Genomic DNA, 72,089 nt, shown 5'->3' with positions numbered 1-72,089 from the left:
ATTTCTTCATTCTTCTTAATTAATTATCCCAATTAATTAAACAATGTAATTAGGTCAATTCCCATAATTAACATTTCAACCCTTAGGTCCCATTTTCATCAATGATTCAACAATCATTCCATTTTTCTATGCCAAACATGCATCTAGGTTTATTATGAATTAAAACCCCAACTTTTGTAAAATTGCACAAAAGCCCCAAACTTTCACAAAATTACCAAACCAACCCCAACATCTCAAAATGCCAAAATTTAAAGACAAAACCCATAGAGAGGAGTAGGATATCCCTACCTCAAAGTTTAAGCCCAAAAGGAGATGAAGACTCGAAGATCAACTTGCTCCAAATCCAAACTTCTTCAGATTAAATCGAAGTTCTCAACACCCTCTATCTTTTTAACAAAGGCCCTAGGCTAGATTCACACTCTAGGGAGATCAAATCTTAGAGAGAGTATAAGTGTAGAGAGAGAGAGAGGCTCGGATTTAGGTTTTGCTCAAAGAAAAGAAGTGAAAAAGTGATGTTTAAGACGCTGCTGTCCACTGATATAAAACACGCTCGCTCGAGCGAAGACTTGGTCGCTCGAGCGACCAGACACAGAAAACTCTCGCTTGAGCCAAGAAGTTCTCGATCGAGCGAATAAAAACCCAGACCGCTCGAGCCAAGAAAAGCTCGCTCGAGCCAAGAAAGGCAACTCTCAGGTCTAGAACCAGACGCAACACTACTCTCGCTCGAGCGACTAACTCCTCGCTCGAGCGAAGGACCAAAAATCTGAGCAGCAACACTAGGCTTCCAAACACAACCAACCTGTAACAAACCTGCCCAACACATCCCATAACTCAAAATACAAAGTACAAAGGATGCAAACACGATAATAAACAACAACCAACATCCACGGACACATGTCCGGATCACTGTTCAACAAGGGTAAACCCGGGATCGCTATAACCTCCCCCCCTTAAAGAATTTCGCCCCCGAAATTAGGCACAAGTTTTCAAAAACAAGTTTTTTCTCCATTTTAAATAATGTTACACTTTAACATTCAACAATTCGACCCATTACCGGTCATCCCATCCCTTTAACAAGAGACATATCACAATATGTAAACAACATATGTATTTTCAACATGCATCAACATTATGCATTATCTTTCCAATTTCAACAATATATTCAACATATACAATGTTACATGCAACTCCCATATGAGGCAAGTTCCCAAAACATACTTCCAATAAACCAAACATTTTCAATGTTTCACAACTTAAGACATATATAAAAGCTCTTAAGTTCAACAAAATGCAAAATGTAAATACAAGATCACATATCAACAAGCAAGTCCGGATATTTCTCACAGACTCCCAACTCACGTTCCCAAGTGGCTTCCTCCACTTCGTGATGTTTCCACAAGACTTTCACCAAAGGAATGGTCTTGCTACGCAGGACCTGATCCCGCCTATCCAAGACCCGAACCGGTCTCTCCTCATACGAGGCATCCTCATCTACCTCTAAATCGGTCCAATCCAACACATGTGATGGATCTGGCTCATACTTCCGAAGCATACTCACATGAAACACGTCATGCACTCCGGACAACTGCGGCGGTAAGGCTAACCGATAAGCAACCTCACCAATCTTCTCAAGGATCTCAAAAGGACCAATAAACCGAGGGGATAACTTCCCACTCTTCCCAAACCTCATCAGACCTCGCCTAGGTGATATCTTCAGAAAGACATGATCACCTACTTCAAACGCCAAAGGCCTCCTCCTACGGTCGGCATAACTCTTTTGTCGACTCTGGGCTGTAACAAGCCTCCTACGGATAAGCTCAACTTTCTCCGTCGTCTCCCTAACCAACTCCGGACCCAACAAAGGTGTATCACCCACCTCGGCCCAACAAACTGGAGACCTAGACGGTCGGCCATACAAGGCCTCAAACGGTGCCATACCGATGCTAGACTGAAAACTGTTGTTGTAGGCAAACTCTGCCAATGGCAAGTGCCTCTCCCACGTCCCACTGAAGTCCAGGACACAACCCCGAAGCATATCCTCGAGGATCTGAATTGTACGCTCGGACTGCCCGTCAGTCTGAGGATGATAGGCCGTACTAAAGGTCAACTTAGTGCCCAAGGCACTCTGCAAACTCTGCCACAACCTAGCAGTAAAACGAGGATCTCTATTTGAGACGATCGTCACTGGGACCCCGTGCAATCTCACTACGTCCCGAATATACACATTGGCAAGATGATCTACCGAATCTCTCACGCGCATAGGAATAAAGTGCGTCGACTTAGTCAACCGGTCTACAACCACCCAAATAGCATCACTACCCCGCTGAGTCCTCGGAAGACCTACAACGAAGTCCATAGTGACATGCTCCCACTTCCACTCGGCAACAGGCAAGGATTGCAACAGACCCGCTGGCCTCTGATGCTCGGCCTTCACTTGCTGGCAAGTAAGGCACTTCGATACAAAAACAGCCACATCTCTTTTCATACCCCGCCACCAAAACTGGCGACCCAAATCCTGATACATCTTAGTACCTCCCGGATGCATCGCAAGGCGCGGATGATGAAACTCTCGGAGTACTTCCTCACGGCAAGACTCCGGTACAAACAAACGGTCTCGGTATCTCACACTCAGGTCGGGATACACCGTCAAACCCTTCTTAACTTTCCCACTGGAGATCTTCTCTCGGAGTGATTCTACCTCAAGGTCGCCTCTCTGTGCCTCTAACACTCTAATCACAAGTGTAGGTTGCGCAACAACAGAAAACAAGGCCGCAGACTCAACATATTCGCCCAGTAGCAAATCAAACTCGCCAAGTGTTCCCAACATCTCCCATTCCCGGATGGCTATACTAGCAACATCATTAATGGTCTTCCTACTAAGGGCATCGGCCACAACATTGGCCTTTCCCGGATGATAGTGCAAATCAAAATCATAATCCTCGATGAACTCCATCCACCTCCTCTGCCTCAAATTCAAGTCTCTCTGTGTAAACAGATACTTCAAACTCTTATGATCCGAGAATACCTCGAACCTCTCACCATAAAGGTAGTGCGTCCAGATTTTCAAGGCAAAGATCACTGCTGCTAACTCTAGGTCGTGTGTGGGGTAATTCTTCTCGTGTATTTTCAACTGACGTGAGCCATAAGCTACCACTTTCCCCTCTTGCATCAACACACAACCCAAACCCTCTCATGAGGCATCACAATAAACCGCATAACCCAACCCTCTCTCCGGAATAATCAACACCGGAGCGGTGGTCAATCTAACTTTCAACTCTTGGAACGACTTTTCACAAGTCTCACTCCACACAAACTTGACTCCCTTCCGAGTCAGTCTAGTCAATGGTGACGCTAACCTGGAGAAATCTTTCACAAACCGACGGTAATACCCAGCTAATCCCAGAAAACTGCGGATCTCAAACACACTCTTAGGCTGTGCCCAATCTTGCACTGCCTCAACCTTGGATGTATCAACAGACACCCCTTCCCCGGATACCACGTGGCCTAAGAATTTGACTTCCCTCAGCCAGAACTCACACTTCCCAAACTTGGCATACAGCCTATGGGCTCTAAGCAACTCAAGCACCACTCTCAAGTGTGCCTCGTGCTCCTCCTCTGAAGGCGAATAGATAAGAATGTCGTCCACAAAGACAACCACAAATCGGTCTAAGAACTCCCGGAAAATCTGGTTCATCAAGTCCATAAAGACTGCCGGTGCATTGGTAAGCCCAAATGGCATCACCAGAAACTCATAATGGCCATACCGCGTACGGAATGCCGTTTTCGGAATATCCTCATCCCTGACCCTCAACTGGTGGTAACCCGATCTCAAGTCTATCTTAGAGAAACAACGGGAACCCTTCAACTGGTCAAACAAATCATCTATACGGGGCATAGGGTACTTATTCTTAACTGTAGCCCGATTCAACTTCCGATAGTCAATACACAATCTCAAGGCACCATCTTTCTTTTTATTAAAGAGGGCCGACGCTCCCCACGGTGAAACACTAGGGCGAACAAAACCCTTATCTAGCAATTCCTGGAGCTGAACTTTCAACTCAACCAACTCTGCTGGAGCAAAACGGTAAGGTGCCATAGAAATCGGCGTCGTACCCGGCACTAAATCAATAGAGAACTCTATCTCTCGGTGAGGTGGCAAACTAACAAGATCTTCGGGAAAGACATCCGAATACTCACAAACCACCCTCGGCAATATAAGCTGGGTCTCACCACTCTCACCACTCTCAAAGCTAGCAAGTAGACTACTAAGCTCACTTCGCCCTCGCGAATCATAACCCGGTGGCAAAACACTACCAACCCGGTCTCCCAAGAAATGGAACCACTCCCCGCTCAAGGTACATAACGTGACCCTCTGGCGGTAGCAATCAATAACAGCCCGGTATGACGATAGCCAGTCCATACCCAAAATAACATCAAAGCCCTTCATGGGCATGACAACAAACGGAAAAGGAAGCCTATAATCGGCGACCTCTATATCACATCCTCTAACACCTTGTTTCAGGATCAACTCACCACCCAAAGGCGATACCACACAAATAGGAGAAGCTAACTGTGCTAACTACAATTCCAAAACATATGCAAATGCAGCAGATACAAAAGAATGAGATGCACCCGTGTCTATCAACACACTAGCAACCGAGTTGCAAAACAGAAAAGTACCTCTCACTACTGATGGAGCTGGTACTAAATCCTGCGCGGTAACAGCATACACGCACCCCGTAGGCCCCTGGTCTACCTGCTCACCTCTCGGAGCAAAAGACTGCTGCACAGACTGGGATGACGAAACTCCCGGATTGGCCCTCGAGGCCTGCACAGACTGAGCTGGCTGAAAACCCTGCGTCTGCCTAGAACCAGACGCTCCCGAAGTGGCACTCAACTGTGGGCAAAACCTCTTCAGGTGCCCAGGCTGTCCACACTGATAAAAGTCAAGGGCTGCCCCCTACCCAAACTCTGACTCTGCGGTCTAGCTGAAGAAGAAGCAGCTTTCTGACCCCCACCCTTCTGCGGGCAAACTGAAACCTTGTGACCCAGCTGGCCACACTTGTAACAAGTGAATTCCCCCTGACTGCCTCTCCCCGAGCCTACACTCGGCACTGGAAAGGTCGATCTAGCAACACCACCCTGCGACTGCTGAGGGTTAGAACCCCTCTGCCTCCTGCCTTCACTCTGACTATCCTGGCTCCTCTTGGAGCCTCTCTGCCCCTTATCCTCCTCCTGCATCATAAGCTCCATATGAGCTGCAGTATCTACCAGGTGTCTATACTCTCGGATGTAAGACCCACCAACTCTCAACTTGAGGCCCCGCCTCAACTTCCGCTCAAACTCATAGCAACGGCGTTCCTCAGACGCCACCAGTTCAGGTGCAAACCTGGACAGACTGGTAAAAGTAGCCTCAAACTCGGCCACTGACAAGCCCTGCTGATTAAGCCGGCTAAACTGATCCCTCAGCTTCTCCCTAGCTGCTGCAGACAAAAACCTCTCCTGAAAAGCATTTATAAATGCCTCCCAAGTACCACCAACACGAGCCTTCTCGTACTTCCACCATTGACCCGCATCTCCCTTCAGTTGGAAGGATGCCAAGGTCACTTTCAGTGCTCCGTCCTCGATGCCAAGCATCTCGAACGTCTTACTCATTTGCTCTAGCCACTCATCAGCCTTCAGTGGCGCCTTCGGATCCCCGATAAACTCATCCGGATTAGACCGGAAGAACTCCCTCTTCAAGAAAGAAGGCCCTGCCTCAGCGGCCTGATTCCCAGCTCTAAGAATACCCAAAGCTCCTGCTATCTCTCTGGCCAAGGCACCCATAGCCTGCTGACCTACTGGCTCAGCCACATTGGCCTACCCAACTCCCTCCTGCACTGCCGGAATCTCACCCGGTAACGGTGCTTCCTGCCTCGCAGGCCTACCACGCCTAGCACCTCTTCCTCATCCTGACATCCTAATAAAGGCAACACAGAACGTTAGCACATTCACAAATGTGCCGAAACTAAACACTCACGTCCTAATGCATGGACAACTGTAATTCACTCCACATAAGCACATAAACACATAAGCACTTACGAATTTCATTTCCGGATAATGATAGTTCCGAGGCGTTACTAGAGTTCCGGTTAGAAACAACATTGATCAAGTGCTTTTCCAACAAGACTCCCAGAAACTCAAGGATCCAATCAACATCCTAGAAATTAAATCCCATACCCACATAGTCACATAAGCATGTTATCAATTAAGCACATAGCATATGATACTACATCTAAGTCTCTATCATGCGAGACAAACCCATTGTGATACTAATCACTTCCCACATACCCAAAGTATTCGAACCCGGTACGCTCTGATACCAAGTTGTAACGCCCTCAAAATAATAACATTAAACCCATCAAATAAGACATGCATTGACATATGAACTAGCCACATTCTTTTATTCATTAGAGTCTCATTACATAAGTATTACATGTTAACATCAAAACAAAATGCCCTACGGGCTTGCAGCTTTCCAAGTTAACACTTGGTTACAACAAAAGAGTACTAACTCGTTTACACATTAAGCCCTTGGCTTGAAGTTACATGTAATACATCAAAAGTAAAACGACAAAACATGTCCGCCTCTAGCCTCCCAAGCTATGTTCTTGGAGGTGGCATGCTACCTGTACCTGAAAATGATATTCCCATATAGGGTGAGCCACAGCCCAGTAGAAATACACTAAACCAACCATGGACAATGACTAAAACATTAGCAATTGATAGATGGCTAACACTGATACATTCACATAAATCACATTTTATGTTATACGACTTAAGAGTCCAAGTTACTTTTCATTTTTCCCTTTTTCAACGGATAGGCATATAGGCACTAACCACATTCTCAACAGATATGTATAACAACAATATCCACGTTCTCAGATAAGCAAATAAGCTATATCCACATTCTACAATAGATATGTATAACCACAATATCCACAGATAAGCATATGAGCTATATCCACACATCACAAAGATAAGCATATAAGCTCTATCTTCACTTCTAGACAAGCATATGAGCTGTATCTACGGAGTTCATCCCCTATCTTCTCCCAACGCTATCCGGTTTAGAGGTACATCCCCTATCTTCCCCTAAACCGCGGAGTACATCCCCTATCTCCTCCTCTACACATAACGTATATAAACACATTGGTTCTATATACAATCACCCAATACATACAATTAATGTATTCTATCAACCGTCAAGTTCCATGACACACTTCATTGATTAGTTTTCAGTTTGCCTAATCATCATGCATTGTCTACAACAATCACGACTATCCTCCACCGATAGCCCAAAGCAGTTATTTCTAAACAGAAAATAAATGCACAATGGATATTCAATCAACATTTCATTTCTTCATTCTTCTTAATTAATTATCCTAATTAATTAAACAATGTAATTAGGTCAATTCCCATAATTAACATTTCAACCCTTAGGTCCCATTTTCATCAATGATTCAACAATCATTCCATTTTTCTATGCCAAACATGCATCTAGGTTTATTATGAATTAAAACCCCAACTTTTGTAAAATTGCACAAAAGCCCCAAACTTTCACAAAATTACCAAACCAACCCCAACATCTCAAAATGCCAAAATTTAAAGACAAAACCCATAGAGAGGAGTAGGATATCCCTACCTCAAAGTTTAAGCCCAAAAGGAGATGAAGACTCGAAGATCAACTTGCTCCAAATCCAAACTTTTTCAGATTAAATCGAAGCTCTCAACACCCTCTATCTTTTTAACAAAGGCCCTAGGCTAGATTCACACTCTAGGGAGATCAAATTTTAGAGAGAGTGTAAGTGTAGAGAGAGAGAGGCTCGGATGTAGGTTTTGCTCAAAGAAAAGAAGTGAAAAAGTGATGTTTAAGACGCTGCTGTCCGCTGATATAAAACACGCTCGCTCGAGCGAAGACTTGGTCGCTCGAGCGACCAGACACAGAAAACTCTCGCTCGAGCCAAGAAGTTCTCGATCGAGCGAATAAAAACCCAGACCGCTTGAGCCAAGAAAAGCTCGCTCGAGCCAAGAAAGGCAACTCTCAGGTCCAGAACCAGACGCAACACTACTCTCGCTCGAGCGACTAACTCCTCGCTCGAGCGAAGGACCAAAAATCTGGGCAGCAACACTAGGCTCCCAAACACAACCAACCTGTAACAAACCTGCCCAACACATCCCATAACTCAAAATAAAAAGTACAAAGGATGCAAACACGATAATAAACAACAACCAACATCCACGGACACATGTCCGAATCACTGTTCAACAAGGGTAAACCCGGGATCGCTATATCTTTGATGTGCTTATCACTTTGGTCAGACAGGACATAATACTGAGCAATGTTATTCCTTGAGGCATAGGATATAAGACCTTATTAATGCCAAGATTATAGGCACACAAACGGTGGTTCCTCCGAACATGTCCAATGTCACCTGCAATCCTCTCCCAAGCCATAGAGTGATAAACTTCTTCTTTGAGGAAGAAGATGTATCCAATCCTGGGGCATTGATTGGTCCACCTGAGACTGTAGTGACTCATGTAGTGGGCGATCCTTGTAGGAGCACTATTGCCATGGCTGGCTTTATACCTAACTCATCTCCTAGAAGGGCTATGAGGACACCAAGACCAATTAGAACCATTTCCTCCTCGGGGACAATCCACTGTCTTGCCTATTTTGGCGAATCCAATTCAACAATCAGCCACTCAAGTGTCCGAAATACCACTTTCAAATAGTCAAGTAGCCGTAACTTCCCCAGTAGTTGCCGCAGTGTCCTTTCCAGTCGTGCCAGATAGATCATTTATAATCAATCTTCTAATCTTGTAGAAAATGAGGCTCACACAAATCGAATAGTTGTCTATCACTAATACACGAAGAATTCCCTCCATATACCAAACCACCACCTTGCTTGCAGAAACAGCAGCCGAATCGGTAAATAAAATTGGAGAAATGACTCGTTCTGGGAGATGTTATACTCCCGAAGAGTTAGAAAGGCAGCAGAAAGGAAAAACTAAAGAAGGAGAAAACTAGAGGCCTCTTTTAACTGAGAAGGCAACAGCCGAATTCTTTCGTGTACTCAAAAAAAGTGAATATGATGTAATAGAGCAACTCAAGAAGACTCCAGTGCACACCAACGTTCTCTCACTACTTCTCACCTTAGAATAACATAGGGATGCATTAATAACAATCCTAAAAGAAACACTTGTCCTAAGAGATATTTTTCCTTGTAATTTGCAGAACATGGTTGGACTAATTATGTCCTCTAGTATAATCAGCTTCACAGATGATGAAATTCCGGAAAAAGGGACAAGACATACTAAGGCTCTATATATTGCTATAAAGACTAGGGGTATGATAGTCGCTCGCATCCTTATAAACAACGGTTCAGCTTTGAACGTGTGTCATTATACAACTCTAGAAGGAGTTCGCATGGACCAGACCTACCTCCAATATAGCAACATGATTGTCAAGGCTTTTGATGGCCCAAGGCATGACGTGGTGGGCGAAATTGAGCTTCTAGTGGAAATAGGGCCAGTGACTTTTGCCATCAGCTTTCATGTCCTCCAAATCCCATTAACCTATAACTTCTTACTGGGTCGACCATGGATTCATGCATTAGGAGTAGTCTCATCTAGCCTGCACCAAAAAGTCAAGTTCGTCATCGGTGGAACATTGATCATGATTTATGCTGAAGAAGATTTTGCAACATAAAAAGCTCCATCCATTTCATTTATTGAATCAGTTGAGCCTTCTAGTTACCAGACATTAGAATATGTCTCTGTTGTCCAAGGCTTGCCAAGCCATTCAGCCTATTATGATAATAGGAAGATGATAGCTACGCAAAATGGTTTTCAGCTCGACAAGGGATTAGGTGCCTTACTTCAAGGAAGGACAGAGTAACCAGAAATACACACCCAATTGCACACTTTTGTCTTGGGCCTCCACCCTACTGCAAGTCAAATCAAAGCAACGCTAGGCAAAAGAAGGAAGCATAAAAAGGGTATTGAGTCAAAAGATATCAGAGTCATTCCTCACATTCAAGACACATTTCTAACATCAAAAAACATTTCAACCTTTGAGCCACAGCCAAAAGAGATGTGAGTTACCTTTGATTAGCTTGAAAAACCAATCAGCTTGTTTGATTTCAGTTTTTAGAAAACAGTTTTCAAAAAATTCTACTTTTTTATTTTTTGTATTTTAATATTTTCAATGAATTTTTTAAATATTTTAAGCAATTATTTTTAATTTTTAGACACACCAACATAAATACATTTAAAAAGTATAATATTTGTGAAAAAAAAATCTATAAAAAAATACACAAAATACCAAAATATATATAAAAATACGAAAATTCAGTACATTTTTTTTGTATTTTTGTGTATTTATTAGATTTTAAAAATATTTTTTCACAAATATTTTATTATTTAGATACATCTCAGTAAGGTGTATCTAAAAAATTTTAAAAAAAATTACTTAAAATTTAAAAAATACTCACTAAAAACAAAAAAAATACGAAGAACAAAAAGCTCAATTTTCAGAAAACTGAATTCAGAAAACTGAAACCAAACACACTGAATGTTTTCTATGCCTGTAGAAGAGCCATCAGAAACTAGCCACAATGAGCATGCACAGTTGTTGCCATCCATTGTCCAAGACAACACCAATATTGAAGAAAGTCAACAAGAATCCTTTCAAGTTCCAACCTTCAATTAGGAAAGTGATTTAGATCTTATCGAGACTATTGTCAGTTCGTTTAAAGAAGATGAGGTGCTCATGATAGATATACTTTCCACTTCTTATGAGGCAACATTATCACTTGCCGACACCATTCGTCCTGCTTTCCTAGGAGAAAAACTCAATAATTGGACTTCTAAGGACGTGGTGAGAGCTTGCTAGTTTTGGGATCCAAAGATCAAAGTTTACTATGACAAGGTGGACATAGTACCAGAAAAATATAACATGGGCATTGAGTTCAATTTCAACCTTATGAGTACTGGAATTGAAGACGATGTCAATGATACCGAGGAAGTACCAGAAGAAATCAGGCAGATAGTTGAGCAACATGATAACAAGAAAACTGATAACATCAAAGAAACATAAACCATTAATTTGGGGATTGTAGAAAATCCCAAGGAAGTCAAGATTGGGTCATGTTTGGATCAATGGAAAAGAAAAGAGTTAGTTGAATTAATCTTCACCTACCAGGATGTGTTTGCTTGGTCATATCAAGACATGCCAGGGCTCCGTGCCTCCATAGTAGAATAACAACTGCCATTAGACCCTTCGATTCAGCCAATCAAACAAAAACTTCGACAGATGAAACCAGAATGAAGCCTCAAAATGAAAGAAAAAGTAGTGAAGCAGTTCAATGCTGGATTTTTCAAAGTTCTGGCTTATCCAGAATGGCTCGCTAATGTCATCCATGTTCCAAAGAAATATGGAAAAGTTTGAATGTGCATCGACTTTTGTGACCTAAATAAGGAAAGTCCTAAAGACGATTTTCTTTTTCCGCATATAGACATTCTGGTGGACAATACTACAGGCCATGAGATGTTTTCTTTATGGATGGTTTCTTCAGTTACTATCAAATTTGAATCACTGTAAAAGATCAAGAAAAGACTAGGTTTATCACGCAATGGGGTATTTATTGCTATAAAGTGATGCCCTCTGGCTAGAGGAATGCTGGGGCAACCTATCAGAAAGCCATGATTACTCTCTTCCACGACATGATCCACAAAGAAATGGAGGTCCATGTTCATGACATGATCGTCAAATCCTGAAAGGAAGAAGATTATTTGCTCAACCTACGAGAGGTGTTCGATCGACTTCAAAAGTATCAACTTAAGCTTAATCATGCCAAGTGTACATTTAGAGTTGCATCAAGAAAGCTCTTGGGATTCATTGTCAGCCACAGAGGCATTGAGATTGATCTTTCTAAAATCAAAGCTATAATTGAGATGCCAGCACCAAAGAGCGAAACAGAAATTCATTCTTTCTTAGGAAAACTCAACTTCATTAGCTGGTTCATAGCACAAAGACATTCCAAACACATGGAACGTTGACTGCCAATTAGCCTTTGAGAAGATCAAGTGATATTTGCTCAATCCATCGGTCTTAATATCCCTAGTCCCTGGATGCCCTCTCATTATGTATTTATCAGTACTCAAGAGTTCATTGTGTTGTGTCCTAGGCCAACATGATGAATTTGGACAGAAAGAGTAGGCTGTTTATTATCTTAGTAAGAAATTCCTTCCATACAAAGTGAACTATACAATGTTAGAGAAGACGTGTTGTGCCCTTGCTTGGTGTGCACATCGCTTGTGACATTATGTGTTGTATCGCACCACTCATATCATTTAAATGATGGACCCACTCAAGTACATCTTCGAAAAACCCACTCTCTCTAGCAGAATCTCTCGATGGCATATGATTCTAGCCGAAGTTGACATAATATTCACCAATAGCAAAGCAATCAAAGGAAGTGTCGTTGCAAACTATCTAGTCAAAAATATTGTAGAAGATTATCAACATATGGAATTGCTTTTTCCAAATGAAGAAGTCTTGTTTTCAGAGCCAGTTACTTTCGATCAATTAGAATTTCCTTGCAAGATGTTTTTCAATGGTGTTGCAAATAAGAAAGGAGCTGGTATTAGGGCAATCCTCATTTCAAACGGAGGCATGCATTATTTGGCTGTAGCCAAGTTGAGGTTTGGAGGATACACCAATAACATCGCAGAGTATGAAGCTTGCATCCTCGACTTACATATGGTGCTCCAATTCAAAATCAATGACCAGATAGTTTGCGGATATTCTAATTTGATCATTCAACAATCAAATGATATCTACCGAACGAGAGATTATAAGTTAGCACCATATCATTGAAAAGTCAAAGAATTGAGCCAATTCTTCCATACCATTGATTTCATTCATGTTCCATTGATAGAGAACTCCTTTGCAGATGCATTGACCACTCTAGTTGCTGTGATAAAGTTTATGATGGAGAAAAGATCCCCTTGCTTAAAATCGAATCAGAATATGTCCTGGCATATTGTTTAGCTATTACGGAGGAAACTGATGGTAAGCCATGGTATTACGACATCAAAAGCTGTACGTAAGCAGGAGAATACTGTAACAAGTCCATGGGGGACCTCGCTACAGTTCGGACTCTCGATTTGTCACGGTTCTTAATCTTGAACCAAAGAGTCCAAATCTGGCAAATCGTTTTGAGAAACAGATTTTTGAAAAAGTAGTGCCAAACATGGACTGCTTTGCCAGATACAGAGTCGCCACCTAAATATTTTTAAAATGGGGAAATTTAGGAAACCCTGGCTCGGTGCCGAAGGCCACATGTCCGTCATCACCGGAGTTGTCTCGGCTCGGGAGCTTGGGTACGATCGGGGAAGGTCAGCTATGAGCACCCCCTTTCGCCCGGTCCGAAGACCGGCCTCTACAAACCATGATATCTGATTTTGAAAACGTTATGTGTTCTTATTCCATTTATTAGCCTATAATTACTATGTTATGCGCGCAGCAAACATGTATAGACTAGATTGCCTAATTTGGAAAGAAACATTGCATATCCGTTTGTCTTTGAAAATGCTTTGAAATTTGTTACTCACAAGTAGGCTAAAACACGGATTTCAATGAGTTCTTCCAACTCAAACAATCCAACCTTCACCCACAGGCATTCAAACAATTTAACACATAAGCACTTAGCCGCATGGCAGTCATGCTATCATGGCAAGATTCACACGCATGCGGGATGCTAAAGCATAACTACTTACATTGTACTCCGTGCCAAAACAGTAAACTAGTTAGCAAATATGCATGTCCTAGTCCACGTTAAAATGACTAATGCATCGCATGCAAAAATGTAATTAGAATAGGCTCGGTTAACCTAAATATGGCATATGAGATGCAACCAATTGATTCATGTATTCAATTTGGAATTTGAAAATACGAATGCAGTTAGCATGATGTACCGAGCCTAATGCATGCAATACAAATGCATGAATGCACGCATGCATAGCATAAGGTATGCTAATTTCAAAAAATGCCCTAATCTACCATCATAAGCAGGTAAATAAAAGGGAAGAAAGAAATGGGGATTGGAAGACATACACACACTCACCCACACTTATTACATCATTGCCTTCACTCGGAGGGTCCAAATAAATATTACAGTCCCAAATAATAAACAAATACAATTATTACAGAATTCTTAATTAATTAAAAGGAAGGATGCAAAAGAAAGAAGAGGGTGGCCACAGCCTCTGCCTCGGGATGCGCAGATGATGCATGCTTGGAACTCGGCTCGCCCGAAAAACCCGTACCGTACCCCTGCCACTTCTGTTTGTACTGCCTTTATCTCTCTGAAAATTGCCCAAGTCCTGGAGCAGGTTCCTTACGCACTGTAGAGCACCACCGGCCAGACAGAATTCCTACCGGCACTCCAGAATTTCCATCGGCTGTTGAATTGATAATCGGCACTTAAAATGTTGCCGGCCGGCACTAAATTCTGCCGGTCGGCAGAAACTTCTTGCAGAGACAGTTTTGACAGCAAATAGAGAATAGACAGTGCATGGCATGGGGTTTTCAGGTACATGTAAGCATGGTCATACTTCCTATCATGTTTTGAACTCAAGGAAGCATGTCCTTCGATCTTCGAACCATCAATGGTGCATGGTGGCTCAAAGAATCAAATTTGCCATTTGATATAAAGATGCATGCAATAAACAAAATGAAAACCGAAGCCTTATCAAGTTGGAGTCAAAGGCCCCAGTGACCGGGAATCGAGGAACATTACATCACTTGAAGTATGAATGTTCCTTAATTCCCACACTTGGTTTGACACCCCAAACCAAGTAAATGCAATGCATGTTATGGAAACATGGCTCAAAATGCAACATGATACCAAGATGTAAAGCACAACAAGCATTATGCAACCAACATGACAAATGTGTAATGCCAAGCATACAAGGTGCAAATATGATGCAAACATGGACCAATTTGGGAATGGGATTAACATGCTACGAGGCTTAATGAAGCAACCATGCGACAAACATGGAACAAGCATGCAATGGGGCCTTAAGCCATAAAGGGACAGACCTTGATCCACCCCAAAACAGTGGCCAAAAGATGTCTAAAAGGTGGACCAATACTCATGTTAACAAGCAAACTCATGGTCCCAAGGTTAAGGCACAAAAAGGAGACAACTTACCCCCACCAACATGACCTCTCATGGCATGATTAAAACAAGTAAAAACAGAATTTTACGGACCAAGATAGGACTCCAAACCCTCCTAAAATGGCAGCTAAGGTGACTCCCAAGAGGCATATGCACCAAGGCTCATATGTAGGCATAAGAGGGTACACCCTCAAGGCATAAAAGAGGTCATGCATGCACACATACAAACATGATTCTTGGACTAAAATGTGGTCCTAAATGATGTTAAATCATGAGGGTGATCACAACCATGCATGCTAGAGGTCAACATGCTCAAAGCTTTCAAGCCAAAATACATAGCACCCATAACAAACATGTCAAGTATGACCAAATGGATGACCAATAGACTTTAAGCATGGAAAAACAATACTAAAAGCTTCATGGAACTAAGCCAACACACACAAGAATCATGGCCTAATCATGAGATGCACTTCTAAGCAAAATGGAGCAATACAAAGCAAGTACTACAAGCATACATGGAGGCACAAATCCAGCCAAAAACGGAGGTTACATATGACCTAAAACACCTAAAAAACTTCTGAAATGAGGCCAAGAATGATCAAGCACACATGCTACCCTTTTAAGCCAAAAAGCAAGGAAAAAAAACAATGAAGGGAGAGGGGTGTCCCTCCCCTATGAAAGACTTCAAACCACCTTTTTTAACACTGAAAATCAACTGGTTTTTAGTGGTGAAAGGACCAAAATACTGAAGTGAACAAAGCCTTACCAAAGAGGCACCAAAATGGACCAAACAAGGCCTAGAAGGGTGAGTTTGCACTCAAACCACAAAACGACCTTAATGAAAGTTCTAAAGCATGAAAATAAAAGCCCTTTTTATGTTATACACAAGAGCTAAAACAACAAGCAAGATAGGTAAAAAACTATTGCAAGTTTGGGGAATATAAAGCAAGATGCTCACCCTTGAAGAACCCTTGAAGAACAAATGGTCTAGCCCTCTTCTTTTGATCAAAACCAGTCCAAAAACTCAAGAATCAACCCCCCAAGTTCCTCAATCTCGGAGTAAGGTGTAATAGTGTGTGTAATGGTGCAAAAGTAAGGTAAAAACCACCTTTAGGCCAAGGAAACACACACAAAGGAGGGGAGAGAGGGAGATATAGAGATAGAGTGTATCTATATCTCAAAGCTCTGGTTTTTGGTCCCAAAATTCTAACCTAGATCAAAGAGGAAGACCCTCCCTCTTATAAGACTCTCTCTTACAAAGCTTATACAACAAGCTTGCTTAGAGGGAGATCCCTCCATACACGTGTATGGAGGGAGGTAGAGTTGGTGCTAGCTATCACAGCTGGCCCAAAATATCTCCATAAAGTGGATGAACAGTGGTCGGCTGCCCAAAAAAGTTGTTTCAACAAAAAAAGGTGCCGACCGGCAACAAACTATGGCGACCGGCAATAAAATGTGCCGACCGGCAAGAAATAGTGCCGATGGCAGAAAAAGACCAGCCGGTGGCCTCTAGCCACTGCCGGTGGTGTGTGGGGATGCCTCACAAGGCATTCCCTGCCCTTCCAAGGCAAAACACAAGCGTTCGGTGCGAGTTCGGAGATCCTGAGGTAGGGCGCGCGAGCTGAGACTTCCGGGAACTCCAAACGAACAGAAACATGGATAATCACCGAGTGTTCCAAGCGGTGACGTCCAAGTCTTGAGGACGGTCAAAAATGGAGTGTCTACAAATACCGTTAAGGAACATCCAAAATCGATAACAAAAGAAGAAGGCTTTGTTTACAGTTTTTTTCTCTGTGGAGAAGTATTATTCAGAAAATCTTTGTATGGACCATTACGTTGTGTGGGTGTTGAAAACACCACCGACATTATGAAGGAAGTACATGACGGCACTTGTAGTCCACATATGAGTGGTCACATGCTTGCCAAAAAAAATCCTCCGCACAGGTTATTATTGGATGACGATGGATGTGAACTGCCTGAATTATGTTCAAAGTTGAAGCGGCATCCTATTCACATGTCACAAATAAAGTGATAACACGATTCATCAAGCACAACATTATATGTCAATATGGCCTTCTTGAATCAATCATCACTGACAATGCCAAGAATCTCAACAGTAATATGATGGAAAAATTGTGTAATCAATTCAAGATCACCTAGAATAACTCAGTGACATATCGACCTCAAATGAATGGAGTAGTCGAGGACACAAACAAGAATGTGAAAAGAATCATTAGAAAAATGATGGATACACACAAAGATTGGCATAAAAAGCTTCCCTTCACGATCATGCCTTATCGGGCTACTATTCGCACATTTACTAGGGCAACACCTTATCCCTTGGTGTATGGATGTGAGGCTATCTTGCTAGTAGAAATTGAAATTCCTTAGCTCAGAATCCTGATGGAGACCCAATTAGAGGAGGCTGATTGGGTTAGAGATCATTATGAACAACTCAGTTTCCTTGATGAAAAAAGAATGACGCAATCTATCATTCTCGAAGCTATCAACATCGGGTTTCCAAATACTTTGGCAAGAAAGTCAAATCTCGAGAATTTCAAAAAGGAGATTCAATTCTTAAAAGGATTCTACCAATCCAAGAAGAAGCTCATGACAAGTTTGCTCTTAATTACCAGGGTCCTTTTATGATAAAAAAAAAAAAGATTCTCTCTGGCGGCACACTCATATTAACCAAGATAGATAGGAAAGAATTTCCTAGCCCGATAAATTTAGATTCAGTCAAACGTTGCTATGCATAATAAAGTTGGTGAGAAGCAATTATGCAGACAAGTAGTGGAAGACTTTTCTCTTGAGCCAAGAAATGACAATCTTCTCAAAATTGCTCCGTCAGTCATGAGGTATATTCACCCAAAAAAAGTCATGAGGTGTAATTTTTGCTAAATGAGAATAGAAGAAGATTATGGTAATAAATTCTATAGAATAATATTCCATCGTATTGGTATGTTATATAATTTGGCACAATTGGAAATGCATCATATTGCATAAACATGTGACCTTCCCAAAAAAAAAAAAAAATGGTCGTATCCATCAATGAGTCCATCATACCTTGTAGAGGTATTTATTAGTTCAAGCCTATTCACACATCGCATGACAGATGCATCATATTGCATTTTTTACACAAACATGTGTTTTGGTCGTATCCACACACACACAAACACACACACACAAAGCAGTCCATCATATCTCGTAAAGATATCTATCTGATAAATGCATCGTATTGCATTTTCACTTAAAGTTAGAGATTACATAATCCTACACAACAGGTTTATGTGACCTATTGCTATGTGATTTCATTCAGAAATCTCAAATGGAAGGTTTCGTATGTGATCCAATACAAACAAATACCTTCTTGTATGTTTGGCATTACCAACATGATTTATCATCTCATATGCATGATATAATTTGCTCGTATGCAAAATTAAATTTCAACAAGTAATTTTCATGCATTCCATAATTCATTTAATTTGATGAAATGTATAAATTCTTAAATAAATGTTTGTTTTATTTTAGAATTATACATTTTGAACAAGGATTCAAGCTCAATTTCTTCAACCCAAAACAAATGGCACATAAAGAAAATACACACACACACACACACACATATATATATATATAAGATAAAATAATATTAGTACAAAAAAAATAATACAAAAGTACCTAATAAAAAGTACAAAAATTAAAAAAAAAATACAAAAAATTTAGAAATTCAAAAACAAATACAAAAAATTCAAAATACAAAAATTCAAAAAAAGAAAAGAAAAAGGGTTGGTTTGTCTTAGATTCCACAAATTTCGGCAACATGTAGAGCTCGCCAGCAAAGGTCGAAGGCAGACTTCTCTTACAAACAGCTATACTACTCGACTCTACAGTCAGTTGTCTCGCTTTATCTTGATTTTGCGAAGGTCCTTGAAGACCTTGCTTTAGCATTTCTAGGGTTTCCAAAGGAAATGTATCCCCGTTGGCCATCAAAGGGGGTTGTAGACGTCCCTGAACGTCCTGGGAAAGTCCTGTTTTGTTCATTGGGCTCACTACAGTTCGGACTCAATGTCACGGTTCTTAATCTGATCTCGCAAAGTGCAATACGAGATTGATAAATCACCAAAGAGTCCAAATCCGGCAAATTGTTTTGAAAAACTGATTTTTAGAAAGAAGTGCCAAACATGGACTGCTTTGCTAGATACAGAGTCGTCACCTAAATATTTTATTTTGGGAGAATTTAGGAAACCCTGACTCGTGCCTAAGGCCACGTGTCCGTCATCACCAAAGTTGCCTCAGCTCGGGAACTTGGGTACGATTGGGAAAGGTCATGCAATGAGCACCCTCGCTCGCCCGATCAAAGATCGGCCACTACTAAACATGATATCTTGTTTTTGAAAACATATGTGCTCTTATTTCGGTTTATTAGCCTAGAATTGCTACGTGATGCGCACAGCATACAAGTATAGACTAGATTGTCTAAGTTGGAACAAAGCATCGCATATCCGTTTGTTTTGAAAATGGATTGAAGCTTGCTACTCGTAAGTAGGATAAAACACGGGTTTCGACGAATTATTCCAATTCAAGCAACCCAACCTTCACCCACAGGCATTCAAGCAGTTGTATCACATAAGCACATAGCCTCATGGTGAGCATGCTATCATGGTAGTCACTAACACGCATGCAAGGATGCTAGAGCATAAACACTTACCGAGTACTCCGAGCCAAATAAAGAAGCTAAATAGAAAATGTGCATGAATCCTAACTATGCTGAGATGCCTAATGCAACACATGCAAGAATGCAACTAAGATAGGCTCGGCTATTCTAAGATGGCATGTGAGATGCTACAGATAACATGTATTCAACTTGGAATTGAAATATGATGCAGTTAGTATGATGCACCGAGCCTGGTGTATGCAAAATAGATGAATAGATGCAAACATACGAGCATAAGGATGCTAATTGAAACGTGCCCAAAAACTAACCATCATAAGCTGGTAAATAAAAGGAAGAAAGACGTGGGGTTGGAAGACATACATCACACACACGCACACTTATTACAACATTGCCCTCTCTCGGTGGGTCCGAATAAATAATACAGAATCGAATTAACTAATTATTACGCAACACTAACTAATTAACAAATTAACTAAACTAGCATGCAAACTATGTAAAATGGGCTGCCTCAGCTCTGCTTTGAATGATAAAGGATGCATGCATGCTCGAGTCGCCTTGTCAGGAAATCCATCACGATGCCTCGACTCACCTTTGTTTGCAATCGATCTCAGAAACTTGCGCAAAGCTCCAGAAGGCTCAAACTATACCCTGGGACCCCATGGAAAGGCTGCCGACCAGCTCATGGCCTTGGAGACCACCTACCGACCACCTTTTGTGGGAGAAACCAAATGGGGTGGTCGGCCTGCCAGAAAAGCTGGTCGGCCGACCAGTTTCTGCCTCTGGTTTCTGGTTTTCTACAACAAGGAGAAAGAGAGAGGCATCACAAGGTATTTTCAACATATGTGTGCACGACCACTCTCCCCGTCATTGCATAAGCTCTAGGGAGTGTAGTCCTCGATCCTCAAGCCACCAATCACGCATCCCGATGCATGATGGCCAAGGAGTCGAATTGCACGACTCAATGGGACATGAATGCACATATAAGCAACTAAAACCAACAACTCCATCATGGATGGTCAAGAGTGTCGACGACCGGGAATCGAGGCACGTTTCATCACTTGGAGTATGAAACGTTTCTCATTTCCCGTGTTTGGACTAACTCCTATTCCAAACACAATGCAACGAGTAGAATGGCATGGCATGTACAAATGCAACTCTAGTATGCAATCCTAAATGTAATGCGAGTAAGTGATGCAAACATGCAAAGGATGACATGCAAGCATGCAACTAGCATACACAATGCAATTGACTAATCAAGGGCATACTCAATGCACATGGATTATATGGCATACATACATAATGCAATGTTATGAACGAGGCATACGCAATGTTATGAACGAGGCATACGCAATGCAATGATCGAACATGTGATAACATGGATTATAGGGCATACACAATGCAGGATGGACTTAAACCAAGATGGATGGACCTCAGCCGCACCCAAATCAGTGGCCAATGATGATAAAAACAAGGCTCCAAAACTCATACAAACATGCCCAATACAAGGGCTCCAAGCCTAAGGCACAAGATACAACTCTCCAAGAGCATTGAAAAGGTTAAACATGGAATGCAATGGCATATGTTCCAGCTCTGAAATGGCACACAAAATGGCTCCGAATCATGCAAACAACTCATGCAATGCATTTTGAAAGACTCAAGCACCGAAACTAGTGAAGTGCATCATACTAGAGGTATGCAATGCAATGTCCAAATGACCAAACCAACCCCAAACAGACCCTATGCAGGCCAAAATAGTAGCAAAAATGAGTTCGGATGATGGCTTGAAAGGCACAAAAATGAAGCTCATGCAATGGCTCACAAATAGGGCATACAAGCACACCTCTCAAACACATTGAAGGAGTGATAAATATGAGAATATGGCAACCATATATGCTCTGAAATATCATGCTCAATGATGCTAAAACATGCAAACACCTCAAGTTAAGCATGCAATGGACCTCAAAACTCAAAGCTAAGCAAGGCTATTACACTACAAGCATGCATGGCAAGGGTCGTTCGACCAAGGGACCTCAAAAAAGAGCTAAGGAAGCCCAAAATATGAACAAAATTAGTTTGGACCAAGGCCAAAATATGCTAGAATGGAGGGCCAAAACAACATGCATTTCAAGCTAGTAAACCATGATTTACAGTACAATCATATGAAGCACATGAGAGGCTACCAAACCAGCCAAAAATAGAATCATGGCATGCCAAATGATGGTCAAAAACCCACTGAAACATGACCAACACATGCAAGAATGAGGTGCTACTTTGATAGGCTATGCAAGGGATTGTTCTACACATGCAAGAGGCAAACAAAAGGTGACCAAACCAACCATAGAAAGAGTCTAGGCAGGTCCTAAAAGTCACTAAAAAGGGCCTAAACCAAGGCTAGGAAGTGTGAAAATATGGGCTCCTTTGAAAGGCCAAAAATGCCAACAAACGAGGCCAAAAGAGAGAGGGTCTCCCCTCTCTGATTTTGGCCCTCAAAACTACATACCAACCACTGAAAATGCGCTGGATTTCAGTGGCTAAAAGGCCAAGCAAAGATCAAAAGAAAGGCCTCATGGCATGGCTCAAAACAAGGCTAAATAGAGCATGCAAGAGGGTAGATTACTCCCAACACCAAAATAGCCTTAAAAAAACTTGAAAATCACTTAAATATGAACATTTTTTCAGTTGACAACAAAGCTCAAATAAGCGTGAAAATGAGGCTATGAGAAGGATCAAAATAGTGCTTAAAAGAGAGAAAAGTGATTACCCTTGAAGCTCAGCAAAACTAGCCAACTTTGGGACCAAAAAACCAGACCTTGGACCTCTGAAAATGACCTCCAAGGACCTCAAAGCAATGGTGGAAGTGTATGGCTATGAGGTGTAGTGTGAAAGGGTCAAGAACCATGCACTCTTGGAGACAAAATAGAGAGATATAGAGGGAGATATATATTTTGCCTTCCAAGAAGTTCTCAACCTGTACCAAGGAAGAGGAGAGCCTCTCTTATAGATAAACAAGACCAAAACTTCTTCAAGAAGCTAAAAACCAAGGCTCAAGATCCTCCATACACGTGTATGGAGGATACAGTCTGTGCCTTCCAGCTGGCACACACTCAAACAGACAAAACCGGAGGAAAAGGGTTGACCAAAAAAAGTGGTCGGCCAGCCACTTTAGGTGGTCGGCCGACCACCCTAGGTGGTCTCCCAAAAAAAAAAGTGGTCTCCAAGGGCATTGGGTGGTCGCCACATTGAAAGAAAGCTAGTGGTGTGGTGGGAGACCAGTAATTGTGGCCCAAAGATCAAGGAGACCAGTTTCTCGACAAGAAAATCGGCTGGCGGGGGAAAAGTGGTCTCCGAGGAGAAAAGGTGGTCTCCCACCCTTGTACTACCTCCCAAACAAGGAAAATACGGTCCATGCCAAAAATGAACCAACACGGATGCAAAACGAGAGTTCGGGAGGCAAAGTTCGCAGCCGGGTGCCTCGAAAACTGGCTGTTAAGCATCAAAAGTGGCGTGCAACCACAAAAGTGGTCACCCAGGCCACAGTGTCCCTCTAGACAGAGGAAACAAGGTGTGTTCCAAAAACCGCCCCAAACGGAGAATGTTAAGCTGTCCCGAATCGAAGCGCACGACCGACGGCTCCGAAAATCGAAAACTAGTCTCCAAACGGGAACAGTGGCCTACGACCACAAAAAGTAGTCTATGACTGCTGAGAGATGGTCTATGAGACCTCTCCCTCCCTCCGGGAAGAGAAAACAAGACCTGGTCTGTAGATCGAGTCAAAGCACAAAAAGTTCCGAGGCTCAGAGGTAAGGCTCTCAGCCAGGAACTCCGAAACCTCAGAACAAGCAGAACATGCACCATCACCGAGCGCTCAATCGATGACATCTGAGTCTTAAGGCCGGTCAAAAATGGGGTGTCTACAGTTGCCCCTCTTTGACAGAACTCGAAAGTCATAAGTGACGGGAGTGAATGTCAAAGCCCAGAGACAACTCATTTTTGACAAGGCCGAAGACTTAGACAAACAGGCAAGATAACAAAGAAATGTGCCCGTAGGCAGGGGCAAAATGCAAGTGACAATGCAAGAAGCCAAACATAACTTATGATTATGCAAAGACAGCTGTAACGAAGCAATCATACACAATGAATGTGATAGTTTTAAGCAAGTAGAGAAAAACCAAACTACATTACATGTAGAAAGGATATAAGAAGATTATGCAATCTTAGCGAGCATGTGCGATAGATACACAAAAGTGAATGAAGTGTGATAGATACACAGAGTGAGTAAGTATGTGCGATAGATACACAAAGCGAGTGTAGTGATAGATACACTAAAGTGAACGTGTGATGGATACACGAAGCAAACGAAGTGTGATAGATACACTAAGTAAACGTGTGATAGATACACTAAAGTGAACATGTGATGGATACACAAAGCGAGCGTGTGATAGATACACAAAGTAAACGTGTGATGGATACACAATGTGAGTGTGTGATAGATACACATAGGGTGAACACAAAGTGTGATAGATGCACTTCGTGAACAAAGTGTGATGGATACACAAAAGGTGAACACAAAGTGTGATAGATGCACTTAGTGAACGAAGTATGATAGATACACTAAAGGTGAACATTAAGTGTGATAGATGCACTTAGTGAACAAAGTGTGATGGATACACTAAAGGTGAACACGAAGTGTGATAGATGCACTAAGTGAACAAGTGTGGTAGATACACAAAGCGAAAAGAGTTAAGTGAATATGTGTGATAGATACACAAAGTGAAGCAAAGTGTGATAGATACACAAAGAGAACAAAGTGTGATAGATACACTAAGTGAACATGTGTGATAGATACACAAACGCGAACGAAGTGTGATAGATACACTAAGTGAACATGTGCGATAGATACACAAAAGTGAACAGAGTGTAATAGATACACTATATGAGCAAAGTGTAATAGATACACTAAGTGAAGAGAGTGATAGATACGCTGGCCCTGTTTGGTAGAGCTATGGGAAAGTGCTTATAGCTTATGCCTAAACAGCTTATAGCTTATAACTATGAACATAAGCTGATTTCTGACTTATAAATTAAGCATCTCCTGCCCCACTCAAAGAATAAGCTGATTTCTGACTTCCAAAAAGCTATAAGCTATAAGCTAAGCCAAACACATCAAAATAACTTAAATTAAGCTGAAAGTTGAAATAAGCTGCTTTTAAGTTCTGCCAAACAGGCACACTATACAAAATCAATCTTAAACAGAACTTCTCTGAATGAACCGCACATCCATTATCGCCTAGTTGCGCCGGCTTCAAATGAACCGTACATACAATATTGTGCATGAATGAGAAAGAAACTTGATAGGTATAATGCAATACAATGCATGATGTTTAAGGAATGCAATAAACAAACCTAGCGGCACTTTAGAAAGCACCTCATGGGGTGAGTGGCGATGAACCGCTCTACTCTGACGGGGATCTCCCATCGTGCTCTTCAAACACTTACCTTCAACTTACAGTACAAAGGCTCTGAAATACTGACAAGGGTTCTTCACGTAGAACACTTTGGATGCTGCCTTTCTTCCTGATCATATTCATAACTTTCCCTATTCTCCAACGGGGTGACAGACTAGGTTGGTTCAGTATCCAGAATTGAGGTGCATACACGCTATCTCAACCTATGGGGCTTCCATACAGATTTCAAGCCGAAGACACACCTTGGGGTATTTAAACCAGACTTTAGTCTCGGAAGTCCCGAACCTTTGCGTTCTAGGCAACAACCATTCGAACTCTAGTTTCCACCGTCGCAGTTGGTCTCCCAGGTACTGATTGCGAACACAGCCAAGATACCTCTGGCAGGGAATGGTACTCAGGGAGGGCACTTTTGATCCCCATTTTGGCTTGAAGCAGACTTGATCTCGAGCTTGAGGTGGAGGCACACTCATACTTCAGAGCATTGGCAAGACCTGAAGAGGTACATACGAAATGCAATCTCGGAACTTACTGAAGTTAAAACAAACTCAGGTACCCGACATTTTCCCTCTTTTCTTTTGCTTTGCAGTCTGGAACCTATATAGCTTCAGATAGGTCCTAGTTTTACTGTTCCTGCATGACCTGGGTTGAACCCTGCGGTTTTACGAAAGAACGAATCTTGTTTTGCACAAATGTGGAGAATGGCACGGCACTCAGAGCGCAAAACGATTTTATTTTTGAAATTGAGAGATGAGTTCTTGACCGAGGTATTGAGCCTACGACCGAACACAATGCACTACGACTCAACAACGGAAAACAAAAGGTAAACAACCTAAACACATCGAGTAACACTCGAAACGACTCAAAACAAAAATCGAGATAAAACAAAAAGACACGACACTCAGACGTGCACAGGGAGCCTGTTTCTCTGGGTATTATTTCCCACCCTTTCTCATTTGTGATTCTCACATCACTTGGCCCGTAGGCTCTATTTTTTCTTTTTCTTTTTCTTTTTTTTTTCTTTTTTTTTCTGAAAAAGCCCTTTTCCTCACATTTTCTCTCAACGTACATCTCTTTATTCTTTAATCTCTCATTTTTTATCTCTCTCCTGAGTGGTTGATGGATAAACAGAAAGTTGCGGGTTCTTGCTCCTAGCATTCCGCTAGATTCTTCTTCTTGTTCACAACAGTGAGTTTCTCCCACAGAGGGGCTACGCTAGAACTGGGTGTGTAGCAAATCTGCAGCTGACATCGGCTGACGATGCTCTGCTGGAGAGTTTGGATGTGATCAGATCTGTCCAGATGAGGGAGTGGAATATCTTGCCCCGTTCCAGTTCGTGCTTCGCACTTGGCTTGATACCTCGTTGCTTGGAGGATGTGAGAGCTTTCTGTCCTTTTGCGGTTAGCTTCAGTGGTGCCTTTTTCCGATAGGTATGATGCCCTTTCTGGCGAGTGCGCTGATAAAAGGGAAAAGACAGAAAACCTGACTCAACTGTGCCCCTAGTTTATCATTTTGATCATTTTTTGTTTTTTTCTTTTGCTTTTGTTAAAACAATTTTAACCAAAATGAGAGTTAGATTAACACGCTTGTTCGATTTTCTGATTTGAAATCATGCAAGTCAGGTTATGAGCACTGAAAATTTCCTTTTTAGTTCCAAGAAATGGTCCAGTTTTAGAAAAATGGAATAATTTTCGAGAGAATTAGTCAACCTCATTAAAAATTCTCAGAAACTATTTTTGCAAATGGCCACTGCTCGACCAACGCAGGATTTACTCTTGAGATGCACAACCTCAGATCCAAAACAATGAAAAATTGCCCCTTGTCTAAACGACACTGCATGGCAATTGAAAGTTGCCCCTAGTCTGAATAGCACCGCAGCACTGCACGGCAACGGAAAGTTGCCCCTAGTCTGAATAGCGCCGCAGCACGTGGCAACTAGTCCTCACAGTGACAATTACAACCAAATTCTCGGATACTGAGATGACAAAGATGACCAGAACCATCGCATGGACACAGTCAAATTTGAAGTGTTTTACGGCTGGACTTCAGAATGAAGTTGCCTATGTATCCCAAAGATGGGAATCAAGCCTTACGTAGTTCCGGGGTTAAGGTACACTCGGGTATTAACCTCTCTTTTTGCGCTCTAACTTTTGCCAAGGCCGCCCTTTCTGGGTTTTCAACCTTGCGAGCTTTGTTCTTCTTTTCTTTTCATTTCTTTTCTTCTTTTTTCTTTTTCATCTTTTCTTTTCATTTTTCTTCATTTTTTTTTTATTCTTTGCATTTTTCTTTTTTTTTTTTTGGTTCTTTTTCTTCTTTTTCTTGCTCTAACTTTTGCCTGGGTTGCCCTTCTGGGTTTTCGGCCCAGCGAGCCTCTCAAGGGTAAAAGTGTAGCTTTGTCCACGTCAAATGGTTTTCAGATCTTGAAGTCATCTGAATCTAGAAGAATGGCTGTTGTTCGTTGACGATGCAGGAGTCCATCCAATGGGGGGCTGAATTTGCCCGTAGTGTTGTGGATAGGAACTCGGTTATCCTTTAGCAATACTTTCTTCTTTCTTCCTTTCTGGGATTTGGCATTCTTGCCGATCTTCATTAGCTTGAGCAATGACCCCATTTTTGACTCTTCGAGCACATCTGACATTTTATGCCCCTAGTTCGAGGGGTGCTTCTTATTTGGCTTTGCAAGCTTTCTTTTGATTATTTCTGACCTCCTTAGCCCTAGTTCATGGGCTGCTTTAAATCTGGCCACACAGGCTTCACATTGTGTTTGATCGTTGAACATTTTGAGTCCGAGTTCGAGGTTTGAAAGAAAGGGGTCGAGTCCCGAGGTTGAGAGCGATCCTAAACTGCACAATCTCGAGAGCGATTCCATACAAGTCTTCGCAGGATCGTGCAAAATATTTTTTGAAATTTTTTAAGAAAGCGACAAATCGTTCGCGTTGAAGACAGTGCAGAACCAATCTGGATCAAGCCAGGATCCTTCTCAGTACTCACACTATCAAACATGATCTCATTCATTAAGGGCTTAGCATGCCTTTCTTTCTCTCAATTGATCAAATTTTGCAAAAACAAACACAAAAGCGTGGAAATCACTGCTGCTTCATTCAGATCTTCTGGCGTAACTGGCTCCAGGTAGAAACAGACGAAAAAGAAATGGTGCAAAAGACAAACACAAAACAAGAGAGTGATATTCGAGGTAACACCCCCAAAATCACCCGACTCCAACAAAACAGGACTGACTCGGTACAACAAGACAGACCCAACTGACTCAGTAAGAAAAGACTGACTCTATACAACACAACAAGATTGACCCAATACCAAAGTCAGAAAGTAAAACAAACAGCATTCGCAAATGCTCAAAATAGTGCGTGCCATCCCCACAGTTGGAGTGAACTGAGTGCCATCCGCAGGTGGTTCATCCCTCGATCACATGGTCACATTATATCCCAAGTTCACCAATCCAGTGCCGATAGACTTTGCTGAGCTTGGCACGGCAATGACCCCGTCGTCAATCAAATCTTGCACTTCATTGCGTAGACGAAAGCAATTGTCAGTGCCATGATTGGTTTGTTGATGGAAGGCACAGTACTGGGTAGCATCATGCGTAGCCGGAAGAGGATTCGGGAGAGGCCGAGGCTCAAGGGGTTTGAGATGGCCTTGTCCAACAAGGATTTGGAGAGCTTTGGACAAAGGCATATAGAGGGCATGGAAGACCCTCTGACCTTGGGGTTGGTACTTCAAGGTTTGTGGATTTTTGCTGGACGCACCAGCAAAGGGATTGGCAGGTGCTGGCCTGGTTTGCTGACCTCTTCCGAGTGGAGGATTAGAGCTAACAGGATCGTTTCTGGTACGATGGCCCTTCTCCTGGTTTTCCCCTTGCTTCGAACTGCTCTCATTCTGAGTGACGAAAGTATCCTCCACAATCTTTGCAACAACTGCGAGCAATTGCTGTTTGTTTAGCCCTTTCACTTTCAAAGCCTCCACAGCCCATTAAAGGTGTTCATGGGGATCAATGCCTGCCCCTAACTTGTTCTTACCTCTTGCCTCCACTTTGCCAAGGGATTGACCTTCTTCCAATACAACATGTCCCAAGATTGGGGAGACTTTTGTCGTGAAACTCCTAGCATGTGATGTGGTTGATGAGGGAGCCAATGTCCTGGAGGCCAGATTTGTCACAGTTCTTTGAAGATCTTCAATCATTCTCATCAACTCAGAAATAGTGGGTTTACGGGTTTGAGATAATTGGGTTTCAGGTGCACCCATCATACATAAGTCCATGCTTTCTGGAATGAACACCTCAGGTTTGGGTAGATGGGCCGGGGTGATGTATATGCTGGGGTCAAAGGTGGATGGTAGTGTATGAATGAGGTTGAGGTGGGGAGGTGACGAGTCAGTACTAACCTGAGGTCCTTTGGGTGGAGCTAGGGTCTCTTCGTCAATAAGATTCTGAATCTTATGACGGAGGCGGATGCAACGGTTCGTATCATGACCGTGTTATTGATGATAAGCACGGTATTGAGCTAGGTCATATCTTGGTGGAAGAGGATTTGGAAGGGGTTGGGGTTCTAGGAGTTCTAGGTGCCCTTCTTCTTGCAGCTTTTTCAAAGCTTGGAAGAGACTCATGTAAAGAGGATTCAACTTTCGAGCTTGGGGCCGATTTGAAGTGATTGGTTTCTGGCCATTGAGGGAAGTGCTGATAGAGTCTACTTCTGAGCATTTTGCAATTGTGCTACCATCAGTAGTAGCATTGGAACTGCGAACAACATTCTTCTGCAAAGGCTCATCTTCTTCCACAAAGATTCCTTGTCTGATGGCATTCTCGATTTGAACCTCCATTTCATGAAGGGCTGGAAAGGTAAACAGAGGTAGAGCCACCATCTTTTGCAACAACTTGCCATGCAAATTCCGAACAATCATCCTGATCTGATCTTTGTCGGAAGGCCTTGTAGTCATCATTGAGGCCTTTGCTCTCCATCTCGTCACGAACTCTGAGAAACCCTCCTTTGGTTCTTGGCGGGTGACTTCGAGATCACGAGTTGTGACCTCGATCTGTGTGTTGTAGGAGTATTGAGCAATAAAGGCCTCAGCCAGCTCTTCCCAGTTCCATTTCACAAAGTCCTCCAATTTCGCATACCAGATTGCGGCCATCCCAGACATGGTTCGGCCGAAGAGAGACAACTTCTGGGCTGTGGTCAAACCCATTGGCCTCAAGATATCGAAAAACAGGTGGAGGTGCACCATTGGGTCTCCAGAGCCGTTGAAGCGGTCGATATGCGGCTTTTTGAATCGGTCCGACAGAGTCACGGCCGAATCGGTGTACCCATCCTCAATATCCGGAATGGACTTCACGCCCTGAGACTTCTTGAACAGCTTTTCTAGCTTGCTCACTTTTAGTGCTGTGGGGTCCACTTCGAACTCAAAGGGAGAATCCGGTAGGTTGGTGGGTGTGGGTGCCTTGGACAACTGGGGTAGGATTAGGGGCGGAGCCGGCCCCGTTGGGATGTCCGTATCTTCCTGGACATTTGCTGTATCCCCGAGTATTGCGACTCTTGGGGGCGGGGAGAAGCTGGGTGTGAAGCAGATGCCCCGGTTTGTTGCTGTAGCCTGGCGATTAACTTTGCCTATTGGGCCATAACCTCAGCTTGGCGTGCGGCAAATTATGCTTGACGGGCAGCATCCTGCTGCATGGCTTGCATACTTTCCTGGAGCTGACGCATCATCTCTTCCATACGCATAGAGTGTTGGTTTACCTGAATAACTGGCATATCTGTCCCCGCAATAGAAACTGAGACCTCAGCCTGACTGCTCATTGGTGGGGTGGATAAGGGCCACTGATCTGGTAACAGTTGAACTGGTGATTTGCGCCTGACTGGCCCTTTTACCCTGCCTCTGGCAAAGGAACACTGATTTCCCTTGAACTGAATCTCTGACCTGACAAAGTCTATCAGCACAAGTCCGATGAACCTCGGGCATATTGGAGTCTTCTGAAGCTACGGTTCCAAGACTACCTTGCAAAAGAGAAAACAGGCAGCATCTCAGCCCAATTTCACTGGAATAGATGTGAGCATAGCTGAATGACTGCACTCTCTACTGAATTTTGCCCAAAATTCTGCCTGTAAACTGATACCCTCAGGTAAAACTGATTCTTCACATACTGATGCCCGCAGGCCTGATACCCCGACTTGCAAACTGATATATGCAACCTGTGGAGGCACACTCTAACAGCACATAGCAGGAAAATGAGAGCCAAAACACCCCTATGGTGGGGTAGGGTTTCCCTGTCCTATTTTGTCAAGGGCTAGGGTTTCACTACTCACGCAACAGTTTCAAACAACCTACAATCAGGTAAGTAACCTGTCCTAGTTTGGAATGGTCACTATGGATTCCGATATGCACTAGGTTGAATGGTCAAAAAGGGTGCCCTGGTAAAAACTGGGGTTTGTGTTCCCATTGTGGCAGAGCCCATAACCGGTCAGCCTTATGGCACGCTTCTCAAAGCGAGCCCCTAGCAAACCGTTCAGGAATAACAGATGGCAAACACAGTGTCCTAAGCGCACCAATGCAAATGCAATGCAAAGAAACACATAAGTGTAATCAAAACAAGATATCATGAGTTCGAGTCAAGCTCTCTAACTCCCCAGCAGAGTCGCCAGAAACTGTAGACGCGCCCGAACGTCCCCGGAAAAATCTCATTTTCGTTCATTGGGCTCACTACAGTTCGGACTCAATGTCACGGTTCTTAATCTAATCTCGCAAAGTGCAATACGAGATTGATAAATCACCAAAGAGTCCAAATCCGGCAAATCGTTTTGAAAAACTGATTGTTAGAAAGAATTGCCAAACATGGACTGTTTTGCCAGATATAGAGTCGCCACCTAAATATTTTATTTTGAGGGAATTTAGGAAACCCTGACTCGTGCCTAAGGCCATGTGTCCGTCATCACCAAAGTTGCCTCGGCTCGGGAACTTGGGTACGATTGGAGAAAGTCATGCAATGAGCACCCCCGCTCACCCGATCAAAGATCGCCCACTACTAAACATGATATCTTGTTTTTGAAAACATATGCGCACTTATTCCGGTTTATTAGCCTAGAATTGCTACGTGATGTGCACAACATACAAGTATAGACTAGATTGCCTAAGTTGGAACAAAGCATTTCATATCCGTGTGTTTTCAAAATGGATTGAAGTTTGCTACTCGCAAGTAGGCTAAAACACGGGTTTCAACGAATTATTCCAATTCAAGCAACCCACCCTTCACCCACAGGCATTCAGGCAGTTGTATCACATAAGCACATAGCCTCATGGTAAGCATGCTATCATGGCAGTCACTCACACGTATGCAAGGATGCTAGAGCATAAACACTTACCGAGTACTCCGAGCCAAAGAAAGAAGCTAATTAGAAAACATGCATGAATCCTAACTATGCTGAGATGCCCAATGCAACACCTGCATGAATGCAACTAAGATAGGCTCGGCTATTCTAAGATGGCATGTGAGATGCTACAGATAACATGCATTCAACTTGGAATTGAAATATGATGCAGTTAGTATGATGCGCCGAGCCCGGTGTATACAAAACAGATGAATGGATGCAAACATACGAGCATAAGGATGCTAATTGAAACGTGCCCTAAAACTAACCATCATAAGCTGGAAAATATAAGGGAGAAAGACGTGGGATTGGAAGACAAACATCACGCACACGCACACTTATTACAACATTGCCCTCTCTTGGAGGGTTCGAATAAATAATACAGAATCGAATTAACTAATTATTACACAACACTAACTAATTAACAAATTAACTAAACTAGCATGCAAACTAGGTAAAATGGGTAGCCTTAGCTCTGGTTTGAATGATAAAGGATGCATGCATGCTCGAGTCGCCTTGTCGGGAAATCCATCGCAATGCCTCGACTCACCTTTGTTTGCAATCGATCTCAGAAACTTGCGCAAAGCTCCAGAAGGCTGAAACTACACCCTGGGACCCCATGGAAAGGCTGCTGACCAGCTCATGGCCTTGGAGACCACCTACCGACCACCTTTTGTGGGAGAAACCAAATGGGGTGGTCGGCCTGCCAGAAAAGCTGGTCGGCCGACCAGTTTCTGCCTCTGGTTTCTGGTTTTTTGCAACAAGGAGGAAGAGAGAGGCATGACAAGGTATTTTCAACATATGTGTGCACGACCACTCTCCCCGTCATTGCATAAGCTCTAGGGAGTGTAGTCCTCGATCCTTGAGCCACCAATCACGTATCTCGATATATGATGGATGAGGAGTCGAATTGCACGACTCAATGGGACATGAATGCACATATAAGCAACTAAAACCAACAACTCCATCATGGATGGTCAAGAGTTTCAGCGACCGGGAATCGAGTCACGTTTCATCGCTTGGAGTATGAAACGTTCCTCGTTTCTCGTGTTTGGACTAACTCCTATTCCAAACACAATGCAACAAGTAGAATGACATGGCTTGTACAAATGCAACTCTAGTATGCAATCCTAAATGTAATGCGACTAAGTGATGCAAGCATGCAAAGGATGACATGCAAGCATGCAACTAGCATACACAATGCTATGGATTAATCAAGGGCATACTCAATGCACGTGGATTATATGGCATGCACAAACAATGCATTAACATACGCAATGTTATGAAGGAGGCATATACAATGTTATGAATGAGGCATACGCAATGCAATGATCGAACATGCGATAACATGGATTATAGGGCATACACAATGCAAGATGGACTTAAACCAAGATGGATGGACCTCAGCCACCCAAATCATTGCCAACGATGATGAAAACAAGGCTCCAAAACTCATGCAAACATGCCCAATATAAGGGCTCAAAGCCTAAGGCACAAGATACAACTCTCCAAGAGCATTGAAAAGGTTAAACATGGAATGCAATGGCATATGTTCCAGCTCTGAAATGGCATACAAAATGGCTCTGAATCATGCAAACAACTCATGAAATGCATTTTGAAAGACTCAAGCACCGAAGCTAGTGAAGTGCATCATACTAGAGGTATGCAATGCAATGTCCAAATGACCAAACCAACCCCAAACAGACCCTATGCAGACGAAAATAGTAGCAAAAATGAGTTGGGATGATGGCTTGAAAGGCACAAAAATGAAGCTCATGCAATGGCTCACAAATAGGGCATACAAGCACACCTCTCAAACACATTGAAGGAGTGATAAACATGAGAATATGGAAACCTTATATGCTCTGAAATATCATGCTCAATGATGCTAAACATGCAAACACCTCAAGTTAAGCATGCAATCGACCTCAAAACTCAAAGCTAAGCAAGGCTATTACACTACAAGCTTGCATGGCAAGGGTCATTCGACCAAGGGACCTCAAAACAGAGCTAAGGCAGCCCAAAATATGAACAAAATTAGTTTGGACCAAGGCCAAAATATGCTAGAATGGAGGGCCAAAACAACATGCATTTCAAGCTAGTAAACCATGATTTACACTACAACCATATGAAGCACATGAGAGGCTACCAAACCAGCCAAAAATAGAATCATGGCATGCCAAATGATGGCCAAAAACCCACTGAAACATGACCAACAGATGCAAGAATGAGGTGCTACTTTGATAGGCTATGCAAGGGATTGTTCTACACATGCAAGAGGCAAACAAAAGGAGACCAAACCAGCCATAGAAAGAGTCTAGGCAGGTCCTAAAAGTCACTAAAAAGGGCCTGAACCAAGGCTAGGAAGTGTGGAAATATGGGCTCCTTTGAAAGGCCAAAAATGCCAACAAACGAGGCCAAAAGAGAGAGGGTCTCCCCTCTCTGATTTTGGCCCTCAAAACTACATACCAACCACTGAAAATGCACTGGATTTTAGTGGCTAAAAGGCCAAGCAAAGATCAATAGAAAGGCCTCATGGCATGGCTCAAAACAAGGCTAAATAGAGCATGCAAGAGGGTAGATTACTCCCAACACCAAAATAGCCTTAAACAAACATAAAAATCACTTAAATATGAACCCTTTTTTAGTTGAAAACAAATCTCAAATAAGCGTGCAAATGAGGCTATGAGAAGGATCAAAATAGTGCTTAAAAATGGAAAAAGTGATTACCCTTGAAGCTCAGCAAAACCAGCCAACTTTGGGACCAAAAAACCAGACCTTGGACCTCTGAAAATGACCTCCAAGGACCTCAAAGAAATGGTGGAAGTGTATGGCTATGAGGTGTAGTGTAAAAGGGTCAAGAACCATGCACTCTTGGAGCCAAAATAGAGAGATATAGAGGGAGATATATATTTTGCCTTCCAAGAAGTTCTCAACCTATGCCAAGGAAGAGGAGAGCCTCTCTTATAGATAAAGAAGGCCAAAGCTTCTTCAAGAAGCTAAAAACCAAGGCTCAAGATCCTCCATACACGTATATGGAGGATACAGTCTGTGCCTTCCAGCTGGCGCACCCTCAAACAGACAAAACAGGAGGAAAGGGGCCGACCAGAAAAAGTGGTCGGCCAGCCACTTTAGGTGGTTGGATGACCACCCTAGGTGGTCTCCCAAAAAAAAAAAGTGGTCTCCAAGGGCATTGGGTGGTCTCCACATTGAAAGAAAGCTAGTGGTGTGGTGGGAGACCAGTAATTGTGGCCCAAAGATCAAGGAGACCAGTTTCCCGACAAGAAAACCGGCTGGTGGGGAAAAAGTGGTCTCCAAGGAGAAAAGGTGGTGTCCCACCCTTGTACTACCTCCCAAACAAGGAAAATAGGGTCCATGCCAAAAATGAACCAACACGGATGCAAAACGAGAGTTCAGGAGCCAAAGCGCGCGACCGGGTGCCTCAAAAATTTGCTGTTGAGCATCAAAAGTGGCGTGCAACCACAAAAGTAGTCTCCCGAGCCATAGTGTCCCTCTAGACAGAAGAAACAAGATGTGTTCCAAAAACCATGCCAAACGGAGAATGTTAAGCGGTCCTGAACCGAGGCACACGGCCGACGGCTTCAAAAACTGAAAACTAGTCTCCAAATGGGAATAGTGACCTACGACCACGAAAAGTGGTCTACGACCGCTGAGAGATGCTCTACGAGACCTCTCCCTCCCTCCAGAAAGAGAAAACAAGACCTGGTCCGTAGACCGAGTCAAAGCACAAAAAGTTCCGAGGCTCGGAGGTAAGGCTCTCAGACAGGAACTCCGAAACCTCAGAACAAGCAGAATATGCACCATCACCGAGTGCTCAATCGATGACGTCTGAGTCTTAAGGCCGGTCAAAAATGGGGTGTCTACAAGGGTGTACTGAGGAATCAATGCTCTTTCCATGATTGTTGCTTGGAGCTTCTGCTTCTGGTTCTGTCTCTTCAGCTGCCTAATTTCTCGCTGAACATGTTGATACATATGTTGGAAGAGGGATAGTTATGCAGTTAGCCGTTGTACCTCATTTGTTCTATCTGTAACCAATGCGACAAATTGGATACCATAGTTACGGTACTCACACAAGATTTCAGCGTATGGACATTGGCTTCAATATCAGATTATGCCGCCATCAGTTGTTCAATTAACATTGAGGGAAATTTGAAAACAAGGGTAGGAACACCTTAAGGAGACTTGCAAGAGCCAGTGTCAATTATCTCTATTGGTGTATCGTTCAGGTCAGTAAAGAGAGTGAAAGGACAGGAAGAAGTCATGTCAGAAACAAAAAAAAAAAAACCTCAGGGTATAGCAGGCTAATCTTGCGGCTGTTTGTTTTTGTTTTGACCGTGCCACACCGATCATCTTTAAGAAAAGGACAAAGGAGAAGAAGAACAGAAAGGGAATGGTCGAGACAATCAGTGGAAACAAAATTGAGGCCAATTGTGTCATCGTTAGGCACTACAGTTGTGGAAATTGCGAGAGCCAGACACAACGCTTGATAGAAGAAGAAGAAGTAGAAAAAGAAAGAGAAGAAAGGGGCATCTAATGCCTCAACAGTGGAACATGGAAGAAAAGATAAAAAGAAAAGAAAAGAAAATACAAGAAATACGAAAAAAAAGAAAGAAAAAAAAAAGGAGAAAAAAATTTAAATAATATCTAATATTCTTGGGACAAAATGTGTCTCACTTTCAATCTTTGTATAACTTTGATCAAACAAAACTATACAAAGAGGGTCAGCTGTTGATACCCCATTTTGCCTCAAGTCAAAGGAATTTGCAGGAATAAAGTTCACCATTGAAATTTTGAAAAGTATGGCTGCCATAGATTCGAAGTATTTGTTGAGCAAGAATATAGCTGTGGAGCATTTCGGCCAATCACTACATGACAAGTAGTGTGATGGTTTGGTTACGCAAAGCACTAGATTTTTTTTCACATCATATGGCTGGAGCTAAATGGGTTTTCATTCCATGTGTTTGAAGATCCTTCTCATTCATGTCTAACCAATGCCACAAGGCGTCCATCAAATTAGGATTGTATTCATCAAGCTCATATGAATTCATGTGCCTCAACTACACCAAATAAAACTCAAAAAAATTAAAAATAAAAAAATAATAATAAATAATAAATAATTTAAAATAAAATAAAATCAACCACATGCTTTTAGTGGAAAGAAAGTGAAAACATGCTTTTAGCGAAAAGAGAATGAAAAAGTATTAAAAAAAAAAAAGGCATAGAAAATGTTTATTCCCCTACACATGTTGGGTAATGATGACAAAATTCTTTTTGGAGCCTATAAATGGATGATATGTCGAGGAAGATGGTAGAGTGAAGAAGGGAGAGAGCTCAGAAAAGAGGAGGCTCGAAAAGGAAAAATTGAAGAAGGGAAGGAGTGAGAATGGAGAGAGTAAAAAAAAATGAAAAAGAAAAAGAAAAAGGAAAAAAACAAGTTGCTGAGTGAAAATACAAAAAAATGTGCTAGACATTTTGATTTCTTTTTAAAGCACACAGGTGGATACTTGTGTATGTTATACATCAAAATGAACAATAGTTATATTATCTATTTACTTCCTTTATTCCATCTAAATTAATCTCTCTTATTTTATCATATTTATGTCATCACTATATTATTTATACGTCTATGTGTGTCTATCATAATATATACGTGTATATATTTTGGTGGAATTAACCCCTATATATATACATGTACTAGCGTATACCCGTGCCTGAAGGCACAGTGTAAATAATGTTGGCATTAGAATATAATTGTAATCCCAATACTATTTAATAAATTATCAATTATCAATTAATAATTTAATATAATTGTAATCCCAACCCTTCTTGTCTTAAAAATAAATTATCAATTATAGAGATGAAATTATGTCTTCAACCCGAAAATCCCTATTTCTATACTAAGGAAATGGCATAGGCAAACAACCATTGTTGAGCTTTGGTGACCCACCATGAAACAAACTCAAAAACATCTATCTAAGTTCACAAAAACTGTGGGAGTTTCCAATCAAATAAAGGGATTTGAAATTAAACTTTATAAGAACATAGGCGAGTTTTAAAATGAAATTCAATTAACGCCCAAATAGTTTTATTTTAGTTTAATTACCTTTTTATGTGATCTTTAAGTTGCTGTTATGTTATTTCATTTACAGTCAATAGTAAAGCAAAAAGTTTTGCAAGCAGGTAAAGAACAAAGTTTTCCAACAATCAAAGCAAATGCAAACTCAATGTTTGAACTTTCAAGGAAGGAGAAAAAAAGAAGCTTGAAAACAAAAACCTATTTGGTAAATTTTCTACAAACTTAAAAGCCTAGAAATAAAACATCCACTGTTTAATTGAGATTGAGATGGGCTCAATTCCAAAATACATTATTATTAACTCCAAAATTGGACATATCTCTATAAAGTTACATGTCAAATAGAAGGCTGACTATTGCAAAAGGGAAACACTGTGTTGTACATGAAATCTTAAAAGTAATACAAAATATTATCAACCAACAAATCCAAACAACAAATCCTTCAGGATTCAGAATTCAAACAACAAATCGAAACAACGTAATTAACCAACAACAGTGATCAAGAGCAGAGAAAGGGAAATTCAATAGACAATGTAAAATACCTCTATTTTGGTGTTGAACGATGGGTCTTGAAGCCACTGTTAAAAAAAATTGAGATATTGACATAGAATGGTAAAGCTGAAGGAGCCTCAAGAAGGTCTATTAGTGTGTCCCCAATCTGGGAGTCCTTTGCATTATATATAGGACAATCAGTAGTGATGGGTCATCACTCATGTCCATCTATGTGTGTCCATCTCTCACCTCACCATTTGCCTTCTATGCAAACATTTCAACTGTGTCATATTTGTAATCTCTCAATCTCTTCTTCTGTGTATCTTTGCTATTTTCATCTTACCCCTTCAAATGCCAACCACCAATCTTATCATTCTCTGTAATAATTTTTAGCGTAATAATCTTGTAATTTAAACATGTAATTGATTGTCTTTTAGGGTTTGAACTATCCTTAAATCACCCATGCAAGATTATTATACATTTTTTGTGTGTGCATAGAATCCTAGTATCTATATATACACACAGTGAATACGTTGCCTGATTATTCATGATGACTTCAAATGAGGGCACGTCGAAAGATTGTTCACTAAATAATTTGACCATTTCTATAATGGAAGTGCGATAGGATATGAGTTCCTTTTTTTGTGTGCGTCAATTACTTAACAATTTCTTGGAACTAATTCTTTTCTATTATACTAAAATTGCTGTAAATTAGAGGAAGATTAGTCAGTTGCAGATTTCTGCATGGCAAAGCATGGGGTTGCCGAACCAAAACAAATATTGCAAATGAAAGAGAGAAAAAAGGGTAAGTGTGTGCATGTTTGATTAGCAAGCCAAAAAAATTAGATACAGAGACACACAGTTAGCAGAATCACTATTAAAGGGTTTTGACACATATGTACACAACTAACCAATGATGAGCTTGGAATAGAGAGAGAAGACCAGCAAGAAAAGTTTATGGGATGAAAAGTTTCTACAGCAAGAAAAGTTTCTCGACTGATAAGAAAAAAATAAAATATTACCTGGGTTTCTTTGTAAGGCTATGTGCTTTGTTGCAGAGGAGAGGCTTCGTTTGGAGTTTCAAATCTTGACTACATCACATTTACGCAAATAGATTATCGTATCAAAACCCAAATAAAAATGCTAGATTCTCACACCCCCACATTTACACAAATCATATCACATATTACCCAAATAGAAAACCCAATAAAACTCCTTGATTCTCACACCCTCTTCCAAAAAAAACCTAACTTAACCCAACTGAATAAAACTGATCTCAACCATTGAAATGTCCCAATAAAACTCTTCTCAACTATATTTAGGCTCTATTTGAAAATTGCTAACTTAGTTAATTTTCTAATTTTTGACCCCAAAAAAATATCTAAAAAAAATGATAAAATATTTTATAGTGATTTTTACATTTTTAATTAAAAATTATAATTTCGAAACAGACTTTAATTTTTTTTTTTTACACACCCACCCCTAAAGAGTTCATTCACACACCCACCTCAAAGAGCTAAAGGGCCGAGTCAACTCAATTTTATTTTACTCTCATTCAAACCATAAATCCCAAACGGGTTGCAAATCATAATTCGATTAGAAGCGGGTGAGTTTTTTTTCATCCAACCTTGTCAAGTTGATTGACCAATTAATGGTAAAATTGAGCCTTAACTTGTGAACTATACATAACACAATACTCTCTTAATTAAAAAAATGTTACATGAATCATCCAAAAACACACAACATAGAAGAACCAAAGTAATGAAACCCAAGGATCTCAAAACTCAAAAGCAAGTTCTAATTGCTTCTTTGAAATCAATGTTAATGGGAAAATCTAACTAAAATTAAATCCAAGGTTCATTAAATAAAATTAACTATACTATTTTTTTAAACAAAGATTACAACCAAATACTTAAGCATACATCCACATATATGAATGTTTCATAAAGGTAAAGTTTTGCCAAGATTTGGGGTTAGCAGTTCAGATTATACAGAATTAGAAGTGAACAACCAAACAAACCCCTAAGAAGTGAGGTAGTGACTTGAAGAATAAAAAAAGGTTTCTAACAAATTGCTATCAAAATGGTGGGTTTTCTTACCTATCAAAATGATGTTGAGGTTTTCATTTTTTAGAGTTCCAAGAATTAAAAACCCATAATGTCACGCCCCATTTTTTATTACTCGGAGTCATTACCAAATTCTTTAACTTAATCCAATTTCAGAGATAACATGAGGAAATAAACTCATACATTCAATCCGTAGAAATGATTAACGATACTCTCATTCGTATGCAAAATAAACATTACATGAACTAACTTAATAAATTGCCCTTGGGCTTACATCATCAAAAGTACAAGAAGAAGGGTGTAACCCTTTACAACAATGGCATTCCGCCAACATAACTAAGGCCCCGTGGCCAACAAATAAGAAGATCCAAATCTTGTAGCACACCCTGCTAAACACCTGAAAAAAATTCAACAACGTGGGATGAACATATAGTCCAGTAGGGATCTCAACATGATCCTCAACAATAACAGCATTACAGATAGCTATGATCACGAACACCCATTCTCATACTAGAATAATAATGTGACAGTTTATACAAAATATATATATATAAATATATATATGAACTTTTCTTGAAAACAATCATTTAATTCACCGCTATAAGCGATTTATCCTCCCTTTTTCCTTTCATTAACCCCCGTTCCCAATCTTTTATAACATTAACAACTACTTAGAAACATAGATTCACTAAGCCCATTACTTTTCCATTTGCCACACATACAACAGATGTGCCTTTTCAAAACATATTTGGCATTTCAATGCAATTCCAATTATATCATAATTATCCATGCACACCTCTATAAAAAAGATAACAACTCAACTACATACATAAAATCAATCAATGAGTCAACTCGTCCCTCCAACACTGTAACAAATACAATCCACAATGTTTCCAGATACACTGAAACAATAACAAAACAACACTGCACTACTAGCTATATGCGTAGTAAGCCAAAGATACACTTCTCACCACAATCTACCAGTTTACCAGGCGCTAGCTGGAAGGGTATGGTACCTTAGATTATCAGCGCGTCAGTTCTCCAGGCGTTAGCTGGAAGGGTATGATACCTTTGATTATAAGCGCTAAAGACATAAGTGTGTGGAGTCCATCCCCTATCTTCTCACACACACTGGAGTACAACCCCTCTCTTCTCCCAAACCAGTATACAAATATAATGTAATTCAGCATTTCATTACATATAATGTTCAATCAACAATGGTGTATTACATACACAGCAATTCAACACAACCACGTCATCCTCCACCGATGACCAAGGATAAAACCTCTAGATGCAAATATTTAGTACACCTATTAAAGACTCAATTACTATGAGACCACAAACCCGACAACAACATTAACATGGTAGTTCAAGATACAATTCCACACATGTGTGTGTTCAATACTCATGAAACAATAATCCAATTTTCATACGTATTTCAAAACACTTTTCCCATTTCACAAAATGAATTCCACTTCCTTTGTTTTCACAAAATCATTCCCATGGACAAAAGCCATAACTCATTTAAATTCACTACATTCTTTTCAAAGCCATTTCGAACTAATTATGCAAATTAAGTCATGAGCAATAAATTAGGGTTTTTCCTTCCTCTTTCTCAATATTGACCAAAAAGGCCCAATTTACATCAACAAACAACAATAACCACAATTAAGACTCAAAATACCTAAGTATTTGCCCCAAAGATCAAAACCCCTCAATTAATTTATTAAATCAAATAAAAGAAATTAGGGTTTCCTCTCCTTTCAATAACCACATGCTAATTAACACTCCAAATAGCCCAAAACAACTCTCAATGATAACATAACCATTTTCAAATACCCAACCCTAGGTTCCTTCCCATGATTTCAAACAAATCCAACATGGATATGATTTTTTTATGCAATACAAAATTACCACATGTCTATCTATAGACGAAGTATTGAAGACAAACAAGGAGAATCCCTACCTCAAATGGAGAACTCAAATAGAGAAGATGACCCGAAATCAAAGTGCTCCAAATCCCAAATTTCTTGGATCACAACGAAGCCCTCGACGATCAACACACTTCTTACAACGGCCCAAGGTGAGGAAAGCACTCTAGCTAGATCAATCCTGAGAGAGAAGTTAGGTTTTAGAGTGAGGTGCCCTCCAATGGAAGTTTTGAAAAAAAAAAGAGAGAGAAAGGAAATCAAAAAGTGATCAAAAAGTGATTTCACAGACTGATATAATAACAGGTCCGCTCGAGCGTACAACACTCCGCTCGAGCGTTAGACACAAGTTCACGCTCGAGCGTCCAAATTTCCGCTCGAGCGCCGGATGCACTCTCCCAGAATTTTCTGCAGACGACCAAAATGCTGAGAGAAGGAAATTCACGCTCGAGCGTCCAAACTGCCGCTCGAGCGGAAAGGTAGCAACAAAAGCCTGCTCGAGCGTCAAACCGCCGCTCGAGCGGAGAGACCAAAACCTGGGCAAAAATTTCAAAGCTTTAAAACACAACCAACTAATTCCCAACTTGCCCAACACAACCCAAAACTCTAAAACAAAGAGTAAGGGATAGAAATGAGAATAAGACAACAACGAATCTACGGAACCGAGTCCGGATTACAGTTAAACAACAACAGGGAATACTGGGATCGCTATACATAATACCTTTTTTGGGTAACAAAATAGAGTAGAATGAGAAGGAGAAAGAAATTTCTGTTTGGTAACTATTAAAAAGAATGAAATAAAAAATGAAAGAGCGAGGAATTTCAGAAATTAACAATTGTATATTGCAATGAGAGGAAAGAAAAATTTATATAATATCTTAAAACATGTAAAACAATTCACACCTTAATTAAAAAAATAGAAAATAAATGAACTTCTATCATTAAAACAGGTAAAACAATCAAACAATAGATCATTGAAAAAGTAAACTCTTCTATCATTAAAACGAACATTGCAAAATCAATAAAACATTGTGAAAAGGAAAGAAAAAATTATATAATATCTCCTGTATGACATGAAAATATTACTTCAAACCCCAATGACAACATTTTGAGATTAATGTTGGGATGGCAATTGCTATAAAATTGATGTTGGGATTAATCCCAAAATTAATCCCAATATCTCCAAACATTTTGTCCCAAGATTAATCCCAAGATTAATGTTGGGATGACAGTGTATCCCGTAATAAAATTGGACAGGAGAAGATTAATCTCAAGATTATTTCTCCTTTATTTTGTACTTTTTGTAAAAAGCCATCAATTACATTAACGAAGACAATTTTAAAAATCAAATTGTTGCCCTAAAAATTGGCCAAAGTTAAAAGGATTTGAAAGTCGTTCAATAGCCATTCTAATATCGATACCTGAAATTAAAAAAAATAAAAATTAATTTTGAAAAATAATAATAAAGTTAGATTAGGTGGATTAAAGCAAAAATGTCTAATGATCAGTATTTTCAAATCAGCGTCACATAGTATGTAATAAACTTTCTAACTGCTCAAAAGCATCTATCATTTATCAAACACCACTTGCCATCACACACAGTCCAACTCGCTTTCTTCACATATTTCCTTGTCTAGTTTTACTACCTTTATTATGTACTTGACAAAAAATGAAAACACTTGTTTTCCTTTGCTAACTAAACCAAGCAAGAAGAACAATGGGACAACAAAAACTCTACACCATGATTTTGTTGCCCTCATATTCCAAGAGGTTAAAAAAGAGAAGACAAAAATAGAGAGGAAAAAAGAACCTACACTTTTAGTTTTCTCTTAAATAAAATGTAAATTTATAAATCCTTAAAAACCAATTTAAAAGACAATTAGACATCAATTTTTATTTTGACAATGGGGGATTCCAAAACTTAGCACAAAGTTATTTCCAAAGTAACTCAAAATTTACCAACGTATATTGTCTTGAGAAAGGTATTTTGTTACTAAGATTAGTCTGTGCGTTCACCAAAAAAAGAAAAGAAAAGAGATTTATCTATGTTTCTCTTCCTTTTTCTTTTCTTTTTTCAATTTTTTCAATCCTCATTATGCACATTTTCTTTTTGGTTTAAATTTTCAACACATACTCCCAACAATCACCAAAATATGTAATAGCCAAGCCAACACTTTCTTATGGGGGGAAAAGAAATCTAGTGTACAGTGCATAGGTCATATTAATCCATTCAATTTCATTCCACAACTTTAACATTCACCAAAACCACTAACAGAAAAGCTACAAAGACTACTACAACACCCTTTACTAAGCTCCATAAGAAAGAAAGAAAGATTAAGAAAAATAATATAGTGAAAAAAGCAAATGAAAGCAAAAAGTTTGAGCAATACTTTTTTTTTTTTTTTTTTATCATGGTTTACTACTCATTAGTCCCATTTTGGCTATCTTTTATGCAAATGGAAAGGGAGCTTTGTTTAAAACAGAACTAAAAAAGTAACGAACCAAACAATTTAAATTTTATCAAAATTATATAAGTAATGAAACAGATGTAATAAAGAAAAATTGTGTGAGAGAGTTATACCTTTGATTATATTGAGAACCTAGAAATTGATGACCACCAGCAAAAAAACACAACACAATATGAAAATAGCAGAAAATAACAAACTAAAATTTGGGAGAAAACTAATGTTTAGAGGGAGAAAGGAAATGACATATTTATCAAAATTTTAATGAAAAATATAATGCAAGAAATAAAAAAAAAATGAATACCTTCATTATAGAAACTGATGTACTGCGTCAAAAATTGATGAACTGCAGCAAGAAGGAAATCAAATATTAGAAATTGATTTATAAAAATATAGCAATCAAAACAAAAGAAATAAAACAATTAATCAAAGTACCATAATGTTTGTATAGGATCATTTTCAGATAACTTCATTTTTTTAACACAAATAAAATAAAATAAAATAAATACATAAGTGAATAGTTGAAAACAAACATTAAGGGTTGAAAGTGAAACCACCTTCTTCTTCACTTACGAGGTACCATTATGCCTAATCATCTAATTAAAAGTATAAAGCGGGTTTAAACTGCTTCAAGCAAAAAGTAAGTTTATGTCATCACTCATTACTCCAAGATGACTAACTAATAGCATAGATGGTCTACTGAATTAATGTAGTTCCAAAACCAAATATTTGAAGAAACATCAAAACGGCCAATTGGCTTAAAACTGACTTTTGTTACTCTAGACCTCGTTATTGTTTTTTTTTTTGTTTTTTTTATTTTTTACAAATTCTTTCTAAACCTCATGGAGCCAATCTTAGCATTGTTTAAAGCATAATTTGTTTTATTTTTTTATCAAAACTTACAATCCTTACTCTAAAAGTAAAATAAAAAATGATAGGAAAAGAAGAAAGAATGTAACGCCCTCAAAATAAACCCCAAAAACAGACATCCATGATATGAGAAATAGATATCACATTTCATAAATAAGAGTATTCTTACAGAATGTATTACATGTTGACAGCAAAAGTAAATGCCCTACGGGCTTACAACTTTCCAAGTCAACACTTGGTTACAAAAAGGAGAGTACTAACTCTACACAAAATAAGCCCTTGGCTTGATATAAATGTAATACAAAAAGTAATCAAAAAGGGTCTCTCGGCCACTAAGCCTCCTAAGCTACGTCCTTGGAGGTGGCATGTCACCTGCACCTGAAAATGATGTCCCAAATAGGGTGAGCCAATGTCCAGTAGAGATATGCTAAACGTAATATGAGCAATAACTAAAACATTAGCACTTGATAAATGTTTAACCCATATAAACCAACATACAGTACAATCCCATTTCATTATCCTTTACTTATCCAATTCTCAACTTATAAACACGGCTTAGAACCTGGCCAAACAACTTAGATGAGACTACAACTCATGCCAACAATACTTCAAACTGCCATTTTACGGAAATTGCGTCCGCGGGATTCGGCACCCATGTATAATTATTTTCTTGTGGCTATTTTACGGAAATTTCATCCGCGGGACTTGGCATCCATGTATAGATATTTTCGAATTGCCATTTTACGGAAATTTCATCCGCGGGATTCGGCACCCATGTATAATAATTTTTGAATTGCCATTTTACAGAAATTGCGTTTGTAGGATTCGGCATCCATGTATAATTATTTTCGAATTGCCATTTTACAGAAATTGCGTTCGCGGGATTCGGCACCCATGTATAATTATTTTCGAATTTTCCATTTTACGGAAATTTCATCCGTGGGATTCGGCGCACCCATGTATTCAAATACTCATCATATACAATGACCAATCAATACACATATTCGTTGTATTATTCCAACCGTCATACTCAATGATATACTCAAATTGATTAGTTTTAATTCACCTAATCATCATACAGTGTCTACAACAATCAAGACTATCCTCCACCGATAGCCCAAAGCAGTTGTTTCTAAACAGATAATAAATGCACCAACAGATAAATTATTAATAATTCTCAAAGGTGAGTGATTATTAAATCCAACTCCACCATTCTACTACATAAAGAGCCAATTTCATTATTCCCAACTCAATTTCATATTCTCACAATAAATGTCATTAATTACACTAATGACCCAAATATACCCAAACATGGCATTTTCCCCCTTTCCTCAACATTGACCCAAAGGTCCAAATACTATCAACAACATCAATAACCTCCCTTTTTAGACCCAAAACACATAGGTTTGAATCAAAAGAACAAAACCCCTCTTTACAATATGACACATCTCAAACCCTAACTTCCCAAAACCAAACCATTTATACAAAAAGCTCAACATTTAGGTTAAAGCCCATAAAGGTGAGTAGTTATCCCTACCTCAAATTCGGAGACCAAATGGAGAAGTTTTGAAGAAAACTCGAAATGCTCCAAACTAAGAGATTTTCGGATCAAAGTGAAGCTCACACCAAGCACAACCTTTTTTACAAAGGGACTAGGCTAGATACACACTAGAACTAGATCAAACCTTAGAGAGAATGTGAAATGTAGTGAGAGAAGCTCTCAAAATGGGTTTTTGAAAGTAAGAGAGAGAAAGAAAGTGTGAAAAGTGATTTAAAATCACCCAGCTGCCATCTGATATACGACTAGTCCGCTCGAGCGGAGAATAGGATGCTCGAGCGTCAAGCACAAAAAACTGAACCCGCTCGAGCGCAAGAATACCCGCTCGTGTGTCAAGACACAACTGCAAAATACACCCGTTCGAGCGCAAAGGGAAACCCGCTCGAGCGTAGATTACACTCGTCCAGTACTTTTACAGACAAAGAACACCCGCTCGAGTGCAAGGATACTCGCTCGAGCACGACCCGCTCGAGCATAAGGAAATCCGCTCGAGCGTGAATAACACATCTGCAGAACTTTTGCAGACGGACAAACTACTGAAGGTGTGCAAACTCCGCTCGAGCACGAAGGGAACTGCTCGAGCGGACCACCAAAAATCTGGGCAACAAGAAATGGGACTAAAGCTCAACCAACCTGTTCGAAACACGCCCAAAACATTTCTAAACTCCAATCCAAAGCATTAAAGGACGGAAATGAAATACAGACAATCACAACTATCAACGGAACTGAGGCTGGAATATAGTAAATAAGGAAGGAAAAATCGGGATCGCTATAACCTCCACCTCTTAAGGAATTTCATCCCCGAAATTACGTACAAGTTTTCAAAAACATATTTCTTTCAATTCTTTACAATATTACAACTCAATATTCAACAACCTGACCCACTACCGGTCATCTCATCTATTTTCAAGAGGCAACTCATAATATATAACTCAAATTGCATTTTTAACATGTTCTCCTTGAAATTCAACAAATTTCAATACATAATCCACAATTCAATTTCACATTCAATGCCAATAGTATATTTGCATTTCTAAAAAAAAATTGACATATGCAATGTTAAAATAAACTTCCATTTCAAGGCAAGTTCCAAAATACTTCCATAAATCAAAACATTTACAATGTTTTACAACTTAAGACATATTTAATGCTCTTAAAGTTTATCAATATTACAAAATTCCCAATACATGATTACGCATCAACAAACATATTCGGATATTTTTCACGGACCTCCAACTCACGTTCCCAAATGGCTTCTTCCACTCCATGATGTTTCCACAAAACCTTTACCAAGGGAATGGTCTTGCCTTGCAAGACTTGCTCCCACCTATCCAAGACCCGAACCGGTCTCTCCTCATACGAGACATCCTCATCTACCTCTAAGTCGGTCCAATCCAATACATGCGATGGATCCGGCTCGTACTTCTGAAGCATACTGACATGAAACTGGTCATGTACCCCGGACAACTGTTGCGGCAAAGATAAACGGTAGGCAACCTCACCAATCCTCTCAAGGATCTCGAAAGGGCCTATAAACCGAGGGGACAAATTCCCACTCTTCCCAAATCTCATCAAACCCCGCGTAGGTGATATTTTCAAGAAGACATGATCGCCCACCTCAAACGGTAAAGGCCTCCTCCTACGGTCGGCATAACTCTTCTAGCGACTCTGGGCTGTAACAAGCCTCCTACGAATAAGCTCAACTTTCTCCATCGTTTCCCTCACCAACTCCGGGCCCAACAAAGGTGCATCACCCACCTCGGCCCAACAAACTAGAGACCTACACGATCGGCCATACAAGGCTTCAAATGGTGCCATACCAATACTAGATTGAAAACTGTTGTTGTAGGCAAACTCCACCAAGGGCAAGTGCCTCTCCCACGACCCACCAAAGTCAAGGACACAACCTCGAAGCATATCCTCAAGGATTTGAATAGTACGCTCGGACTGCCCGTCAGTCTGAGGATGATAAGCCGTGCTAAAGGTCAGTCTAGTGCCCAAGGCACTTTGCAAACTCTGCCATAACCTAGCAGTAAAACGTAGATCTTTATCTGAGACAATCGACACTGGGACCCCATGTAACCTCACTATGTCCCGAATATATAAGTCGGCAAGATGATCTACCGAATCTCTCACGCTCGTATGGATAAAGTGCGCCGACTTAGTCATCTGGTCTACAGCCACCCAAATAGCATCACTACCCCGCTGAGTCCTGGGAAGACCCACAACGAAGTCCATAGTGACATGCTCCCACTTCCACTCGGCAATAGGCAAGGGTTGCAACAAACCCGCTGGCCTTTGATGCTCGGCCTTCACTTACTGACAAGTAAGGCACTTAGACACAAAAACTGCCACATCTCTCTTCATACCCCGCCACCAAAACTGGCGACCCAGATCACGATACATCTTAGTGCCTCCAGGATGCACCGCAAGGTGTGAATGGGGAAACTCTCAGAGTACTTCCTCTCGGCAAGACTCCGGTACAAACAGACGGTCTCGGTATCTCACACTCAGGTCGGGATACACAGTCAAACCCTTCTCAACCTTCCCGTTGGAGATTTTCACACGGAGGGATTCTACCTCAAGGTCACCTCCCTGTGCCTCTAACACTCGATTCACAAGTGTAGGCTGCGCAACTACAGAAAACAAGGCCGCAGCCTCAACGGATTCGTTCAGAAGCAAATCGAACTCGCCAATTACACCCAACATCTCCCACTCCCGGATGGCTATACAAGCTACATCACTAATGGATTTCTTGCTAAGGGCATCGGCCACAACATTGGCCTTTCCTTGGTGATAGTGCAACTCGAAATCGTAATCCTCAATAAACTCCATCCATCTCCTCTACCTCAAGTTCAAGTCTCTCTGAGTAAACTGATACTTTAGACTCTTATGATCTGAGAACACCTCAAATCTCTCACCATACAGGTAGTGCCTCCAAATTTTCAAGGCAAAAATTACAGCTGATAGTTCTAGGTCGTGAGTAGGGTAATTCCTCTCGTGAATCTTTAACTGACGTGAGCTATAGGCTACCATTTTCCCCTCTTGCATCAATACACAACCCAAACCCTCTCGTGAGGCATCACAATAAACCGCATAACCCAACCATCTCTCCAAAATAATCAAAACCGGGGTAGTGGTCAATCTAATTTTCAACTCTTGGAACGACTTTTCACAAGTCTCACTCCATAAAAATTTGACCCCTTTCCTCATCAATTTAGTCAACGGCGAAGCTAGCCCGGAGAAATCTTTCACAAATCGACGGTAATACCCAGCTAATCCCAGAAAATTGCGGATCTCAAAAACACTCTTAGGTTGTGCCCAATCTTGCACTGCCCCAATCTTGGATGTATCAACAGACACCCCTTCCCCGAAAATCACATGGCCTAAGAACTTGACCTCCCCTAGCCAGAACTCACACTTCCCAAACATGGCATATAGCCTATGGGCTCTAAGCAACTCAAGCACCACTCTCAAGTGTTCCTCGTGCTCCTCCTCAGACAGTGAATAAATCAGAATGTCGTCCACGAAAACGACTACAAAACGATCTAAGAATTCCCAGAAGATCCGGTTCACCAAATCCATAAACACTGCCGGTGCATTGGTGAGCCCAAATGGCATCACCAGAAACTCGTTATGGCCATACCACGTACGGAATGCCGTCTTCGGAACATCCTCCTCCCTGACCCTCAACTGATGGTAACCCGATCTCAAGTCTATCTTAGAGAAACAATGGGATCCTTTCAACTGGTCAAATATATCATCTATATGGGGCATAGGATATTTATTCTTAACCGTAGCCCGATTCAACTTCCAGTAATCGATACAAAGTCTCAAGGCACCATCTTTCTTTTTAGCAAAGAGAGCCAGTGCTTCCCACGGCGAAACACTAGGGCGAATGTAGCCCTTATCCAGCAACTCCTGGAGTTGAATCTTCAACTCACTCAACTCGGCTGGGGCAAAACGATAAGGTGCCATGTAAATCGGCGTTGTGCCAGGCACTAAGTCAATAGAGAACTTGATCTCTCGATGTGGTGGAAAACTCACAAGATCCTCGGGAAAAACGTCCGAGTACTCACAAACCACTCTCGGCAATACAGTCTGGCTCTCATCACACTCACTACTCATAAAGCTAGCAAGGAGACCACTAAGCTCACTCCGCCCTCGCGGATCATATACTGGTGGTAACACACTACCAACCCGATCCCCCAAGAAATGGAAACAATCCCCGCTCAAGGTACAAACAGTGACCCTCTGGCGGTAACGATCAATAACTGCCCGGTATGACGATAACCAGTCCATACCCAAAATCACATCAAAACCCGACATAGCCATAACTACAAAAGAGAATGGAAGACAGTGGTCGGCGACCTCTTTGTCACAACCTCTACATCCTTGTTTCAAAATCAATTCACCCCCAACAGGCGATACAACACATATAGGAGATGTTAACTGTGCCAACTCCAACCCCAAAGCAGATGCAAATGCAGCAGATATAAAAGAATGGGATGCACCCGTATTAATCAACACATTGGTAACCAAGTTGCAAAATAAAAAGGTACCTCTCACAACAGATGGAGTCGTTACAAGATCCTGCGCAGTAATAGCATACAAGCAAACGGTAGGTCTCTGGTCAACCTGCTCACCCCTCAGAGCAAAAGACTGCTGCACAGACTGAGACGATGAAGCCCCCTGATTGGCCCTCGAGGCCTGAACAGACTGTGCTGGCTGCGAACTCTGCGTCTGTCTCGAACCAGACGCACCGGGTGTACCACGCAACTACGGGCAGAACCTCTTCAGGTGCCCCGCCTGACCACATTGGTAATAGGAGGACGACCGGCCTCTGCCCTTACTCTGGCTCTGAGGTCGAGCCGAAGATAAAGCTGCTCCCTGACCTCCTCCCCTCTGAGGGCAGGCTGGAGACTTGTGGCCCAGCTGACCACATTTGAAACAGGTAAAGGCTCCTTGGCTGCCTCTCCCAGAACCTGAACTCGGTACTGCAAAGGTAAATCTCACCAAGGCACTCTGGGACTGCTGAGGGTTAGAATCCCTCTGTCTCCTACCATCCCCCTGGCCATCCTGACTCCTCTTGGAGCCCCTCTGTCTCTCCTCCTCCTCCTGCATCATAAACTCCATATGGGTCGCGGCATCCACAAGACGCCCATACTCCTGAATCATAGACCCCCCAACTCTCATCTTGAGGCCATGCCTCAACTTCCTCTCAAACTCAATACAACGGCGTTCCTTAGACGCCACAAGCTCAGGTGCGAACCTGGATAAACTGGTAAATGCGGCTTTAAACTCGGCCACTGATAAACTCAGCTACTTGAGCTGACAAAACTGGCCCCTTAACTTCTCCTTGACAGTTGGAGATAAGAACTTCTCTTGGAAAGCATCTACAAAGGCCTCCCATGTGCCACCAATACGACCCCTCATGAACTTCCACCACTGACCCGCATCCCCCTTAAGCTGGAAAGATGCCAAGGTCACCTTCAATGCCCTGTCTTCGATGCCAATCATCTCAAACGTCTTAGTCATCTGTTCCAACCACTCATCAGCCTTAAGTGGCTCTTTCGGATCACCGACAAACTCATCCGGATTTAATCGGAAGAACTCCCTCTTCAGAAATGAAGGCCCTGCATCAACAACCTGGGCCTGAACTGGATTCTCAGCTCTGAGAATGCCTATGAATTCCCTCATAGCTCCTGCTATCTCGCGGGCTAAGGCACTCATGGCCTGCTGACCCACTAGCTCGGCCACATTCGCCTGACCAACACCCTCCTGCTGCGCCGAAACATCATCCGGTATAGGCATCTCCTGCCTACCATGCCTACCACGTCTACCACCTCGTCCTCGTCCTGACATCCTAATAAAGGGAACGAAGACATTAGCACATTCACAAATGTGCCGAAGCTATAACACTCGCGTCCTAAAACATTGGACAATTGTAATTCATTCCACGTAAGCACATAATCACATAAGCACCTACGAATTTCGTTTTTGGATAATGATGGTCCCGAGGCGTTACTAGAGTTCCGGTTAGAAATAGCATTGATCAAGTGCTTTTCCAACAAGACTCACAGAAACCCAAGGATCCAATCAACATCCTAGAAACTAAATCCCATACCCAAATAGTCACATAAACATGTTATCACATAAGCATATAACACTACATCTAAGTCTCTATCAAGCGAGACGAACCCATTGTGGTACTAACCACTTCCCGCGTACCTAAGGTATTCGAACCCGGTAGCTCTGATACCAAGTTGTAACGCCCTCAAAATAAACCCCAAAAACAGACATCCGTGATATGAGAAATAGATATCACATTTCATAAATCAGAGTATTCTTATAGAATGTATTACACGTTGACAACAAAAGTAAATGCCCTACGGGCTTACAACTTTCCAAGTCAACACTTGGTTAAAAAAAGGAGAGTACTAACTTTACACAAAATAAGCCCTTGGCTTCATATATATGTAATACAAAAAGTAATCAAAAAGGGTCTCTCAGCCACTAAGCCTCCCATGCTACGTCCTTGGAGGTGGCATGTCACCTGCACCTAAAAATGATGTCACAAATAGGGTGAGCCAACGCCCATTAGAGATATGCTAAACATAATATGAGCAATAACTAAAACATTAACACTTGATAAATGTTTAACTCATATAAACCATCATACAGTACAATCCCATTTCATTATCCTTTACTTATCCAATTCTCAACTTATAAACACAGCTTAGAACCTGGCCAAACAACTTAGATGAGACTACAACTCATGCCAACAATACTTCAAACTGCCATTTTACAGAAATTGCGTCCGCGGGATTCGGCACCCATGTATAATTATTTTCTTGTGGCTATTTTACGGAAATTTGATCCGCGAGACTTGGCTTCCATGTATAGATATTTTCGAATTGCCATTTTACGAAAATTTCATCCGCGGGATTCGGCACCCATGTATAATTATTTTCGAATTGCCATTTTACAAAAATTGCGTCCGCGGAATTCGGCACCCATGTATAATTATTTTCGAATTTGCCATTTTACAGAAATTTCATCCGCAGGATTCGGCACCCATGTATTCAAATACTCATCATATACAATGACCAATCAATACACATATTCGTTGCATTATTCCAACCGTCATACTCAATGACATATTCAAATTGATTAGTTTTAATTCACCTAATCATCATACAGTGTCTACAACAATCAAGACTATCCTCCACCGATAGCCCAAAATAGTTATTTCTAAACAGATAATAAATGCACCAACAGATAAATTATTAATAATTCTCAAATGTGAGTGATTCTTAAATCCAACTCCACCATTCCACTACATAAAGAGCCAATTTCATTATTCCCAACTCAATTTCATATTCTCATAATAAATGTCATTAATTACACTAATGACCCAAATATACCCAAACATGGCATTTTCCCCCTTTCCTCAACATTGACCCAAAGGTCCAAATATTATCAACAACATCAATAACCTCCCTTTTTAGACCCAAAACACATAGGTTTGAATCAAAAGAACAAAACCCCTCTTTACAATATAACACATCTCAAACCCTAACTTCCCAAAACCAAACCATTTATACAAAAAGCTCAACATTTAGGTTAAAGCTCATAAAGGTGAGTAGTTATCCCTACCTCAAATTCGGAGACCAAATGGAGAAGTTGAAGAAAACTCGAAATGCTCTAAACCAATAGATTTTCCGATCAAAGTGAAGCTCACACCAAGCACAACCTTTTTTACAAAGGGACTTGGCTAGATACACACTAGAACTAGATCAAACCTTAGAGAGAAGGTGAAATGTAGTGAGAGAAGCTCTCAAAATGGGTTTTTGAAAAGTAAGAGAGAGAAAAAAAGTGTGAAAAGTGATTTAAAATCACCCAGCTGCCATCTGATAAACGACTAGTCCGCTCGAGCGGAGAATAGGACGCTCGAGCGTCAACCACAAAAAACTGAACCCGCTCGAGTGCAAGAATACCTGCTCGAGCATCAAGACACAACTGCAAAACACACCCGCTCGAGCGCAAAGGGAAACCCACTCGAGTGTAGATTACACTCGTCCAGTACTTTTACAGACAAAGAACATCCGCTCGAGCGCGACCAGCTCGAGCGTAAGGAAATCCGCTCGAGCATGAAAAACACATCTGCAGAACTTTTGCAGACGGACAAACTACTGAAGGTGTGCAAACTCCACTCGAGCGTGAAGGGATCCGCTTGAGCGGACTACCAAAAATCGGGGCAACAAGAAATGGGACTAAAGCTCAACCAACCTGTTCGAAACACGCCCAAGACATTTCTAAACTCCAATCGAAAGCATTATAGGACGGAAATGAAATACGGACAACCACAACTATCAACGGAACCGAGTCTGGAATACAGTAAATAAGGAAGGAAAAACCGGGATCGCTATAAAGAAAAAAAGAAATAAATAAAAGAAAGAATAGGTCAGCTCTTGTAAAAAATAACAGACGGTTTTCACCCAATGAAACAAAAATATATTGAGTTAAAAGTCACAAGAGTAAAGGGAAGAAGAAAAAAAAAATTGACTTTAACCCATCCAATCAAAAATTTAATTTATTATAACCAGATTTTTTTGTCACATATATTTTAAAATGAATATACAATTGTGCCTACACTGTCTAAGTCGTAAAATTAAAATTTTAATTGATTATAAGCACTAATAGAGTTATATGATGTGAAAAAAGTAATAGGCAAAGTTATTCTATTGAATCAATATAATCTAAATTTCTCTTCCACCCCCCAAAATCACCTATTAAAAAGAAAAATTTCAATAAAAAGAAACTCAATAAATGAACTTCTAAAATTGTGAAGAAAAAAAAAGGCTCACTTGTTAAATGAGCCGTTGTGCCATTGCTCTCCATTTCTTGAAACATTCACTAATAGACCCACACAACACTTCCATTCATTGTCTAACTTGAATTTTTCAAGTCTAATCAAAACAAACTAAAACATCTTGTTTTTGAAAAACAATAAAATCAAACATAAAGGCATTCTAAACAATGCTAATTTTTAAAATTACAGTAAAAATTATCACAATGATTATCATCAAAATAGTATGAAATTCAAAAATTAAAATAGAAGACCCAAATTATTAGCATAAAAAAATCAAGTACTCGCTCTTCTTGGTTCTTGCTTCTCTACCGTCTCTTAACAAAAAACATAAACTGCATCTAGCTAATAATCCAGAAGATAGCCAACATATAAAATGAAGCCTAGCTAGTAAAAATTTAAGATTCTTAATTTTCACAACATGTAAAATGAAGCCAAGTTAAACAATAGATAAGCAATAAATTATTGGCAAATCCATCAATGGAAGACATACCAATTACCTAGTCAACCATTGTAGCAAACAAAGCCATAACAACTTTTTATGAGCTAATCAAACAAACCTTCAAGCCAAGGCATATGTACCTGAAGCAAAAGGAAGAATAAAAAATATAAGCAAGCTAGCTCCATTATCCATTATCCATTATCCATTATCTAAAATCAACTCCCTAAAAATTGTCCACTATTTATTATTAAAAATAAGATCCAACTCCCATTGATTAGTTCACCAATTTGAATATATCTATATTTTTGTTAACCTTACCAAATATCCAAGGCATGTATCATTCACTATTTGGGGGAAATGTAGAACAAACTATGATGGATTCACTCACTATTTTTGGGTGTGTGTGTGGGGAGAGGGGGATGTAGAATAAACTATAAGATAACTTTGATCAATTAGGACATTCACATTACCAGCACTAAGTGCATTCAGGCATGGTTAATCAAACTCTCTGTAGGAAAGGTTGTTTAGTCATTTACTTGGCTTGATAGATTCACTCACTATTTGAACAACAAAAAAGTATAATTATATAAGAAAGTAAACTAAAATTTGACCATCAAAAACAACCGCCACAACTTTCTAGCAAAATTTGCAATTAGTTACCTGACCAAAGGTAATGTTGAAGAAGAAAACCAACAATTCTATAGCAAAATTGAATTTATAGGTGTTAGAAAAGTGAATCTGAAAGGTTTAGCTAAATGCAAGTAAAGAAATGATGTCTATTCCTAACAAAGAAAAAATATACACAACATCATTGAAACTTGAGCCTAAATTAGAAAACCCACATAGAAAAATTGCAAAAAAAAATAACAGAACATAGACCCAGAAGAATAATATTGGTAGTTGGATGATTCCCATTATCCAAAGGCAAGTTAAAAAATTATTGGGATGATTCCCATTTCTCCACAAAATCAACCGAAAACAAAAATATGAGAGAAGATACCATCAACCGAAAACATTTTAGAATGGGTTTCGAACATTTTGGTAACAACCATTCAATAGAGTAACACAATACAATAGTTGCACAAATTCCTACTAAATCAAAGTAAATGGGTTTCATGAAACCCAACCAACTCTTCATATATGTGTGTAAAAGTGCACCCAAAATTAAAGAGAAACAATACTCACAGAAAAAAAAAAACAAAGAAAAAAATGGGTAAAAATCTGTAATCAATGTATATATACACAAAGAAAACATTACCCATAAAAGTGCAACCAACTCTTCAATTGATGATCTCAGTGGCTTCAAACAAAAAAAAAATAAAAAAATATGTAATCAATATATATATACGCAAAGAAAACCTTACCAAAAAAAAAAAAAAATTGGTTTCATGAGGAATGAATAAATATAGTCAAGATTTTGGAGAAACTCATGAGGAATGAACAAATATAGTCAAGATTTTAGAGAACCTTATGAGGAATGGTATGTGAAACGAAACAGACCTAGAAAAATAATGTTGGCAGTTGGATGATTCCCATTATCCAAAAGCAAATTAAAAAATTATTGGGATGATTCCCATTTCTCCACAAAATCAAACCGAAAACAAAAATATGAGAGATGTTAGGTTTTTATTCTTGGCAACCCCGTTTGACAAAACTCCTTTAAGTTGTATTTGTTTTCGCACTTTTTATTTCAGTGAGGCTTTGAGTGTTTAGATGCAAATCCAACCCGAATTGTGCCTTGCAAAGAAGTTTGTGATGTTAATACTTTCAAGATTCCCACTTTGCTAAGTTTGAACAATCCATTCCTTCACCAGCGTGATTATTTACTCCCATTTGTTCAAGAAAAGTGTCATTATCTGCAAAGCCATGTAACAACACATCTTCCTCAGCATTCATAGCCTCAACTGCATTAGCAGGCCCTTCAGCAAACTCCCCTGTAGCTGGGTTCTTGCCAAATATTTTAGTCCATTCATCAAAATATAGGAAAGTTTTGTTTCTCAGGTGTTTTGCATCGGGGTCCCCTTGCAATAACCAACTAATCCCAGTTAATATAGGAAAGTGCATTTCAAAAGTAGTTACATAAGCATGTAGCAATAAAAATAAAAAAGTATCTACATCATGGTAACTTTACCCGAACATATGCCTCCCATACACTATCACTCTCCACATCGATTATTTTTTCGATGTCATTCCATCCGAACCCACTAGTAGTAAGCATATCAGACACATAATTATAGTGCTTCTTCCATATTTTAATTTTCGATTCAATAGAGAGACAGCTATGTAAGTTTTTCCTAGGTAAGATATCCGCCAAAGAGATGAATGTACGCTCGAGCGAAGGGTGCGTGGCTCGAGCGAAGCCGCTTATGGAAAACACGTGTTTTTGGTCCCTCGCTCGAGCGAGCATCGCGATTCAGATTTCTATAAGTACGTGATTCAGTCAGATTTTAGGATTACTTCTTCAGATCTTCTTCTTGGGTTCTAGGGTTTATATCTGAGATATTTTGCTAGTTTTCTTTGATGTTTTGATTGAGTATTCAACTCATGGTTTAAAGAGTATCCATCAAAGGATTGTTTGTTTGTTCTACACAAAAGAAAGAGTTGTTCTTTGGTGGATTCTGAAGAATTCGAGCCTGAAGCTTTGGCGGATTCTGGAGTGGCTCATCGTCAAGATAATTCCGAGGTGAAGACGGGGTTGGAAGAGACACATAGAGGTTGGTTCAATTCGGGCGTGGATTTGCTAGGTAATTGAGAGTATACATGTGTAATTCCTTTATATTTTCTTAGTGGATTGTTTTGTGGCTGTTGCCCGTGATTTTTTTTATCACAATTGGAAGTGTCCAATTGTGGTTTTTTCACGTAAAATTGTTTTGTCGATTTGTCTTGATTGTTTGATTGGGATTGTTGTTTACTGCTTAGAATTGATACATAATCACAAATCAACATCTAGGGGATTTCTAGATTTTTCAAGAGAAGATACCATCAACCGAAAACATTTTAGAATGGGTTTCGAACATTTTGGTAATAACCATTCAATAGAGTAACTCAATACAATAGTTGCACAAATTCCTACTAAATCAAAGTAAATGGGTTTCGTGAAACCCAACCAACTCTTCATATATGTGTGTATAAAAGTGCACCCAAAATTAAAGTGCACCCAAAATTAAGAAAACCCATAAAAGTGCACCCAAAATTAAAGAAAAAAAAAACAAAGAAAAAAAAATCTGTAATCAATATATATACACACAAAGAAAACATTACCCATAAAAGTGCAACCAACTCTTCAATTGATGATCTCTGTGGCTAAAAAAAAAATAAAAAAAATCTGTAATCAATATATATACACAAAGAAAACCTTACAAAAAAAAAAAAAAAAAAAAAAATCGGTTTCATGAGGAATGAACAAATATAGTCAAGATTTTGGAGAACCTTATAACAACCATTCAATAGAGTAACTCAATACAATAGTTGCACAAATTCTTACTAAATCAAAGTAAATGGGTTTCGTGAAACCTAACCAACTCTTCATATATGTGTGTATAAAAGTGCACCCAAAATTAACAAAACCCATAAAAGTGCACCCAAAATTAAAGAAAAACAATATTCGCAGGAAAAAAAAATGGGTAAAAATTTGTAATCAATATATATACACACAAAGAAAACATTACCCATAAAAGTGCAACCAACTCTTCAATTGATGATCTCTGCGGCTTCAAACAAAAAAAACAAAAAAAAATCTGTAATCAATACATATATACACAAAGAAAACCTTACAAAAAAAAAAAAAAATCGGTTTCATGAGAAATGAACAAATATAGTCAAGATTTTGGAGAACCTCATGAGGAATGAACAAATATAGTCAAGATTTTGGAGAACCTTATAAGGAATGGTATGTGAAACGAAACAGACCCAGAAGAATAATATTGGTAGTTGGATGATTCCCATTATCCAAAAGTAAGTTAAAAAATTATTGGGATAATTCCCATTTCTCCACAAAATCAAACCGAAAACAAAAATATGAGAAAAGATACCATCAACCGAAAACATTTTAGAATGGGTTTCGAACATTTTGATCTCTGTGGCTTAAAAAAAAAAAAAATCTGTAATCAATATATATACACAAAGAAAACCTTTCAAAAAAAAAAAAATCGATTTCATGAGGAATGAACAAATATAGTCAAGATTTTGGAGAACCTGATGAGGAATGGTATGTGAAACGAAACCTCATGAGGAATGAACAAATATAGTCAAGATTTTGGAGAACCTCACCGATTTGTTGCCGCGATGTCGTCGATTTGGACCCACCGATCTAGCTAGGCTAGCACCCAACAAACTCTATATCTGCAAAGTCGCCGATCTGCTCTTCAGAGAGAGAGAGAGAGAGAGAGAGAGAGAGAGAGAGAGAGATGGATGGAAAGGAAGAAACATATGAGAAAATGTACCGTAGGATTGAATCACCATTGTAAATCCACCATTAAAATATAATGCCTCTTAGACATTTTTTAGCTGTTGGATTGAATCAATCCTACAGTTCATATTTTGAAAAAGGGACAACAGTCCCATCAGAATTCAAAAGCAACTCTCCCTTATTATATGGATATAAATAAATAAATAAAAAATGAATAAATAATATTTACCATAACATACATGTATATACATTTTGATGGAATTATCCTCCATGTATGTATACATGTATGTAGTAAATAAATATTATTTATCATAGTGTATGCGTGTATATACAGTTTTGTGGAATTGACCCCTATATATAAATACATATACACATATATATGTAAAAATAATACTCATATATATACATATATATTTGGCGGGAATTAACCCCTATACATATATATATATATAAATATATGTGTGTGTGTATGAGTATGTATACATATATATATATATATATATTTTCTAAATATTTTCAAAGGTAGCAACATCCATAAAGAAATTAATAGATTTTGAAATGCAATATCGTAAGGGCGTTGTATGGTGTCTAACACCTTCCTTATCTATAACAATAAACTCTCGAACTCATCTCTGAATTTTTCAAGACCAAAATAGAAGTTATAATCAAATTCAAATTTTTGTAAAATATGATTGTGAATTCTAGGTGACGTAACGCACTCAAATTTTATGTTAGGTGGTGACTAAATTTATTTATTTATTTATAAGTCTACAGTTTGAGTTTCAGTCATTGGATCGTATTCCTTTCATTGCATAAAGTCTTGATTCACCTCGAATAGGATTAGACAAAATTCTGGGTGCGACACTTGTGTACCATCTGTCTGTTGTATGTTTATCTGATTCATTTGCCCCTTATTCTTGCCTGCAGATGTGGTTTTTCGAGTACTTCCTCGATGTGGGTCCCGGGGTGGGGTACGAGATGTCTCTCCAGATGTCTTCCCTTGAGCTATCCTGTACTAGAGGGCCTATAAAGATCGACAACCTCCCCTTCTTCTTTCCACTGTCACCGAGTATCGATAGATGCTTGCCACCATGACCACGTGAGTCTTACTGTCTTGCCTATATTCTGACTATTCTGATTCTTCTCTTATTGATATATTGATCAGTGCACTGTCCGTTTTCAGATCATGTGGCACCCTTAGGCGGCTGCGCCTCTTGCTAGTGAGGTTTAGTATTCGACTTTTCAGGTGGCTACCCAACAACGACTTTTATTAGAGCAACTATTTTGTAGAGTTTGGTATTTGGCCGAGCGGGTTTGTTGTCAATCCTTGGGCATGGCTCATCCACAGATTCCAACATCTTCCCTAGCTAGCATGAGGGTGAGAGATTCTTTTACTGAGGATGAGCTCCTTCTTGTTTGAGGCGACACTGATGCTGAAGGGTTGCTAATAGACGGGACTACATGGAGAATATTTGGGCCCATTTAGGAGGACAGTTGGTGAGAGTTGCATTGGGTCTTGCCATTTTTCTAGTCGGTCTAGGTCAAGATTGAGGACAAGCCCAGGTTCTAGCTACAGCCCTACATGTAGTGCCTGTTGGAGGAGTGGTGCTATGACGGCGGTCGAGGGGTTACCGGTGATGCCTTTTGTGTCTTAGTGATGGTGGAGAAGGGCACAGTAGCGTTGCCCATCCCTGAGAGGGCAATAGTGCCTTATTACCTTCCTCCCAGAGTCGAGCGGGTGTTCATTTGCCTTTTTAGTTTCTACCTTCTTTGCCTTTACCTTTCATCAGTGTTGATCCTCGGCCCTCTTTTTGACGTAGGTTCCTCGGGCATATGTGGAGCCTTGTTACCGAATGATGGTAGGCCTAGTGGAGATGGTCTGGGGATACAAGAGTGGCACTCACGTCCAGAGTCAGGTATCATTTCTTCCAATGTTTCCAATTTTTCTGTAATTCTAGCATGATCCTGAGCTCTTTTTTTTTATCCTTAGCAAAAGGCTAGCCCATCTGGGCATGCAAGACGTGCTGTTAAAGAGAGTGATTCAAACGAGGATTATGTTGACTCTAGCAGTGGGGATGACAATGATGATGAAGAGGAGGTTCCATCTCAAGGTGCTTCGAAGCACTCTCGAGGGAGCAAGGATCCTCTAGAGTGATTTTTTCCTAAAGTTTCCTAGAGTACTACATTGTGTGGTTGAGATTTACTGGCAAGTCACATCAATTTTTCTGATGTGACTTGTCAGTAAATCTCATCCACACAATGTAGCACTCTAGGAAACTTTAGGGAAATTTCACTCTAGAGGATCTTTGGTGCTCTCGAGGAGGTTGACTGAGTCCATACATCTTTTCACTTTTTACCTTTTTGTATTTTCTTTTAATTTTTTAGAAAAACCTTGTATAGGGTGCCATTGGGTCATGCCCCACATTTTGTAAGAACTTTGTATATTTCAAGATCGATAGTGTACGCAATGAGTTCTAATTCCTTTTGCTAAAATTTCGAGTATTCTTTCAAATGCCTGACCTTTTGTGTTTATTTCATGGATTTGATAGAGACTCTTTTGAATAAAATTGAAAAATGGAATATAAAAAATTACAACTAAAAAATGCTTGAACAAACAACCTAAACAACCTAAAATGACTCAAACAAAGATGCCTCTGGAATGTTGTGCCTCTGAACAGATCAAACTCCTTTGTTAGCATAGAATGTGCGCACAAGCCATACCAGTCATGTGTGTACGCACAAATGACCGAGATGTCCCAGTTTTAAGGTATCGTCTCTTTAGCTGTCGTTGCTATGTTTTAGCCCATAACTACTTCATCTTGCACAAAGGTTTATCCACTCAAGCCTTTTCCTCATCAACCTTTATTCCCAAACCTTGTTTTTAATCTTTTCCATATAGTCATGTCTTCCCAGGATGGTTTGTTGGCATGGATCGTTAGTCTAGATGGTGCTGAGCGTGTTAACTTTCGTAGTTATGGGTTGAACTTCATGTTTCCTCTCAGTAGGCTGGATATTGACTAGTCTTTCCTTAATGCTGCGGTACGGTTATGGGATCCACATGTCCATGTCTTCTGATTCAGACATCAAGAGCTTTGCCCCACTTTCGAAGAGTTTGAGGTTATATTGGAGTGACCTCTAAATGTTGATTTGGTGCATCCAATTCCTCTAACGGACTATCCCAAACGACTTAGCAAGATCTGTGGGTTGCTTCCTAGTGAGGCCAAGGCTTGTGTTTGGAATGGTGAGCTATTAGTTGCTACTTTGATTGATAGGTTCGCCGGTAGGCAGGATCCAAGGGACCAGAAGTTTCAGGAATATAGGCGGGTTGCTTTGTGCGTCTGTCTACTTACACAATTCTTGGTGGTACCAAGTAACGGGGTAGCCAGTCCTATCTTGGTTGATGTGGCCAAGCAAGTTAAAGCAGGAAGAGCTTGGTTAGGTTAGTCTTAGAAGAGACCCTAATAGGCTTGGATGAGGTCAAAGTTGGTAAGACCACAGAACTTGGCTTGACTCCATTATTGCTCCAGGTACCACCCATCTCACTTGGTTTCTCATCTCACACCTCTCTATTTTTTGATCTCTCATTTCTATTTTTAGCATACCCCAACTCATTTTTTCCTCTCATCTCACACCTCTCTCTCTCTCTCTCTCTCTCTCTCTCTCTCTCTCTCTCTCTCTCTTTTTTCCCCAGATATGGCTGATAGACAAATTGAAGGTGCGGGTAGCTCCTACCCATTACTCGGCAATCTTGTACCATACTTGGGCCCAAATGGAGAGGATGAACTACAACACCCCAAAAATTATTCATCATTTTATAGTTTTATACCATAAATGTCTTCTATTAAATATAGTGAAAGCCATTAGAGAATACATTCCATAATTCAAAATAATCTCTTTCTCATTGAACTATCCCAAGTGTTTACATCATTATTTGGTTTACATTCACAAAATAATAACAATAGTTCAAGGAGTAAGAGAAAAAAAGAAGAAGAATAAAAGATAATGCCCTAACAAGTTACAAGTTTTCAAGGTTCATCATTGAATATACAAAAAATAATGAACCTCAGTCCCAAAACAAAATAGTAGCACTGGAGCTTCAACAATTAGCAATCATTGAGCCTTCGTGCTCCTATCAAAATGCATCCAATGCCAAGTCACTTTGGCGGAATCACTCCATCATTTCCTGAAATATTGTTAGTTTTGGGGTGAGCTATTGCCCAATAGGAAATACTATTAACAAGACATATAAATAATCGAGATACATACGATCTTGCCATGTGAGTGATAGGAAAATCTATGTCTTTTTTTTCTAAAATCATGATGTTAAATGCATGAAGTCCATACAAAGTCTTATCCATAACCATGTGGTGTAAATATGCTGTGACGTTCCAAGCAAGAGCCATAAAACCATACATACATATATAGATTTATATACAAAAAATAGTCTCACATTTGCTGACTCTAGAAATGACGGGGTGTTGGACACCCAAATCTTTCCTTTCCACATTTGTCAACTTCTAAAACGGCCAGTATGTGTACACCCAAAAACCATTTCCCACATTCGTCTGGTGACATGCTCAAGATAGGACAATTGAACCATTTGACTCCCCGCATGGGTACCAATACAACACACCACTTACTTCCCAAAACATGACTCAACCACCCAGACTTATACGCTATTTACCCCCATCCAATATTTTCCAACATCCACAAATTCATATCACAGAAAATTTAATACACATGATGTATGAGTTTCCAAATCCCACTTCCCTAAGGTTTGTTCAATATACAACAACACAAAATAATATCAACCATTGAAGAGTTTCTCCAACCTCACAATCTCCACAATTTCAATACATAGCTTCAAGAAATTCAAACCTCCATGTATCAACACCATTGTCATGTCCAAACATTCAATTTCATGATGTGATGGTCAATTGAGCCAACATCCTTACTAAATCAAATAAATAAATAAAACTAAGGTTTTAGACAAAATTGGGGCTTTTCTTATTTTTGTACTCTAAGAGTCAACCTTTATTATCAACAACAAATATCAACAAACACATTCAATGGTTTTTCCAAAACATGAGGTATAAACCCCTTTTTGTTTATTAAACCCACTTTAAACCACAAAATCATCTCATACATCTCTATAAACTAGAAAAATACCACATATGTATCTCAAATCAAAGATATATCAAGTTAAAATGCCCCTACATCAAGAGTAAAGATGAAGAGATGAAAACCCAACTAGAATACTTTAAAAAAATGTGAAACAACTGGTAGAACTCTTGAAGCAAGCTTGTTCTTCAACTTCCTTGCAGGATCTAGGATGGATCTTAGGTAGAAACAAGAGAAATCAAGTGTTTTTGGGTTAGGGTTTCAGAAAAAGGGTGTTTGAGATAGAGATAGAGAGAGAGAGTATGAAAAAGTGAAAAAAATAAATAAGGGTCGACTTTTAAATTAGTTGTCTCGAACAAATAGCTCGAGCGAACTTTCAACCACTCGAGTGGTGAATGCTAATTCCTAGAGATTTTACAAGTCTGAAGTGAAAGTACAGGCGACCATGCATCTCCGGTCGAACAACCAAGTGGCTGCTCACATTCAGTTTGTAGAAGAAATACTGGAAACCCCAAATCACCACTCGAGCATTAATTCCACCGCTCGAGCGAACTTGAAATTTAGGATGTTACAATCTTCCCTCCTTAAAGAATTTTGTCCCTAAAATTTCATGATTCTTGTTAATCAACAAATCTAACAATCCCAACCAAAACAACCACGACGATAACAATAACACTAAAACCATCGATTGAGGGAAAAAAATCAAAATTTCAATTTGAATGGAAATGTAAAAGTCTAGAAAACATTACTATCTCTTTTACTTCTTTTACATATACCATATACATGTCACAAGGATGGCAAGTAAATGTAAAATTGCACATTATAAAACAAATCCGAATACTTGTCATAGACTTCGGTTTCTCGTATCCAGGTAGCCTCTTTTACCCCGTGATGATGCCACAAAACCTTGACTAAAGGAATGGTTTTGACCCTGAAAACTTGCTCTCAGTAATCTAAGATCTCTACATGTCTCTCCTTATAATTGACATTTTCATCGACCTTAAGGCTTGTCCAATGTAAGACATGGGAAGGGTTGGGTTTGTACTTACGAAACATAAAAACATGGAATACATCGTGTACTCCAGAAAGTTGTGGTGGTAGAGCAAGATGATAGACAACTTCCTCTGCCCAATTTATGATATCAAAGGGGCTGATGAATCTAGGCAACACTTTCCCACTCCGACCAAATCTCATCAAACCCTTCCTAGGGGATATCTATAAAAATATATGGTCACCAACCTTAAAAGATAAAGGTCTTCTCCTCCAGTCAGCATAACTTTTCTATTGACTTTGAGTCGTTATCAACCTCTTCTAAATAAGAGCCACCTTCTCTGTGGTCTCACAAACTAACTTGGGTTCAAGCATGGGTGAATCCCCCACTTCTGTCCAACATATTGGTGATCTACAAGGATGCCTATATAGGGCTTCGAAAGGCGCCATCCTAATGTGACCTTAGTAACTATTATTGTAACCAAACTTAGCTAGAGGCAAGTGCCTCTCCGAAGAACCATTGAAGTAAAAAACAAAAGCTCTCAACATGTCTTTTAAAATTTGGATAGAGCGCTCGGACTAGCTGTCAGTTTGTGGGTGATAAGCTGTGATAACTGCACCGTACACATCATTTACATTTATTTAATTATGAGATTTTTTATGATAATTTACATATTCTTATTTGATTATGGAATTTATTAGCATATTCTGTGCCTAATTTGAGTATGCGTAATGCATGTTTGATTGTGTCTGATTCATATATGAGTTCATTAAGGATTTATGTCTGAATCAGAAATTGAAGGCCTAAATGGCCTAAGAAAATATCATTGATAAATTGAATCGATTTAGTTTAGGGAATTAATTAAATATTTGATTCTGTTTAGTGAAATTACATATGATTAAATTAAGCCCTAATTGAAATTAAATAAATTAATTAAGTTATGTGGGATTTATGATTATTTAGAATTTGATTGGCTTGTGATGTGTCTAATTTGTATACATAATTTAATTGGTGAAAATTTTGTTTCTCATCAGCAATTGAGAGCTTTAATGATTTGAGAAATCATAATTGACAAGGTTAATTGAATCAGTTTAATGTGTAGAATGATTTGGTGATTTAGTTAAAAATTTAATTCATATTTGTAAATTTAAGTGTATTTAAATTGCGCCTTAATTGGAATTAATTAGACCAAAGTTATATGCTAATCGTGATTAATTAAGATCAAGTGATGTTTAATTAAGTTAATGTGAGATTAATAATTAATCTAATCCTAATCATGTAAATAAAGGAATTAGAAGGATGTAGATGTGGTGAAATGGATTTAGAAATACTTTCTGGTCCAAACATACCTTCTTGATCCTCTCTCTTCTATGAACCAGATGGTGTGTTTACTGATCTTTTTCTTTTCTCACAAGTTATCCCTCACCCCTTTCTTTGATTACAGCTCCTACTTTTATAATGTTCTCCAGGGGCCCTCTGGGGGCCCACTTCCTCCTTCTGGGCCTCCCTCTTTTTGGGCCTCATGACCCCATCCTTGGGCTTCCATACATCCCATGGGATATGTCGCTTTGGTGGCCCTCGTACTTGGTTTTTTCGGCTATAACCCTTCCCGTTTGGACCTGGCAGGTGCCGACTTGTCTTTGGCTCTCCTTTTAATCGGCTACGGTTCACGTATGGGCCGAAGGGCCGATTTTGGGCCAATTTGTGCACGGTCCTTTCTCAAATGGGCTAGCTTACGAGTCCCCCACATAACCCTATTTATTCGGCTCCCATAGTAGATATATCTAGAAAAGTTGTGTGTGTGTCATATGTGCTAGAGTCAAGAGGTGAAGGCATTTTTTTTGTGTTGGAGAAAACATAAGTAAAGGAGAGTTTGAGAGCTCAAGGAGTAATTTTAGAGAGAGAACTCAACTTTAGAGAGAGAAAGTCCAAGAATTGAAGAAAGGAACATAAATTGAAGGGGAAACTCAAGAATTTTTACAAAATCAAGACTCTAAATAAGGATTCTAAGTCTAATTTGGAAGATTAATCTCTCCCTACCTTAAATTAAGAAGAGTTTGGAATCAACATCATGAAATTAGAAGATGATGAAGAAATTGAACTAGGGTTATAAGTCAGGGAAAATTATGTAATGTTTTATCAATTTTGGTTTGAGTTTTGAAGTCTTTGATGCATGAGAGCTCATATTTTGCATATTTTCAGAAATTCCCATGAAGTCATACTCTCAATTTCATGTTTATATGTATAAAGAGAAAAGAGTTTGAAAATCCTTACATGGAATTTTGATTTCAATCTTGAAAAATTGATGATGTTATTTGCTAAATGATTAATAGATGACCATAAAATTATGTTTTCTAAAGTATTTCTATGTTTTTGATCAAGCCATGCAAGACCCCAAGTTTTGGAATCGTATTTTGGAAGTTAATTCATGTTTCAAAGTTTATGAATTTGAAATTGAGTTTGGTATGAAATTTTTTTTATTAAACCTAAATTTGGACAAGTTAAGAAGTAAAATTATGGATCGAGTTTGACAATCAAGAATTGGTTGATTTTGATAAATATTTCATACATGCAAATAATTTCTAAGGATTATACAATTTCAATTACACGTTTTGACATGCAAATACATTTCTAAGAGTTTTATAACTTTAATTTCATGTTTTGTAAGAAAAAGGAAGGAAAGTCTTAGAATCATTATATTCATGAATTTTAGTTTTAATCTTGACAAATAATGGAGGTTTTTGTATAAGGATTTGAAAATAAGTCATGGGTTAATGTTTACTAATGAAAATGCATATTTAAGTTGAATCATGCATGCGCCTGAGTTTCAAAATGTGTTTGGAAGCCACTTCTATAAAATTCAGAATACTAAAATTCTTTAGACCGCTCGAGCGAACTTTGAGGCCTCCTAAAATCTGTTTTTGCAGACCGAAATGCTGTGAACTTGTGCTCACCGCTCAAGCGGTAAAGTGACCGCTCAAGCGGTCATCCTGTTCCAGCAGATTTTTGAAAAGCTACCTTTTGTTTGTATTTTTGTTTTCATCTTTTTATGAGCATTCCTAGGCAAGATTTAAGCCTTATGGAGGATTGATAAGCTAGAAAACAACATAAGTAAAAGAATTAGAAAAGAAAATGTAAGAATTTGGTTTATTTGAGAAGAAAGGATAAGATAATTAAGATTCGATCAAGTGAATAATGTTATATTTCTATGTGTATGTCTTTCTGTGTAATATGTAGGTTGATCCGCTAAGGAGCATCGTTTGACCAAGCATTATGAGTAATGTCTTTGTAAAGATATTTTTGTATAAATTATTTTGAAATGGCTATGTTATACGATGTTTAATGAAATTTATATTTTGTTTACGAAATGTTCCAATATGATGAGTTTTCTGATAAGTGCCTTTGAAATGCTAAAATATGCTAAGAATGAATGAGATTCCTTTTTGATCAACAAAAGTGACATCTACAAAAATTTGCTTTGGTTTTCAAAAACCTTCGTTATGTATACGCTCCCCAATTGTTGTATAACCAATAACAAATTCTTTATAATGATACTTAAGCTGAACCATAGGTTGTTCTTCCATATCTGTTATATGTTATATTAGCCATGTCTGTCTGCTATGTCTGCTATCCGTTATATCTGCAAAACCTATTATATTTTGGACCAAAGGTCAACTCATTATTTTGGTACAGCTGTTATCTATATATATTGGATCAGTGATCGTTCTATCATGTATTAGACCAGAGGTCATTCTGTCAAGCTCTGTTCGGTTCTATCAGTTCTGCTCTGTTAAATGCCATTGGGAAGTACCTCATCATTTGATACTCTCCGAAAGCTCTGATAAGTTTATGAATAATATGCCTCTAAATAACGTTATGTTTAGCTTTGAAAGGTTTAATAAACTTTGTATAAGATATATTTTTAAACAATATTTTGATCATGATAAGTGTTTTTATAAATCTGCAACTCATTCATTAACCTTTCACATTGATGTTACTTATTAGGCTTCTCTCTCGCCCATTTTCCCTACATATATTATAGGTG

General features: G+C 39.7%; 2 protein-coding genes across 2 annotated transcripts; both read left to right on the top strand.

Annotated features, from left to right (window-relative positions):
• The first annotated feature begins 9,280 nt into the window (after positions 1–9,280).
• On the top strand, positions 9,281–9,751 carry LOC145797988 (uncharacterized). The gene has a single exon (XM_082885435.1). It carries the CDS (start codon positions 9,281–9,283, stop codon positions 9,749–9,751), a length of 471 nt encoding a protein of 156 aa, XP_082741561.1.
• Positions 9,752–12,403: 2,652 nt separating this feature from the next.
• Positions 12,404–64,087, top strand: LOC145797987 (uncharacterized). The gene is made up of 4 exons (XM_082885434.1): positions 12,404–12,903; positions 12,999–13,147; positions 62,860–62,912; positions 63,923–64,087. Exons 1-4 carry the CDS (start codon positions 12,404–12,406, stop codon positions 64,085–64,087), a joined length of 867 nt encoding a protein of 288 aa, XP_082741560.1.
• Positions 64,088–72,089: the final 8,002 nt, after the last annotated feature.

Source organism: Camellia sinensis, chromosome 8, assembly GCF_055761805.1.
Source record: "Camellia sinensis isolate YWXY chromosome 8, ASM5576180v1, whole genome shotgun sequence".
NCBI lineage: Eukaryota > Viridiplantae > Streptophyta > Magnoliopsida > Ericales > Theaceae > Camellia > Camellia sinensis.
This window is presented reverse-complemented; position numbering and strand designations above follow the sequence as displayed.

Coding starts and splice junctions, on each gene's coding strand:
- LOC145797988 (XM_082885435.1), top strand. CDS start 9,281: ATGGTTGGACTAATTATGTCCTCTAGTATAATCAGCTTCACAGATGAT.
- LOC145797987 (XM_082885434.1), top strand. CDS start 12,404: ATGGACCCACTCAAGTACATCTTCGAAAAACCCACTCTCTCTAGCAGA. Junction 12,904..12,998: donor TACCGAACGAGAGATTATAA/GTTAGCACCATA, acceptor ACTCCTTTGCAG/ATGCATTGACCACTCTAGTT. Junction 62,913..63,922: donor CCCGGGGTGGGGTACGAGAT/GTCTCTCCAGAT, acceptor TTTTATCCTTAG/CAAAAGGCTAGCCCATCTGG.